The following is a 72,089-nucleotide window of genomic DNA, read 5'->3' as shown; positions in this document are numbered from 1 at the left end:
TCCGAGAGAAAACGGCCTCGGAAAGGATGGCACGCATTTAAACAGTTAGACTCTGTAACACTCAGCAGAATGTTTACTGATGTCTGAAAAATAATCAGAAGGAAGGGAAACTAATATATCCTGATGGGGGTGAAAACCAATTGCTGCAGCTGAAGAAGCAAAATATAAGCACAACACAAAAAAGGAGGGACTACAGAATATGCTCTCAGAAAGCAGCCCACAACATTTATGTCAACAAAAGATAAGTTATATAAAACAACTACATCAGAATATTCAATACGTTGGTAACAAGAAACTAGAAGCAGAAGTAAACCTAAGTGAAATACAACCAGACATGCTGTGTATCAGTGAATATGGTCTAACAAACCCAGATAGATAACTTGACAATACAGGACTATATCTTATCCAGTAACATCTGTAGATTTAAACATAAAGGTGGTGGGGTTTCCATATATATTAAAACAGGAAAGAACCTAAAGACTGCAAACAGTAAAGGTGTGAGATTATCTATAGCTAGAGAAAAAGACTTTGAAATTACTGGTGAAGTGACTGATTACTTTACATTATTTTGTATGTGCAGATCACCAAGTGACAAGATTATCATATTTCTGAAAAAAAAATATGCCAACTTACTACGAATGAACATGAAGATAAACATTGTTATACATGGAAACTTCAGTTTTGACACGGGAAAAGAATCAAAACTAAGACAAGATATTGAAGAATTGTGAATACAATACAATATGGAGGCAACAATATCTGCACCAACAAGAGTGACTTCTCAAAGTCAGACAGTTATTGATATGGTCATTACTAATATTAGTAGGTCTAACTATGAGTCACATGTAGTCCAAACAGAAATATCTGATCATGGACAGCTGATCTTTTGCAAAAGTAAGGACATAATATCTGAACCAAAACAAACAGCCAAAGGAATCAGGAACATCAGTGAATAAAATATTAACGTCTTTAGAACAATATTAAGCAGGGAAAGCTCGAATGAAGCCCTACAGAAGGTACATGAAAAATATGATTCATTTATTACAACAATTAAACACCATTTTAATGCAGCATTCCACAAAGTAAAGAGACAAGAAAAGATGCAGAATCAGACAAAGTGGATTACCAGTGAAATGACAGAACTATGAAGGAAAATGCAGGATCTGAGACGAAGGGGTGAAGCTGAAAGTTATAAAATGCTACAGAAGAAGTCTAGAAAAATAATACGAGAGGCAAAATCAAGAGCAATTAATGATACCATAATGAACTCAAGAAACAAGACAAAGGCAGCTTGGAACGCAATTAAAGGTGAAAGACAGGAAAAAGCTGTATCAAACAAAGAAACAAATCAGATCAATGAAAATAAACAACACAGCGGTTACAGATGGTAGAGAAATAGCTAACATACTTAATGATAACTATGTAAATGTGGAAGAGAACTTAAAATGAGAAAGAAATAGAACACAAAAGAAAGTTACTAAATTACCACTAAAATCAAGCAGAACCATGTTCCTGAAACCAGTCACAGAACATGAACTAAGGAAAACTGTACAGAAACTGGAGCCCAAGAAATCAACTGGTGATGACTAAATATTGAATCATGTAATGAAGCAAGCAAGTGAGCAAATAATCTCACCATTGCTGGAAATAGCAAACAGGTCTCTCAGAGATGAAATTTTTCCAGAAAAACTGAAGATGAGCAGGGTGGTACCAGTGTACAAGAAAGGGGATAAGGATGACCCCAACAATTACAGGCCAGTTGCACTGGTATCAGGGTTCTGAAAAATCCTTGAAAAGCTTATGTATAACAGATTAGTTGATTATCTGGACAAACACAAAATTCTCATACCATCACAGCACCGTTTCAGAAAAAGTAGATCTTTGGAATCAGCAACTACCTGTCTGACAGATTACATTATACAGTCCTTAGATGACAACCAAGTTGTATCTGCAATGTTTCTGGATATCTCCAAAGCATTCAACACTACTAACCTTGAAATACTGATAAGAAAATTGGAAAACTACAGTATTCGAGGGCAAGCAGGGAAGTGGATAGAACCATACCTATGCAACAGGAGGCAATATATATCAACAGGGGATGCACATTAGTCAGAAACCAAAACTATCAAATAGGGACTGCCATAGGGATCAGTAATGGGGCCATTGCTGTTTAATGACACAAGTGTTGAAGAGAAAAAGAAGAAAATATTGTATGCAGATGGCATGACTGAACAATGACCAAAGTGTGGCCAGCTTGAGAGAAGAACATACATATCTGCAAACACCACAGCTCAATGGCTCCTGGAAAATAACTTGTAATAAACCTAAGGAAGGCTATGTACGCAGTGTTAAGAAATAAAGCGAAGGCTGTGCACATGGGATTAGAGGTGGATGAAACGAGACTAGAGGAAGCAGAATCCAACAGATTCTTATGTATTACTGTGCATAACAACCTGAAATGGAAACAGCATATTAATTCTATCTGTAAGAAACTTAGCTCCATCATGTTTATGACAAGGTAGCTACCACAGTATGCAGACAAACAGCTTCGGTGCACAGTATATCATAACTCTTTGAACCATACCTGCAGTATGGAGTGGTAGTGAGGGGAAACTCAAAAAGAAAAAAGAAAAGAAAAGAAAAAAGGAAGAAAGAAAGCCAGAATCCAATTAAGAAGAAAGAATTCTGAAACATACAGAAACAAGACTAGGCATCTCAACTTTTTCCTCCTTGGACATATATAAAACTACACTATATGTCACAAAAGATAGTGCAGAGTGAACAACAAATGCTAGTGTACACACCCACAACACGCAGAGGATGAATTACGTATGAAGCATACCACACCGACTGACAATCCTTGAGAAAGGATCTCAGTACTCAGGTATCAAATTACAAAGAAGTCTGCCTAAAAAACTACGTGACAACATACATGACATAAGTTTTCAAAGAATCTAAAAGACTATCAGGTTTATAAGAAATTTTGAAGTGTTGGTGAGTACTGTTCACATAAAATTTGTAAATACTGTTAATTACAATCAATGATGTTAGAATAGTTAGGAAGTATGTTTTTGTATTTTTGACATGTCCTATATTACATGTACGTTCACTGTACACCATGTAATCCTCCAGGATCAAATAAAATTCAATTCAATAATTCTCACCTTAAACGCTAGTGACTAGTACACCAGTGAACACTTCCATTGATCTCAATATCATCATTCAATAGTAAATTTTTAAAATCTACAGCAAAAAAGATGGGAAACACTGTCTTTAAAGTAGTGCAAGTTTGACACTGCACACAAGTGTACATATAGTTTCTGGAAGGAGGTCTCAGCATGCAAATCAGAATGTGTGATCAGAAGAGTTTGCAAGAATGAACAATGACCAAGAACTTTTATCATCATTAACAGCCATGAAGCCTATGACCTTATGTGATTTGTATTGTATGAAAGTGAAAGCAGAGAATGTGTGTTTTGCATGCTCTTTCTGTATTGTGTTAGCTTGCCCTCTTCCATAGACTGGGAATAGGGGCAGCAGAGTCCCTATGGCCAGCTTGTTCCCATCACTCTGAACAGAGGGCAGTTCTTAAGATAATCAACCTGCAATTGCAAGAACCTAAGTTCAAATCTTCTGCCAGCCATACAGATTTAACAACAAATTTTATTTCAGTCAAATGCTTGGGTAAACTCTTTAATGGCTGTATTGGTTTTGACTGACTAGTGAGATGTAATTTATTCACCTTGTTACATATAATATTCAATAATTTGATTTAACGTATAGGAGACATGACAAGTATTACAATCAGACCATTTTTAGGAGAAATAAACAAATTTACATTATTTTTTACACATTTATAAGAACAGCCACACAAATACTTATGATGGTTTTTGGTACACAAAAAAATAAAATACACAATTTCCTTCTTCAAACTCTGAAACTGTCCTCATTCAATTTCTGAAACTGTCCTCGTTAAATTCAATAGAATTCCACCAGAAGATTGAAGATCTTTTTAGTGAACCAATCATCATATTAAATATATTACTACCTTTTATTTTATTGTAAATTTTTAACCCCATATACTCTGGTGTTTGGGCATAGAGTTTTAAATGGTGTGTCAGAAGTTTAACATGCTCTCTGTGGCAAGTGCTGAAGTTGTGGTGGGAACATGAAATTTCGACTGAGTGTTGGCTTTGTACAAGAAAATCAGTAACTCATATACAGGGTGATAGTTATAGTTTCAAAATGCTGTAAAAAATGATTCACTGCCCAGAACGACATAAAATTTGAACAGAATATTATTGAAGAAAGGGGCATGTTATGGGGTTATGGGGAGGGGGGGAAGGTAAGGAAATTTTCCCCACTAGACGGATGCAGTAAGCGTCAAAACTTAAATGGGTTCAGCTACAAATTAAAGATGAATCACAATACGACAGCTACTGTGTGAGTTACACATTAAACAAACAGTACTGTGCAATGTGCATGACCATACAAATTTACCATTCGACAGTTATGGCACTGTTAAATAGGTAAGCCTGTCCATCATGGCAAGATCATACAACATTGACTGGGAAAAATCTGTTTTTAATTGTCTTTTGAGGCCAAAAACCACACAAAAAGCAACAACTGGCGTGAGACTAGTGGAAGACATGTTCAATGCCATCCACCGTTTTCTGCCACAAACTGAAATCGTTGAAACGGTATCCACAGCAGATCGGAGGGTCCCTTCAGTATATGTGTTGTGCAATTCGTGCCTTTGGTTCAGCTACGTTTGTAATTTAATCACTGAACACAATATCTTTCAGAAAACCTCACATCCAAAAGTCACACAGATTAAGATCAAGAGATCTGGACAGCCAGGGAAATGGTAGCTGATAATTCTAGTGTTTCTAATTTGCCTCTGCAGCAGCTGCTTCACTGCCTGTGCAGTGTGTGGAGGAGCACCATCTTGTACAAAAAAAATTATAACCACACAATCATACTGTTGAAGGGTTGGACTGATGGCGAGTAAAAAAGTCTCATAGCATTTACCAGTAACATGACCCGCAGATCCACCTTCTCAAAAAAATATAGCCCAACAATAATGATGCTGTAAACCCACACCACAAAGGTACCTTCGCCAAATGAAGTGGTAATGGTTGACATAAGAGTGAATTTTCTGTTGCCCATATTCTGCAATTCTGTGTATTGACATGTCCTTCGAGATGGTGAGCAAGAAATTCCTTAGCAAATGTTAGTCTTACTGGCAGGTCAGCATGAAACAACTCCTGAACACGTGTAATTCTATATGGATAGCAAAGCAGGACATTTCATAGAATTTTATGCACCGTGCTCACAGGCATATCCAAAGTTCTGGAATACCCCTTGCACTGCATGTTTGCACACCACTGCTTGACCCCTCCAACAATGCTCTGGCCATGTCATCTACTGATGTAGGATCAACTGTTTTCCTCCCTTTGCCACACTGCACTTCAAAAGAATCTGACTTTTGGAATTATGTAATCTTTTCTCCAGAACCATGACAGACATTGGACCAATGCCTTTTTCCATGCCCTTTCATATCCAGAACTTCTGCAGAGTTACTGGTGCACAGACAGCATTCTCATTAAAAGAGCTTTACCAGCAGCTTGCAATCCTGCATTGAAACAGCCATGCCATGCAACTGGGATGCAAACTGAGGAACAGCCACATGCCCTGCATCTTATTTTGCATATTCTGCTGCTTACAGCACCACTCTGTTTTTACAGGATTTTGAAACTGAAACTTTAATTATAATCACCTGGTATGTAAAGAGAGGAAATTGATAGCATTTTTAAATTTTTTTATTGGTGGTCAACAACATACCTGTTTTTTGGCAAAACACATTCCTAATTTTTTTTAATACTAAGTGCCTCATTACATTTGAAAAATTTCTCCTTAAGATTATGACATAATGAATAACAGATCACAGTAGTAGTGACAGATATCTTTGTGGTACCCTATGTTTGTTGCAAATGAGAAAATACAATTGCACATGCTAAGCTATCCAATTTATTTGCTAAGTACTCAATGTGTACCTTCCAATTTAAATTTTTATTTAGGTTTCAGCCTAAAAACTTTATATGGTTGCTTCTGTGATATCCTGTTATTTTCGTTTACTCCATTCTAATTATTTACTTTTACTTCATTTTGATAGAACCACAATTCAAATTTTTCTAAAGTACTTTTTACCTTTTCTGGAAATCTTTCAGGCACTATATTTTCAATTAAAATTGAAGTATCATCAACAAATAAAACTGAATGTGCATTTTTAACAAGTAGTAGATCATTTATGTAGAACAGGAACTCATAGGGACTCAATATCAAACCTTGTGGGACTACTTGAGATTTTTTTTTCTTTGAGTATGAGAAATGACTGTTTCATTTCAAAGTTGCAATTACTATGGTATTTGTTTCCTATCTGTTAAGTAAGAGTTGGCCCATTGTGAAGCAGTGTCTCCGATTATAGATGTCTAACTTTCAATAACCCATAAATACTTCTTCACTGATGGCTATGTCAGAAATTGTTAGGAGACAACATTTCCACAAGGTTTTTACTAGAAGAAACCTCAGAAAAATGTTGACTCCTAGCATATTATGAAACATGCCATCAGGCAACAAGTGTTTACAGTTACTGATAGTAGGGCTGTTCGAGCAGCAGTCCCAAATAATCAGTGTGAAAATGACATTCCATGTAGCAACACTGACTACTTCTAACTCTCCCTGATAAGCAGTGCACTGTTCAGGCAGTAGCTGCAAACTGGCCACAGATGGCTGGCAACTGACAGAACTAGTGCGAGAATTTTCCTCAAACTGCTAGTCTTGTGCATGCACAAAGCTACCATTTCATCCCATACTTTCAGCATGTCTACAATGTTGCTCTTTGCAATGGCGCCGAGTGAGGATCACAAGTGTGTAAAGTCCAGAAAAAAGTGTAAAAATAGCGAGGAAAAGTGTTTATCGAGCAATATAGTCAGTGTGTATTGTGAAAACTTGTGCATGCCATGCTACATAACAAAAAAAGTCACAGAAAAAAACTGTGGAACCACAAGAAGTAACAAGGAGAATTACACATGTGGAGCATCTACATCGTCTTTCGGGGAAACAAGTTTAACATTAGGTTCGGATCCCTGCCACTGCAAAAAACGTGCGGTTAAAGGTGTAATGTGCACGATATGTAAAACTGCATTTCATTATTCACGTGTTAACGTAGATCCTAAACGTAAGATATGGTTCTGCACAAAATGTAGCAGAGACGAACCTGTGCAAAAACTTAATAAGATGGATTACACAAACAATATCATTGCAGTGTTAGTGGATGAGATACGCGTTTTACAACACGAGTGCAACAAATCCCCGCAGCTGAACACAACGGGTGTAAATAAATCACACAGTGAACTTCACTCAGGAATCATAAACTATGGTAGCAAAAATACAAGACATAACGTGTGTAAAAAGTGTGGGAGAGTAGGCAGTAATGGCGTATGTGAAACAAAGTTCCATTCTTGGTGTGCAAAAGTTGATCCGTTGCCGAAAACACATGAAAAATCATTGTCAGAATGGAAATATGATACCAATGTCTACAGGGTCAGACTAAACCCATCTATTCAACTACAAAAAAGGTACGAAGTGCTAAGTGATGATAGTGCTTCAGAAAATATTTTTGAAAATATGCAGGTACATGTTTCAGCCGTTGCTGCTCCCCTAAATAGGCCTACGCACAATCCATGTCAACATATGCCTAGGTCACAACAAAAAATACATAATCACATGGGAAAACTGCACATTTTAGCTGATAGCCATGGATGTGGAATAGCCTCTCTTGTTAATGAGGCATCAGTTGTGAAATCCACGAGTTATGTCAAGCCTGGGGCTTCCCTTTCGGAGGTAATTACGAATGTTTACACTGATGAAATTATCAAGTTGACTTCAAAAGACTTCGTAGCTTTGTTTGTAGGCTCTAAAGATGCATATAAAAATGAAACCTCTACAGCCTGCTCAGAATTGAAAAAGCATCTGGCTCATTTGTCACATACAAACATTCTCTTTGTCAACATTCCACATCGCTATGAGCTGCCACCCTGGTCTTATGTGAACAAAGAGATTAGTACTGCTAATGAGAGTTTTTCCAGTATACGCAGTCAATTCAAAAATATTTGTGTTGTTGATATTAGTGGCACTGGTCGGAGATTCCACACTTCTCATGGCCTTCATTTGAATGGCCTAGGGAAGAAAATTGTAGCACAAAAAGTATTGGATGAAATAAAAAGGCACCAGCAAACATCTGCAGCACCATCAACAACAGTAACAGTAACATCACAAAAATCAATAAAAGCAGGTTCATCACAAGTAGCAACAACAACAGAAGCAACAGCAACATCAAAATCATCACCAGTGACAGTAACAAAACCATTTGCAGAAACAACAGCAAAACCAACAGATACTACAACAGATCCACCATCAACAGAAATAGTGCCAATAAAAGAAACAAAGGCAGCAACCGGATGAAGAATCCTGTCAGCAGCAGCAGCAGAACCAACAACAGCAGTAACAGAACCAACAATAACAGAAGCAGCAGCAACTAAACCAACAACAACAGAAGCAGCAGCAACAAAACTATCAACAACAGTTGCAGCAACACAACACTGCTTAAGGAGGAGTCAAAGACAAGGTATATCTACATCATTAAATAAGGATTTTTTATGGCTTCAAACAAAGAAAAGGAAAAGATTGTGACAAACCAGCAAGAAAATTTGCAGATAAGTCACAACTACTATGGAAAAAGCAGCACATTACCAGGTAACGACAAAAGAAAAAATACTTGCAAACCAGTCAGGATAATGTGTCAGAATATTCAGTGCCTCAAAAAAGAAGTGCTAGATCTAGAAGTAGCTTTAAACAATCTTGCTGATGTCTCTTGTATCTGTTTGTCTGAACACTGGTGCAAGGCTAGTGAATTAAGTCTCATAAATACAAGCAACTTTAATTTAGCATCACATTATTGCCGAAGTGTTTTTAAAAGTGGTGGGGAGGACTGCAGTTCAAAGTGAAAACAGAATTGAACCATCTAAATACAGAAAAAACATTTTGAATCATGTGCCATAGAGTTAAAAACTGAGAAGATAAAAAACTAGTTGTCATAACAATATATAGATCACCACTGGGTGACAAAAACATATTCTTTAAAAAATGGAAGCAGCATTAAACACTTTTTATAGTAACGAAGTGAAATTATTGTTATGTGAGGATTTTAATATTAACCTGTTAATTGAAAGTGATGAAAAAAAGACACCTTTTGAGTATACTAAGCAGCTTTCACATGAAACCACTTTTTACAGATGCCACTGGAATAACAGAACTGTCATCTTCTCTTTTAGACAATATTTTCACAGATATGGATAATGGTATCACTGGGACACTAAATGTAAACTTAGGTCTTTCGGATCACAATGCACTATTAGCATACATAAATTTCTATGTACCCAAGGCAGTAAAATATAAGTGGGAATACAAAAGGCACTCCTATACAGAAAAAGTGAATACTTTCATCCTGAAACCTGGGAAGATGTCTTTGCACAAACAACAACCGAGGAATCTTTCAATGTTTTTTCTAGTACATTCATGTTCCTATTTGAGATGTGTTTTCCAAAAAAGTTCACAAAGATCAATGTCATGCCTAAGAACATAAGCCAGTGGATAACACCTGCTATTAGAGTACCTAGTCAAACACTAAAACATATCAGTCAACTCAAAAAAAAGACAACAAAGGTGAACACTTCACAGATTTTGTTAAGACATATAAGAAAATTTAAAGGAAGGTGATCAAAAAAGCCAAGACAACACACAATGACAGTGTAATTGCTGGGTCAGCAAACAAATCGAAAGCTATATGGAATGTAGTAAAAAAAGATATAGGCCCAGGCAAAAATGTTAGAAATCTAGATGACTTTGTTTTAAAATATGATCAAGTTGCGCTAGTCAGAAATCTTACTTTACCAAATTACGTTAATGACTACTTCATAAATAGTCCAATCAATCTCAGTAAAAAAATTTCTAGGATTAATAGAACACCAATCCCAGGAGAACAAAGTGTTAGCTCAATATTGCTACCTCCCACGAACAAACTGGAAGTTAATCGAATAATAAAAACCATGAAGAATAAAATGTCCTCAGGGATTGACAAAGTACCTTGTTCAGTCATGACAAGATGTGCTAGTGTCATATCAGAGCCACTCTCACACATCATAAACATATTATTGTCAGAGTCTTTCCACAACAATTAAAAATTGCAAAAATAAAACCATTATATAAAAAGGCAATATACATGAAGTGGGAAACTATAGACCAATAGCTTTATTATCGGTATTTTCAAAAGTAATAGAGACCGTCATGAAAAACAGAATTACAAATTACCTCGAGAAATTCAATCTATTGTCTGTAACCAACACAGCTTTCACAAAGGAATGAGTACAGAGTCAGCCATCACCCAATTCATTGAAAATATTGTAACGGGGCTAGATAGGAACAACAGTACAATAGGAATAAACTTGGACTTACCAAAGGCATTTGATACTGTCCAACATGATATCCTGCTAGACAAATTAGAATATGTCGGTATATGAGGAGTGGCAAAAAAGTAGTTTCAGTCATATCTCCATAATAGGACACAGGTAGTAGAAATTGCAACAACTAACACTAAAAACCAAAGTATTGTTTACAGATTGGATATTCAGACTGTGTCAATTGGGGTACCGCAGGGGAGTGTTCTAGGACCTCTCCTATTTCTTCTTTACATAAATGATATCAAGATTCCAGTAAATGGTACTCACATAACACTGTTTGCAGATCACACAAACATTGTAGTAACTGACATAAACTGGGTATTGTCAACATCTGCAACCAGAGTTATAGAATATTTGCAAAACTGGTTCAAAATGAACAAATTAACCATAAATATCTCTAAAACTAATTATATCCATTACAGGAAAACAAAGTCACACTCTGATCTGGATCCCAGAATACAAAATAAAGAAATTGTGAGTTGCTACCACAAAATTCTTAGGTGTACATATAGACGAAAATTTAGACTGGAAATCGCACATCCTGAATCTTTCTCATAAGTTAAGCTCTGCTTGCTTTGCTTTATGTGTTACTGGCATTATATGTAGTAGGGAGTGTAGCAGAACTGTTTACTTTGCTTATATACATTCAGCTATTACCTATGGCCTCACCTTCTGGGGTCATAGTAAGAAAAATCTCAAAACCATCTTCACTCTACTAAAACGAGCTGTTAGAATAATTACCAACAGTTCAAGGCTAACTCCTTCAACACAATTATTTCAACAGCTAAATATTCTACCCCTACCGTGTCTCTATATACAAAAAAGTGTAATTAATGTAAAAAGAATTATTGACAATTTCAAATCCAGCTCGGATCTATATACTTACAACACAAGAAAGTGCAATGACATTCATACTAAAAGAGTTAACAGAAACAAACAAACATACAAGAAAGTAGATTGTATAACAAACTACCGGTAAAGATAAATGAAATAAAAAATTGTCTTTATTTAAAGAAGCAGTATTCAAATTTTTAGTGACCGACTGCTATTATGTGTAAATGAATACCTGGAATAGCTTCGTACAAAACAATTAGATTTATGTACTCTGTGCTAATAGTAATTTTTATCTTACTGTTGCTGTGATCTAAATAAATAATATGTACAAAAGTGTTACAATTATTATGTGTTATATCACAATATCAACTGTGTATTCCATGTAAAAAGTCTTTCTCATACATTAATGTAATTAATCAAAGTTGTACATGCTATTTCAATTTCATTGCGGTCTGATGACGTGTAGTCTACTACGCACATTTGTATTGTGTATTGTTCATACACACACACACTATGTATTTTTTGATGAAATCCATGCAATGTACATTGTCTCTGGATGAATAAACTACTTCTACTTCTACTACTACTACTACTACTACTACTACTACTACTGCTACTGCTGAGTCATTCAGTTTGTACTTAGTGTAGTATTATTTTGCTGATTTTATTTCATTACTGTAATCACAGGAAGATTGTCCATAAAATTCAGTTTTTGTTAGCAGCCCACAAGAATCTTAATACTTGGGTATTCAAGTGACAAAAAATGGACTTACGAGAGAAATTACTTTGGTTGCAAGCAGAAAATTATCATTAAAAATTTCACAAATTTACACTGATGACATCTGTCCCTGCAGAACTTATGTGTGTGGTACACACACTGGCAATGTGCATCAGGAAATTTTACCACTTGTATTCCAGTGATTAGGTGCACAAATTGAGCCCAAGTTTTCTATTTTTGTCTGATAAATAAAAGAAATTCCATGGGCTTGTTCCTTACACTCTGTTCATTCTGTTTTTTACATCGCGTGGCTGTTACTGAATCCTATTATCATTACACTGACTGCTTTTCATGGCTTCATTTACGCTGTCACAGAATGAGTGAATCTCAACTTAAGCATTTTTTGTTGCAGGTTCTGGAACTAGTTTTTCTGTGGACAAGTATATAGTGCAATCTACAGGAAGAATGGTACTTGGGGTTACATTTGCACAGTCATCTCATTGAAATGCACTAAATTTGTATTAAGATATATCTTGATGTATGTTCATGTTGTTTACAGTCCATAACGAAGTGTTTTAGTGGAAAATGGTATGTGACTTTGTGTTACAGAACTGAGTATGCTGCAGATCAAATGTAAACGTCTGTGGCCGGTTGTGACTTGGAACACTCCTCATGGTATGAGATGGAAAATGCTATGGTGGCGCCTACATCATAAAATAGTGAGCACTTTGAGGAGATATGTTTCAAGATCCCTCATACGAGGTAAGCCTCCAAAATGAGGCACTAAAACTTAGCCAAATTGTTAAAACAGTGCCTCTCATTCTGAGTTCGAGTATGTTAAGAACTGTTTATAAACTCATATATTTTGTCCTTCTATATGAAATACTTTAAGGTTCTCTGCATATGAACATCTGCAGTTTCATATACTAGCTCCTAGCAAAACAGTATTCCTGACTTCACCAGTAAATATGCAGCTTTCAACAAATGAAAAGACAGATTTAACATGTTGTAATTTAACAGGCAGGACAGAATGGAGGAGGAAACTATCATCTAAAAAGGTTTTGGATACCATTGCAATCCCATATTGGAATGACCAAAGAAAGATTTCAATTAAGAGTTTAATATGGGTTTAAACGAGTGTTGCTAGTGAGCAGTGCAGAACAAACATTAGCAATGTCATATCATGTTGAAAGCAGCCATTGCAAAGATGGTACATACAAGTTCTTCCACACATTACATCAAACTAACCAACTAACAAACTTGTTCAGAACGGGTCTCGGAAGGCCCAATGGTACTGACCAACTGCTGCGTCATCCTCAGCCGATAGGCATCACTGGATACAGATATGGAGGGGCATGGGGGCATGTGATCAGCACACCACTCTCCCAGCCACTGTCAGTTTTCATGACCAGAGTTGCTACTTCTCAATCTAGTAGCTCCTCAGTTGGCCTCACAAGGGCTGAGTGCACCCCGCTTTCCCACAGTGCTCGGCAGCCCAGATACGTGACATCTACACATTGTAAAACACCAAGTCCTTGCAGTGGGTGGCTTGCCCTTCCTTCACATTTTATGTTTGTGGTGTACTGACATTTTGGTTGTATAATTTGTTCTCACATTGAGCATTACTGCCTTATATTACGAACATGTAGTTATTTTTTTCTGCAACCAAAAGGCTATCATGTTATTGTTACGTTGTTTGCCACAGAGACTCTGCTGTTGCTTTGCCACCTTAAGTACACATCATCAATTTGCAGCAGCAGTTAAGAAAATGTTTGGTTATTTTTAGTTTGGTCCAGTAGCTAATATAAGTACACTGTTTGTACACATGAGCAGTACATGATACAAGTAATACAATTAATTTATAACTACAGGAGTTCAATAAGATCAGAGTAAACTTATATAAGTTAAACAGACAGTAAACATGATCCAAAAAGACAATATCTTCCAAAACCTCAGAGAAGAGTACAAGCACCTGCTAAGCAAGAACATTTTCAGCTTCACTTTTTGTGTGTTTACATCCTTTAAGAATGAAGGCATGTTAATGAATAACATAACTTCCTATTTCTTTTTTACTTATGGTATACATGGTCTGTAGATCAATATGAGTGAGCAAGTTGCTTGGATGGACAACAAGTCAACACACAGAATATGAAAACATATTTTTTTCAGGATAAAATTCAGTCTTCAGTTGCAAATATATTTTTATTATGCCTCACCAGTTTTGACAAAATAATTTGTCAGCTTCACAACCCTACAAAATTAGGGATATTATAAATCTTTAGATTTTGTAGGCTTCTGAAGATGGCAGATTAATCTGTCAGAACTGGTAAATCATAATAAAAATATATTTTCAACTGCAGACTGAAATTTATCCACACACGCTCTCTCTTCAGTTGCTGAAAAATTACAGCCATGAATAAATTAATACATATAATACATGAAATATAAATATCAATAGAAAGAACATAAATACCAACGAGTAAATCAAAAATAATTATGCAGCAGTAATAATGAAGTTTACAAACAGTGGTGTGTTCTGCAATATGTTTTCTTTGTCACTGTCAATTAAAATACAGACAAAGGGATTTTTAAATTCTTCGCATGTATGAGTGTGTCATAACAAAAGGTTTTGCTTACCACTGATAAAGAATTCTTCATAGTGTAAAATGAGGTGTCAAGCATATACACTCCTGGAAATTGAAATAAGAACACCGTGAATTCATTGTCCCAGGAAGGGGAAACTTTATTGACACATTCCTGGGGTCAGATACATCACATGATCACACTGACAGAACCACAGGCACATAGACACAGGCAACAGAGCATGCACAATGTCGGCACTAGTACAGTGTATATCCACCTTTCGCAGCAATGCAGGCTGCTATTCTCCCATGGAGATGATCGTAGAGATGCTGGATGTAGTCCTGTGGAACGGCTTGCCATGCCATTTCCACCTGGCGCCTCAGTTGGACCAGCGTTCGTGCTGGACGTGCAGACCGCGTGAGACGACGCTTCATCCAGTCCCAAACATGCTCAATGGGGGACAGATCCGGAGATCTTGCTGGCTAGGGTAGTTGACTTACACCTTCTAGAGCACGTTGGGTGGCACGGGATACATGCGGACGTGCATTGTCCTGTTGGAACAGCAAGTTCCCTTGCCGGTCTAGGAATGGTAGAACGATGGGTTCGATGACGGTTTGGATGTACCGTGCACTATTCAGTGTCCCCTCGACGATCACCAGTGGTGTACGGCCAGTGTAGGAGATCGCTCCCCACACCATGATGCCGGGTGTTGGCCCTGTGTGCCTCGGTCGTATGCAGTCCTGATTGTGGCGCTCACCTGCACGGCGCCAAACACGCATACGACCATCATTGGCACCAAGGCAGAAGCGACTCTCATCGCTGAAGACGACACGTCTCCATTCGTCCCTCCATTCACGCCTGTCGTGACACCACTGGAGGCGGGCTGCACGATCTTGGGGCGTGAGCGGTAGACGGCCTAACGGTGTGCGGGACCGTAGCCCAGCTTCATGGAGACAGTTGCGAATGGTCCTCGCCGATACCCCAGGAGCAACAGTGTCCCTAATTTGCTGGGAAGTGGCGGTGCGGTCCCCTACGGCACTGCGTAGGATCCTACGGTCTTGGTGTGCATCCGTGCGTCGCTGCGGTCCGGTCCCAGGTCGACGGGCACGTGCACCTTCCGCCGACCACTGGCGACAACATCGATGTACTGTGGAGACCTCACGCCCCACGTGTTGAGCAATTCGGCGGTACGTCCACCCGGCCTCCCGCATGCCCACTATACGCCCTCGCTCAAAGTCCGTCAACTGCACATACGGTTCACGTCCACGCTGTCGCGGCATGCTACCAGTGTTAAAGACTGCGATGGAGCTCCGTATGCCACAGCAAACTGGCTGACACTGATGGCGGCGGTGCACAAATGCTGCGCAGCTAGCGCCATTCGACGGCCAACACCGCGGTTCCTGGTGTGTCCGCTGTGCCGTGCGTGTGATCATTGCTTGTACAGCCCTCTCGCAGTGTCCGGAGCAAGTATGGTGGGTCTGACACACCGGTGTCAATGTGTTCTTTTTTCCATTTCCAGGAGTGTACTTCTTCAAATTATTTTGAAACAGACATATGTTATTTCTTGTGTCTTTGATACTATTTGGCAGTGAATTGAAGAGTTTAGCACTAGTGTGCTTAACCCCTTTCGTACAAGTGCCACATGCGTCAGCTCAGAGATGAGATCATCTTTCCTTTTAGTGTTATGGCCATGGTTTTGCAATTTGTTTCACATGGAGTAGGGTTATTTGTGACAAAACGTATCATGCCAGGGAGTAAATGTATTCATATGTTATAGTCATTATACAGAGTTGTTTAACAATATTACAACAAGAGGTTTGAGGCGGTATCCCACATGATTTATACTGCTCTTCTTTGTGTTATGCATTTTTAATTCTTCCACGTTTCTGGGAAAATCGTGCACTGACACGTTATTGAATGAAAATAACCAAAGTAAGTTCAGTGAGATACTAATGTCACCAAAACGTGATTACCCTTAGAGCAAATGTTGCATATGACGAACGTGTCAGTGTCTGGAGAACGTGTTACCAGTTCAGTCTGCCATCTACATGAATACAGACTTTTAGAAGAATCCATTTGATTTATTGCTAGGTAATTAAGGTGCTACTTCTTCCGGGTCCCTGTGATTTGTGTGGAAGTAAATAAGACTAGTCTATCTTGGATTAACTGGTAGGGAGTTTACTGCAAAATGGGACAGAATTTCCAGAAGTATGTCTTTGACTTTAGACTCCAGTTTGGTAACTCATGTGTTATCTATTATAATGAAACTTGCTGGCAGATTAAAACTGTGTGCCCGACCGAGACTCGAACTCGGGACCTTTGCCTTTCGCGGGCAAGTGCTCTACCAACTGAGCTACCGAAGCACGACTCACGCCTGGTACTCACAGCTTTACTTCTGCCAGTACCTCGTCTCCTACCTTCCAAACTTTACAGAAGCTCTTCTGCGAACCTTGCAGAACTAGCACTCCTGAAAGAAAGGATATTGCGGAGACATGGCTTAGCCACAGCCTGGGGGATGTTTCCAGAATGAGATTTTCACTCTGCAGCGGAGTGTGCGCTGATATGAAACTTGCTGGCAGATTAAAACTGTGTGCCCGACCGAGACTCGAACTCGGGACCTTTGCCTTTCGCAGGCAAGTGCTCTACCAACTGAGCTACCGAAGCACGACTCACGCCCGGTACTCACAGCTTTACTTCTGCCAGTACCTCGTCTCCTACCTTCCAAACTTTACAGAAGTTCTTCTGCGAACCTTGCAGAACTAGCACTCCTGAAAGAAAGGATATTGCGGAGACATGGCTTAGCCACAGCCTGGGGGATGTTTCCAGAATGAGATTTTCACTCTGCAGCGGAGTGTGCGCCGTTATGAAACTTGCTGGCAGATTAAAACTGTGTGCCCCACCGAGACTCGAACTCGGGACCTTTGCCTTTCGTGGGCAAGTGCTCTACCAACTGAGCTACCGAAGCACGACTCACGCCCGGTACTCACAGCTTTACTTCTGCCAGTACCTCGTCTCCTACCTTCCAAACTTTACAGAAGCTCTTCTGCGAATCTTGCAGAACTAGCACTCCTGAAAGAAAGGATATTGCGGAGACATGGCTTAGCCACAGCCTGGGGGATATTTCCAGAATGAGATTTTCACTCTGCAGCGGAGTGTGCGCTGATATGAAACTTGCTGGCAGATTAAAACTGTGTGCCCGACCGAGACTCGAACTCGGGACCTTTGCCTTTCGTGGGCAAGTGCTCTACCAACTGAGCTACCGAAGCACGACTCACGCACGGTACTCACAGCTGTAATTCTGCCAGTACCTCGTCTCCTACCTTCCAAACTTTACAGAAGCTCTTCTGCGAACCTTGCAGAACTAGCACTCCTGAAAGAAAGGATATTGCGGAGACATGGCTTAGCCACAGCCTGGGGGATGTTTCCAGAATGAGATTTTCACTCTGCAGCGGAGTGTGCACTGATATGAAACTTGCTGGCAGATTAAAACTGTGTGCCCGACCGAGACTGTAGGAGACGAGGTACTGGCAGAAGTAAAGCTGTGAGTACTGGGCGTGAGTCGTGCTTCAGTAGCTCAGTTGGTAGAGCACTTGCCCGCGAAAGGAAAAGGTCCCGAGTTCGAGTCTCGGTCGGGCACACAGTTTTAATCTGCCAGCAAGTTTCATATCAGCGCACACTCCGCTGCAGAGTGAAAATCTCATTCTGGATCTATTATAATGCTTGTGTCATCAGCAAACGTCATACAATCTTATTTTTTTTTGATGATGCACATAAGATGATTATTCACATGTAGTTGGAACAGCAAGTGCCGAAGCACAGGACCCTAAGGGGGCTACATTCTTTACAGGACACACCCCCAATCACCACCAAATCACAGGCCAGCACACTTTGGGATAAGCTATTTGGGCCATCTATAAATATTTTCTGCCTTTTATTGTCAAGGTATGATTGTAAACAGTTACCTACAGGTCCGGCGATTCCATAATGCTAGGCCTTCTCTGAGCAAATCTTGTGACCTCCACAATCATAAGCCTTTGAGAGATCACACAAGACCCTAGTTCTAAAAGAAGGATTCCACTTGTGGTGTAGTTTGTATTTTTCTTAAATCTAATGTTGACTGTAAAGGGAGTTGTAAGGCATAAGAATCGAGTACTGAAAATCAATTTGAAGCTGCTGCCAATCAATTGCATGGGGAATTGGGTAATGTAATAATTATAACTGTACACAGAACACCTAGTGGGGACAGACTCTTTTTATTAATATTAGAGTCTCTGTTGGACTTTATGTTTAGTGAAAAATCCACTATAATTGTCTGTAGGCACTTCAATATAAAACTTGTGAATGATTGTGGATTCAAGGAGCTATTTCTTAATGTATTGCACAGCATCAACACATTTCCTCTTATTAACAACCCCACAAAAACACCCCGAGTCTTATAGACAACATATTTTCCAATGTGGACACCACAAAGATAGAAATTATTAATACTGATTTAGGGCTTCTTTCTTATAGAGGAAATTTCTCTATGATAAACTGTGCTAGTTTTATAAATAGTCTAAGTAATATGTCCTCATTGGAAGTGCTTTCACAATCATGTGCTAACAATACATACAATGCTTTCTCTTCAGTATTCACCACTAATTTTGAAATGTGTATTCCAAGAAACTTGAGCAGAGGTCTTTCATTTGGTATCACTAATCTAGTACCCAGAATACACTGATAAGCCAAAACATTATTAATACTGCACACTGCGGCACTGGATGCCATCTGTTGGCCCTGCAGGCATGTGACACGATAAGGAAAGTATACAAGAGGAGCAGACGTATTGAGAATCATTCTAGCCACGATACAGGCTGCGAATGGTGAAATCCACTGATATAAGTATGTTTGACAATGGTGTGATTGTTATGGCTTGGCGCTTGGGAACGAACATCTAGAAAACATTGATGCTGGTCAGCCTTTTGTGCGCTACTGTCTTGAGCATATTTGGAAAATGATTGAAGAATGGTGAAACTACAAGTAAGCCACAAGGTGTTCGACACACACAGAACATGGAAGTTGGATGCTTGTTCACTATATAAAGCAGGATCTGTGGCAGATTTGACGACGTAGTACACTGCTGGTGAAGGCACAAGTATTTCAGATGGTTGGCTGGTTGGTTTGTTTGGAATGAAAGGGACCAGTGGTAGATACATATGGAGGGCGCGCACCCCCCTCCCCCCTTGCAGAGCCACCCGCATTGCCAACCACACCACCCCTGCCAGTCAGCCCGCACGCTGTTCACTCATTTCTTTCATTAGTCAAATTGACTGAATCAAGTTATCAAGTAGTTGCACTTTCCTATGTAGCACGTGCATCCGCATCGTCATACTTCACTCATTTCTGTCTGCACATAGATAGCTAACACATACCAACGAGAAAAATCGCGGCCATTCTAGTGATCGCAATACGTTATTCTGTCTGGCATTTGTTCAAGAAAAGTTGCGAATATTCTACTGTTTTTCTACCTTCGATACATAACATTTTAGGTTAGATGGCCTCGGGCAAGTACAGAAAGGGCAACAGCCTCAACGGGTGCGGGGCAAAGTCAGGACATGCGGGGACCAAGCAGCAATCGGTATTGTAATTGTCAACTGTCGAAGCTGCGTTGGTAAAGTACCGGAACTTCAAGCGCTGATAGAAAGCACCGAAGCTGAATTTGTTATAGGTACAGAAAGCTGGCTTAAGCCAGACATAAATTCTGCCGAAATTTTTACAAAGGTACAGACGGTGTTTAGAAAGGATAGACTGCATGCAACCGGTGGTGGAGTGTTCGTCGCTGTTAGTAGTAGTTAATCCTGTAGTGAAGTAGAAGTGGATAGTTCATGTGAATTATTATGGGTGGAGGTTACACTAAACAACCGAACTAGGTTAATAATTGGCTCCTTTTACCGACCTCCCGACTCAGCAGCATTAGTGGTAGAACAACTGAGAGAAAATTTGGAATACATTTCACATAAATTTTCTCAGCATGTTATAGTCTTAGGTGGAGATTTCAATTTACCAGATATAGACTGGGACACTCAGATGTTTAGGACGGGTGGTAGGGACAGAGCATCGAGTGACATTATACTGAGTGCACTATCCGAAAATTACCTCGAGCAATTAAACAGAGAACCGACTCGTGGAGATAACATCTTGGACCTACTGATAACAAACAGACCCGAACTTTTCGACTCTGTATGTACAGAACAGGGAATCAGTGATCATAAGGCCGTTGCAGCATCCCTGAATATGGAAGTTAATAGGAATATAAAAAAGGGAGGAAGGTTTATCTGTTTAGCAAGAGTAATAGAAGGCAGATTTCAGACTACCTAACAGATCAAAACGAAAATTTCTGTTCCGACACTGACAATGTTGAGTGTTTATGGAAAAAGTTCAAGGCACTCGTAAAATGCGTTTTAGACAGGTACGTGCCGAGTAAAACTGTGAGGGACGGGAAAAACCCACCGTGGTACAACAACAAAGTTAGGAAACTACTGCGAAAGCAAAGAGAGCTCCACTCCAAGTTTAAATGCAGCCAAAACCTCTCAGACAAACAGAAGCTAAACGATGTCAAAGTTAGCGTAAGCAGTGCTATGCGTGAAGCGTTCATTGAATTCGAAAGTAAAATTCTATGTACCGACTTGACAGAAAATCCTAGGAAGTTCTGGTCTTACGTTAAATCAGTAAGTGGCTCGAAACAGCATATCCAGACACTAGACACTACGGGATGATGATGGCATTGAAACAGAGGATGACATGCGTAAAGCTGAAATACTAAACACCTTTTTCCAAAGCTGTTTCACAGAGGAAGACCGCACTGCAGTTCCTTCTCTAAATCCTCGCACAAACGAAAAAATGGCTGACATCGAAATAAGTGTCCAAGGAATAGAAAAGCAACTGGAATCACTCAATAGAGGAAAGTCCACTGGACCTGACGGGATACCAATTCGATTCTACACAGAGTACGCGAAAGAACTTGCCCCCCTTCTAACAGCCGTGTACCGCAAGTCTCTAGAGGAACGGAGGGTTCCAAATGATTGGAAAAGAGCACAGATAGTCCCAGTCTTCAAGAAGGGTCGTCGAGCAGATGCGCAAAACTATAGACCTATATCTCTGACGTCTATCTGTTGTAGAATTTTAGAACATGTTTTTTGCTCGCGTATCATGCCATTTCTGGAAACCCAGAATCTACTATGTAGGAATCAACATGGATTCCGGAAACAGCGATCGTGTGAGACCCAACTCGCTTTATTTGTTCATGAGACCCAGAAAATATTAGATACAGGCTCCCAGGTAGATGCTATTTTTCTTGACTTCCGGAAGGCGTTCAATACAGTTCTGCACTGTCGCCTGATAAACAAAGTAAGAGCCTACGGAATATCAGACCAGCTGTGTGGCTGGATTGAAGAGTTTTTAGCAAACAGAACACAGCATGTTGTTATCAATGCAGAGACGTCTACAGACGTTAAAGTAACCTCTGGCGTGCCACAGGGGAATGTTATGGGACCATTGCTTTTCACAATATATATAAATGACCTAGTAGATAGTGTCGGAAGTTCCATGCGGCTTTTTGCGGATGATGCTGTAGTATACAGAGAAGTTGCAGCATTAGAAAATTGTAGCGAAATGCAGGAATATCTGCAGCGGATAGGCACTTGGTGCAGGGAGTGGCAACTGACCCTTAACATAGACAAATGTAATGTATTGCGAATACATAGAAAGAAGGATCCTTTATTGTATGATTATATGATAGCGGAACAAACACTGGTAGCAGTTACTTCTGTAAAATATCTGGGAGTATGCGTGCGGAACGATTTGAAGTGGAATGATCATATAAAATTAATTGTTGGTAAGGCAGGTACCTGGTTGAGATTCATTGGGAGAGTGCTTAGAAAATGTAGTCCATCAACAAAGGAGGTGGCTTACAAAACACTCGTTCGACCTATACTTGAGTATTGCTTATCAGTGTGGGATCCGTACCAGATCGGTCTGACGGAGGAGATAGAGAAGATCCAAGGAAGAGCGGCGTGTTTCGTCACAGGGTTATTTGGTAACCGTGATAGCGTTACGGAGATGTTTAATAAACTCAAGTGGCAGACTCTGCAAGAGAGGCGCTCTGCATCGCGGTGTAGCTTGCTCGCCAGGTTTCGAGAGGGTGCGTTTCTGGATGAGGTATCGAATATATTGCTTCCCCCTACTTATACACACCCGAGGAGATCACGAATGTAAAATTAGAGAGATCAGAGCGCGCACGGAGGCTTTCAGACAGTCGTTCTTCCCGCGAACCATACGCGACTGGAACAGGAAAGGGAGGTAATGACAGTGGCACGTAAAGTGCCCTCCGCCACACACCGTTGGGTGGCTTGCGGAGTATCAATGTAGATGTAGATGTAGATGTAGCATTATAAATATGGACTACAGTCTATTGCTACAGTAGAAAGAAGTTTTTCAACATTGAAGCATACAAAGACATGGCTGATGTCGACAATGGAGGAGGATTGACTTAATGGCTTAGCTCTGCTGAACACTCACCCTGACATTGATTGTCCTACAGATGATGTAATTAACCAATTTTTCAGGATGAATAGGTGCACAGAATTCATTGTTTACGGAAGAGAACCATAATTGTAACTTTTTTTATATCATAAGATGGCACTGTCTTGTAAATGTGTATAATCAGTTCATAATAAAACTTTCTTAATCTTTGCATGTGACTTGATTATTTTTTATTACAGTAAAAGTAAAGGTGGCTCAAGATATCTTTAGCACCCCTCCTTGAGATTTTTCTGTATCCTCCAACGAAAGGGACTAAAATGCAAAGTCATCAGTCACTTCATCTATTAAGTGGCAAACCAAGAGTAGTCTTTAAAGGAAAAGCAAAAGGCAAATTCTGGAAAACCTAAGTGTAACAAACACAATAAAGAACAGAGATCAAAGTCCAGAAAAAAGACAGCACAGAAAAGACATTAAAAGATTAGTCACAACAAGGCATTAAAACCAAAAAATGAAAAATAGTGAAGGCCGACACGGGACCTCGGGTGGTGCTCCCCCAACCCCTCAGGTGGTCGATGTGGCCAAAAAGTCCTGCCTTACAGGATGAATAAAAACTACCTTCACGCGCAAAATGTAAGACCAGATCAGCTGTTTTGGCATTGTCTTCTAGCACCAGAGGGAACCTGTCAGGAAGATTAAGATGCCGCTTCAAAGCAGCCAAATGAGGGCCGTCTTTGAGAAAGTGTCCCACCATCAGGTGGGCTCCGCATCAGTAGTGAATGGGATCCTCATGTCTGAGAATGTGGCCAAGGGACAGCCAAGTGCGGCCAATGTGGAATTGATACAGGATGGTGGATTCCCTGCAAGCAGTATGCAGGGAAGACTGCCACATGAACGTGGTCTCCTTAATTGTCCTCGGTTTGTTTGGAAAGAACAGGGCAGACCATTCTGAGTTCCATATTTCCAGCAATCTACGGCACATAAATGAACGAAGGTCCAGTTCTGGGACCTCCATTTCCAGAATAGGCATCCTGGTGGTCAACTTGGCCAACCAGTCAGGTTGTTCATTTTCTGAAATCCCAACACAGCTGGGGGTCCAAATGAAACTGGCTGGCCGTCCAGCTCGATGGAAGTCAGAGGTAAGATCTCGGCGAGCCGTACCCAGTGAGTGAGGAGAGTAGCACTGGTCTATAGTGTGAAGGCTGCTCAGGGAGTCGCTACAGATTAGGACACACTTGCCAATGTACGTACAAACATGAGCTAATTTAATGACAATCAACTCAGCAATGAAGACATTGTAGCCGTTTGGCAGAGAGGGAGTTCATTGCACCACGCATGTGTGTATGCAAAACCTGTTCGTCTGTCAACTGTTAAGCCATCAGTGAATACCACTTCTGAACCCGGATACTTCTCAAAGACAGCTAAGAACAGGCAGCAAAAACCATGGAATCAACAGAATCTTTTGGACCAAAGGAGACTTAAAGACTAATCCAAGGTCGGGGCACAATCCATGGGAGCAGATGTGATGTCTCCCTGACCAGAAATGACAGTGGAGGAAGTTCCAGTTCCAAATAGACACACTGCAGGCATGCAGCAATTGTAAACCAAGTTATGGGTCGCTGTTGTGGGAAGTGGAGCTCCCTTCCATGGAAAAGGACACAGTAGTTGGGATGTTCAGGCAAGATACAAATCCATATTGTGTAATTCAGCAGCTGTTGTAGGTGTCTGATGGGTAATGAAGGGACTCCAGACTCTACTAGTAGGCTGTTAGCTGTTTACAGGTCTCATTCAGAAGACTTCTATCAGAAGTCGGACCCTAAACCGATAAATGGGGTCCAATATCTGCAATGGTGAGGATGATGATGAAGTACATGGAAGACTCCAATAATCAAGACAGGACAGAATCAGGACTTTGTAAAGCCACAAAATGGTAGAGCACTCTGCACCCCACCTAGTGTAACTGAGGCAGTGAAGTGTATTGAGGTGTCGCCAGCACTTTCACTTAAGTTGGCAAAGGTGGGGAAGCCACGTCAGCCGGGAATTGAAGACCAATCTCAAGAGGCGGTATGTCTCAACTACAAGAAGTAATTGATCGTCTAGGTAAAGCACTGGGTGTTGGTGCACAGTACAACAGTGACAGAAGTGCATAACATGAGTCTTGTTAGCTGAAAATCTAAAGCCATGGGTGAGAGCCCAAGACTGTGCCTTTCATATGGCACCCTGTAGACAACGCTCAGGAACACCCATACTAGAGAAGCAATAATAAAAGCAAGAATTGTTGGCATATAAGGAGGGCAATACCAAAGACCCCGCACCCACTGCTAGACCATTGGTGGCCACCAGAAAGAGGGGGACATTCAGTACAGAGCCCTGCAGGACCCTGTCCTCTTGGATATCAGGGTACTGAGAGAAAACTCACTTGAACCCAGAACATATAGACCTAGAGGAAGTTCTTGACAAAAATTGGGAGTAGACCCCACAGCTTGTAGGCTGCTCAAAGAGTCAGTACACAGAAGAAATGACTGCCCAGGGCATGAACAGATGTGCTCAAGAGCACGAGATATAGCCCCCAGCATAATGTAGTGAGAATGTAGTGACACCAAGTCGTGCTATAAGCCTTCTGTAGGTCGAAAAGACAACGATGAGGTGCTGACGATGTGCAAAAGCTGCTCAGATGGTGGACTCTAGGTGAACCAAATTAGCCAACATAGCCGCTTACTCACTGTGCATTCGAGCAACTTACAGATTACTTACCAATTGGACAATAACTATCCATCTCTAGTGGGTACTTATCCTGTTTCAGTACTGAAACTATAGTGCTTTCTTGTCACTGAGGTGAGAACTCACCCTCATTCCATGTCCAATTAAAGAGGGCAAGAATGTGATGCTGACAATCCACTGAGAGATGTTTCAGCATTTGATTGTGGGTGCAGTCTGACCCTGGTGCCACATCAGGGCAATGATGGGCAAGGTTGGTTGGTTGGTTGGTTGGTTGGTTGGTTCAAAAGGAGGGAGGGAGGGGGGGGGGGGGGGGAGAGACCAAACTTCAAGGTCATCAGTCCCTTGTTCCAGGTAAAATAATTACACAAGGGAAAGAAGAAATGAAAGCACAATAACAGGAGACTGGAAGAACCAGAAGAACAACAGAAGGACATCAACACTACTATGGACAAAACAGGAAAAGAAAACCACAAAGAGAAGCAAGAAACAGGTAGAAGTGATAAAAACAAGAGGGCAGAAGACCGTGGCTGACCAACCACGAGAATAAAAAGGAAAGGCCAGCCACTCTACGACACATTAAAACACCCAGACAAAAAGTATTAGAGTGGAGAACACAAAGGGATAAAGGAAATGTGCGAAAACATATATACAATGATAAAACCCATCGTCACGTATAAAACGTAAAACTAAATTAGCTGATGAGGTATTGTCAGCTAAAATTAATGGCAACGAGTCCGGTAACTGAAGAGTCCATCACAGGGCAGCCAAAGAAGGACAGCTCACCAAGATATGGGCCACTGTCAGCTGGGTGCCGCACCGACACTGAGGTGGGTCATCATGGCACAGTAGGTAGCCATGTGTCACCCAAGCATGGCCAATTCGGAGCCGGCAGAGAACCACAGACTTCCTGTGAGAGGTCCACATGGAGGAGTGTCACACATTCATAGTCTCCTTAATGGCACGCAGTTTGTTGTGCATGCTGAGGTTATGCCATTCCACATCCCAAAGTCGTAAAACCTTGTGGTGTAGTACTGAACGCAGGTCAGTTGCGGAGAAGCCGATCTGCATAAGTGGTTTCCGCTAGCCTGTTTGGCCAGCTAGTCAGCAAGTTCATTACCTGGAATTCTGACGTGACCTGGGGTCTAGACAAACACCACTGTACGACTGGATCATTCCAGGGCATAGATGGACTCCTGGATGGTCACTACCAACGGATGATGCGGGTAGCACTGGTCGATAGCTTGTAGGCTGCTCAAGGAGTCAGTACACAGAAGAAATGACTCCCCAGGGCATGAATTTATGTGCTCAAGAGCATGAGATATAGCCACCAGCTCAGCAGTGAAAACACTGCAGCTGTCGGGCAAGGAATGCTGTTTAATATGTCCTCCATGGACATACGCGAAGCCGACATGAGCATCAGCCATAGAGCCGTTGGTGTAAACCACTTCGTGGCCTCGGTACATGTCAAGAATCGAGAGGAAGTGGCAGCAGACAGCTGCGGGGTTAACTGAGTCCTTAGGGCCGTGTGAAAGAAGGTCCAGGCGAAGCCGCGGCCTAGGTGTACACCATGGAAGTGTACGTGAATTGACCTCAAGTATAGCTGGTAAAGGCAAAGACTCCAGTTCGGAAAGAAGAGATCTGACACGAACTGCAATTGCAAGCCCTGCTTTGGTTGGCCAATGCAGGAATGAACCACCGTGGGTGGAAAAGGAAATGGTGATTCCGATGCGCAGGAGAACAATGAACATGTGGAACGTAACTGGCCAGCAGTTGTGCACGCCTAACCTGCAATGGAGGGACTCCAGCCTCCACAAGGACACTGGTCTCTGGACCCGTCCTAAAAGCTCCTGCCGCTAGGCAAACGCCACAGTGGCGCACTGGGTCGAGTAAACACAACGCTGAGGGTGCCTCCATACAATGAACCAGAGTCCCATAGTCAAGGTGGGATTGAACAAGGGCTCTGTAGAGCTGCAGCAGTGTAGAGATTTTTTTTATGGGGGAGGGGGACAAAAAACATCTAAGGTCATAAGCGCCTAATATAGAACCACAGAATGCTGGGACTGCAAGGGTAAAAAACCGTTTCGAGGTCTAATACTTCAGCAAAGCTTTTGACACTGTTAACTTTGACATATTGCTCAGAAAAATGCAACAGCTTAATTTCTCTGATAGTGCAATGAGATGGTTTGAAAGCTACTTAAAAGACAGACAGCAATGTGTTGTCTGCGTAAATGAAAAATCTTCCTGGAAACATGTTTCCTCGGGAGTGCCACAAGGATCAGTCTTAGGACCACTTTTGTTTTCTTTATATGTCAACGATATTTCGTCGGTTCTGTCCTCCTGTAAATATCATTTCTATGCCGACGACCTCCAGCTCTACCTAAGCGTCAGACCTGAAGATGTAAACATTGCAATCGCTCAGATGAATGATGATCTGTCTTCAGTAGTGAGATGGGCGAAAAACCTGGGGCTTAAACTAAATGCAAAAAAGACGCAAGTAATCTTAATAGCCCATCAGAAATTAATAAGTTCAGATTTCCGCGAACGGCTACCTCCTATTCTGCTCGACGGTACTCCAATACCATATCAGAAAACAGTGAAGAACTTGGGTGTAACTTTGGATGAGCATCTCAACTGGGCGGAGAATACAGTCGCAGTGTGCCGAAAGACGTCTGCTTGTCTCTATGCTCTCAAAAAGTTTCGGAACATATTTCCACAGGACTTGAAACGCCAGCTCGTGCAAGCACTCGTTCTACCGAACCTCCACTATTGTGATGTGATTCAACAAGGCATGAGTAGTGAAAACAAAAGACGGCTAGAGCTAACCATGAATGCCTGTGTGCGTTACACCTGCAACATTCGCCGATATGATCATGTTAGTGCTTCATACTCCGAGCTAGGGTGGCTGCGGCCGGACAAATTGCGTGACTACCACACTCTATGTCTACTCCACCGACTCCTCATCGCGCAAGCACCCCAGTACCTTTGCTTCAGAGATTAAAAACCTGTCATGTCATCATAATCGAAACACGAGGTCACTCTTATTTGGTATCCTAACTGTGCCCACTCACAAAACAAAAACTTTTGCAAACTCCTTCTCAGTTGCCGCTGTCCGCCTCTGGAACAAACTGCCCCTTACCTTGCGCAAAATTCGATCTCCTGCTGCTTTTAAGAAGAAGTTGAAGCATTTCCTACTATCATCCTCACAAAGTTCTCCACAAAATTAATGTACAAGGACAATCCCCTCATCTGTCAAATAGCAAAGCTAGCGTCTCCTATCTTGCTCCTGAGATGCCTTCCTCTTCATCTTTCTCTATTAGCCACGCAATCTTCTTTTCCTTTATATTTCCTTAATTATGTTTCATCATGTCTCTATTCTTCTCCTCCCTTCACCATGAGTCTCCCTCATACTCCCTGCTGCCGGCACTCCTATCTAAAATCTGTCTCTTCAATAATGTCTAATTATAACAGTACTTGTGACCTAAGAATATAAACTCTATATGTATGTATTTTTCCAGGTGTACCTTTCAAATTGTTTATTTCACCTCTTGTACTAGATGTAGTTTAACATGCCTACTAAAACATATGAATGTAAAACAAGTAGAATGCCTGGTTAGATGTAAGAGAGGGCCTGATGGCCCTAATCTTGCCAGGTTAAATAAATCAATAAATAAATAAATAAATAAATAAATAAATAATACAGAAAGGAAGAAAAAACAAATCTAAAGCGTCAAGACATTACAGAAGAGTATCTAAAAGACATCGACAAGACACCGGAGTCACCAGGTAGAAATCAAACCTCTTGTCATATTACTGCTTTTTAAAAAACTTAAAACGCGAGCCACAGCTCGCACGTCATTCGCTAAAATGTCCGGCAAAGCGGGCGGTAGCCCGACCCTGAGACATAAGTGGCTAAAAAAGGAGCAGAGGATCAGGAAATGTCTGACTGTTAATGGCTGGCTACAGAAAGGACAGCTGGGTGCAGGGTCGCCACTCAACAAGTAGCGGTGACTAAAGCGGCAGTGCCCTATTTGGAACCGAGCTAACATTACTTCCTCATGGCGAGACGGCCGGGAGGAAGGCGACCAGGCTGTTGGGAGAGGTTTGACTTCTCTGAGTTTGTTCCCATGAATGGAGCACCAATGGTCATGCCAAAGTGACGTGATATGCCGATAGAGAAAATTACGAATATCTTGCGAGGCAACAGAGTAAGCGGTGGGCCGACCGAGATGGACTATGGCCTTGGGTGCAGCATCAGCAGTGTCATTCCCAGGCACGCCAACATGGCCAGGAACCCACATGAACATCACTTCGGCTCACCCATCCGGGAACAAATGGAGGCAGTCCTGGATCTGTCAAACGATGGGGTGGATTGGAGCTGGATCGTCCAGACTCTGAAGGGCACTGAGGAAGTCAGAGCAGATCACACAGCAAGTAAGCTGGTGCCTCTGGATGTAGTGAACAGCCTGACAGAGGGCAAACAGCTCTGCGTAAAAATTGTGCACTGGTCAAGAAGCCAGTATTGAAACTTATCATCCCTGACAACAAAAGCACAGCCAACACCATAGGCGGACTTGGAACCATCAGTGTACAAAAATATGTGATTGGCAAGTTGTGAGCGAAGTTCGAGAAACTTGCAGCGATAGGCCAGCTCAGGTATTGAATCCTTCTGGAACGAGCTGAGGTCAAAATGAACACAAAACTGTGCCTGAAGCCAAGGTGAGGAAGGGCTCTCACTCATTCGGAAAGTGGCAGGAAGTGTGAACTGCAGCTGCTGAAGCAGGTGACAAAGGGGACGCCGGGATTCCACAGAGAAGAAACGTACATCTCGTATTGGCGGTCAAGAATATCATCAAAAAAAGGGTCACAGGTTGGGTGGCCTGGCATGGAAGAAAGCCGACACGCATATCTACTGAGCAGGATGTCGTGCCGATATGACAGTGGTAGTTCACCGGCTACTATGTACAGACTCTCAACTGGGCTAGTACGGAAGGCATCAGTGGCGAGACGAACCCCCAAATGGTGGATTGTGTTTAGACGGCGTAAGATAGACAGCCGTGCAGAACAGTAGACAATGCATCCATAATCCAACTTGGAGTGGACAAGAGATCGATAGAGGCAGAGGAGGACAGTCTGGTCAGCTCCCCAAGAGGTACCACTCAATACACGAAGGATATTGAGGATCGGGTGCAGCATGCAGCCAGGTAGGACATGTGGAGAGACCAACTGAGTTTCCTATCGAACGTAATTGTATCCACGAACGGAAGAGCATTTTGACCCAGATGTACGGATGGTGGAAGAAATGCCTTGTACTGCCACAAGTTGACACAAACTGATTTGGCACCACAAAAGCAAAAATAATTTGTGACACTCCACGAATAGAGACAGTCCAGAAAACGCTGAAGACAGCGTTGCAGGAGACACGTCTGCTGGGAGCTGCAATAAATAGCAAAGTTTACCAGCAATCATTCTTCTCATGAAACATACACAACTGGAACAGGACACTCGAGAAGTGACACGGGTAAACGGAGTACCCTCCACCATAAAACATAAGGTGGCTTGAATAGTGTAGATACAGATGTAAATAAGAGAAGAAGCAGGCAAAGAAGGCAGGGTCAAGGGTCTTTGAACCAGTATGTGACACGAGAGACCATTTTCATGCAGAAAACGGAGAATCAGTTCAATTTCGCTTGAGTTGGCCACAAATATGAGAGGTAAAGAATTCAGAAGACCATCTTAACATGGAGGGTCAGGAAGTAGGGGCATTCAACCAGAATGTGTGGGAGGCTTGTTACATAACAGAATACTAGGGGTTACTTCTGGTATGACCAGTGTGGGGGCAATATGCAATGGTGGATTCCTTCACACGAGGGAGAATGTCATGCAGCAGTAGTCTCCTTGACAGTGCAGAGTTTATCATAGGGGGCAGTAGCACACCAGATGTCATGCCATCTTTGCGTGAGCAGAGCCCTTAGCCGCACCTACAAATGTGCACCTGGGATTGTGAAAGTGAATGGGGAGGGTGGCATCTAGCTGAACTACTAGACATTTCATTCCCTAGGGTACTTTCAACTTGGGACCCAGAGAAAGGCAATTGGGCAGATAGTATGATTAAGTTCACAGAGAAGGTCACAAATAGCAGATGTCACAGGGTGACAATAGTAAAAGCAGTGAATGGCTTCAAGCGGGCCACGCCAACTCCGGTGCTCCGCAAGCACCGGCTGGCACTGGCAAAAGCACCAGTGCTCTGCTGTGGCACAGGTGGGGTGGGGGAAGGTAAGGAGACAGACACAGCACTGTTGTGGCAATGGCAGGAGAGGAATGTGTTATGACAGCACTTAGTGAGGCGAGAGTTGAGGTGGTGTTTGGTGAATGGGGCTCTGCCAATCAGTATGTGTCAGGCAGCGTACCAGTAGTAAAATTAATAATAATAATAATAATAATAATAATAATAACAATGCCAATTTTGTGTACAGACAAAAAGAATAGTTTTATTGCACTCCTTATTTTACATTAATTTACAACATTCTTTGTTTATCTTTGGCACCATTTTGAAGCCACTAATTTTCCGATATTTGGAACAATCATTTTGGCAGTTGCAAATTTGAAGCATAGCTTCCAACAAAGCATCAGATGAACTTGACCTTGTTTTGTTTTGTTAATACTCATAATTGAAAACATCTGTTCACAAACTAATGTTGTTCCAAGCATAGCTATATATTTCAGGGCAAGGGCGTGAATCCTCGGGAATTCTTGTTGATCAGTGCCTTTATACAATGAAATCAAATCACCATTGTAATGATAATAGCAGTCTGTCAAAACTGAATTGGACTTTAGTTTTATCAGCTCAACTTGGACGCTTGATGGGGCATCCTGTGGGCACACACTGAAAATGGCATCATAAACACTTTGGGTGCAGATTTTACTCAGTTTATGTCTTCATAAGTACCTAAATTCAAGAATTTCAGGGAGGGGAAAATTGTACAAATTTCCTTCTTGAAGCTGGCTTTTAAAAAGCAAATGATGCAATATGAAACTTTCAGTATAGTCACACATAGCACTGATTAATTTATTTTTAGCTTGCAACCCCATGTTGTCTTTCATGACAGCGAGGTTAGTGATATGTTGCTCATCATCCAAGTCTGACTGTAGAAAACCTTTCCTATCAGCGAACAGAGCTATTTCTTGTCTCAAATGAAAAAAAGACAGAGTACTTTTGAGCAACTTAACCATCGTGCAGCGCAATTAAAAAGGCATATCTTTGTGAACTGATTAAATATCTTCCAAGAATCCTTCAAATTCCCGATGATTCAAGCTTTGCTGTCTACAAAACCTCACAATTTTTCCAACATTATCTACGATGGACCTAACTTGTGGAAAACTTTTGCACTTAGCTGTCCTTGATATAAAAGACACAGTGTACTATCAAAACTGGGGGAAGCTCAGATTCGTGTACTTTTTTTTCATATGTCCTACAAAATCTACCCCTTCCAACAACATTGCAGGGGCCCCATCAGTTGCAATGCTGTATAGGCACTCGAGTAACAACTGTATATTGTTCAAAACCACCTCTACAGCCAGGAAAATATCTTCCCTGACTGTGGTATTTTTCAAAGAAATAACATGCAACAGTTCCTCAGTAACAATGAAATCTTTTTTGAAACCCCTTACAAAAATTGTAAGTTGAGCTATGCTGTGATTGTCAGTGCTCTCATCAAAGGCAATCAAGTACTCTACAAACATACAACATTTACTGCAAAACTGCTCCTTTAATTCTGCACCAATTTCTTGCACTCTTCGAGAAATTGTATGTTCAGACAAGCTTACCGCCTCAAACTGGGCCACTACAGATGGGTGTATTACCTCCAAACACTCTACATTACCTCCAAACACTCTATATTACCTCCAAACACTCTACAAAACACTCTTTTACAAATTAGCCATTCATAAAAGGTCTTCCAGTTGTTGCAGTTTTCAGTGCAATAATGTAGCTTGCTCAAACTGCACTTTCCGGTGTGCAATTCAGCTCACATATCTGCAGAATAACAACAGCAATAATTAACTTTAAAATATTACCACACTAAACAGTCTCATAATTTAGCTTAGCACAATATCTAAAGGGAAATAGTGCAAGTTTCTGTAGATATGAGTACAATTACAAAAAGGAATATTTTTGTTTTTCTTTTAGAATGAACAATATAAAAGAGGCTTACCTCTTCAGATTGTGGCAATTCTGACTTTAATCAGTTCTGTTCAGTCCAATAATCCCCTCGTGTGTTGAGTAATGTTTATTTTCGTAGTGACAGTGCATTTTCAATGCTTGGATATTTACAGTATGGTGGCAAATTAAGCACAGTGCTTTCTCATCAGACTTTAGAAACAAATACAAATCTCCCCACTGAGCATTAAAAAAAGGCACACCTAAATCCGAACCTTTTCTGCTCATGCTGAATACTCACAAGACTGATTCACAGTGTCCCATTTGATAAGATTCTGAACGAACACTTCAGCACACTGAAGACGACACTAAAGCGAGTACTGTCTCTGTCACACACATGCTGCTACAGCCACTACGTGGGAGGAAAGAGGGAAGGGAGGAGGAAAAGCACCTGTGCCACTTGCACAAGCACTAAGTGGCCAAATTGGCATGACCTGGCTTAGAGACTGCTCAATGAGTCACAACATATTAAAATGAGGTCACAGGTCTCTGTTAATGGACAGGTCTTCAATAAAACTGAGGTATCTGCTAATGGACATCAGCTATGCCTTAAAAACACTACCCACTCCAGGGAGGAGATGTGAAAGCATAAGCTATCCTATCCATGGTTTTATAGCTGTCAGTGTAAAATATGGTAGCACCCTGGTACTCCTGAAGAAATGAAAGGGACAGACACCATAAGGTCATTGAAGCGACTGAGACTTTAGTAACTTGACACAGCTTGGTCTCAATTTGTGACCTGGGTACCAACATAGAGAAAGTGTGCAAAAATGGGGGGGGGGGGGGGGGCAAGGCAAGGAGGGGGAGTATGGGGAAGGGGGCAGTATATTCTGATGAGGATAGATCGAGGTCCTGGCAGAGGGAGGGCTGCGTGGCACATTCCAACTGCTAATCCTACTAGAGGGTGGGTGCAGGCAGTTGACGCCCCCTGTATGCAAAAAGATAAGGATATGCTGGACGATCAGGAAATTGTCGAAAGGCAATTGCACAGGTAAGCAAGAGTTGGTATCATCAGAACTGAAGAGCAAAGATCCCCATTTCAGCAAGGAGACTGTCTGTGTGACTAGTCCAAAAAGCACCAGTGGCCACTCAAACTCCATGATGATGGACTGGGTCTAACAATTTCAGAACCCAAGGCACTACTGAGCCATAGACTTAGCAACAATGGTCCAAGTTGCTGACATATAGCATGGGGGTGACCAGTAGGCCGACAGAGGTCACTAGCCCATCTGTGGCGATCAATAAGAGTGTGATAGAACACTGGGGGAGGTCATTATTTCAGACCCACGGAGAGCCAAGAGAAGTACCAATTCTGACCTGAAACAACTGGTATGATAAAAATAGACAAATAAAAATTGGTAGGGACACTCAAAAGCCTCAGTTATGGAGTGTAAGTAAAATTTGATGGCACCAGATGGTATCATATGCCACATGTAGGTCAAAAAAGATTGCAATAAGATGTTTGCAGTTAGAAATAGCCTCCCAGATTGCTGTTTCCAACTTAACCAGATGGTCAGCTGTCGAGCATCTCTGCTGTAAACCACTCTGAAAGTGGGAACAAAAGGCTCTTTGATTCGAAAACCCAGCATAATCAGTGGGTTGCCATCATTTCAAGCAGTTTGCAGAGTATGTTGGTGAGGCTAATCAGAAAGTAGCTGTCAATGAACAGTGAGTGTTTCCCTGCATAAAAGCTCTCAACCGGGCTAGTGTAAAGGTGTTCCACAATGGTGGGATGTACTACGACAGTGCAATATGGACAGACGTGCAGATGGATAAATGAAACAGCCATAGACTAGTTTCGAACAGTCAAGAGCTTGGCGCAAACAGAGGGAAGGTCATCTGATCCACTCCCCAGGACGTACCGATAAGGTGTTCAGCATGTTGCTCCTACATACCAGTACAGAGCCCATCCTAAAGGAAGAGACTTGGTATAACTGTGGGTCTTTGGTGGTCCAGAAGATTACACAGTTTGGTCACACCTGGGATGAAGAGGCATACATTCCCAGGGAGAGATATAGTGGTCTTAGCATTCCTTTTTACCACATTTAATTAGAAAGTGAGCCTTAGCACGAAGTCGTTTAAAACTGGTAAGGTTGGCCTGATGCAGGGCTCTTCAGCGATCCTGAATACCTACTGCAATGTCTCTCTGGTCCACCAAGGCATCGGCCAGCGATGGAGGGGAACTGTAGAGAGGGGACAAGCAGTTTCCGCAGCGTGGGTGATCGCATTAGAGGTGTCTTGCACAACCATTTCAATGCAATCCAACAGATAGGCGGCGACGGTAACAGCAGATACATACAACTGCCAATTGGCTCTTCAAACCATCCAATGTGGTAGTCGGTCAACCTGGCACTGACTAGGAAGCGACACTATCACCGGAAAGTGGTCACTATAACAAAGATTGACATGCAGTGACCAATGTAATGAAGCGATGCAGCTGGGGGAAGAGATTATTTGGTTGATAGCTGAAAAGGTGCCATTGGCAGCACTGAAGTGGGTACAAGTACTATCACTGATGAGACAAGGTTGTTGATCAGTAAGTAGTTGGCCAATTACAAGAAAATGAAACGGTACTTCCCCACATGGACTGGTGTGCAATGAAGTCGTGTAGCAGAAGAGAATGGGGGGGGGGGGGAAGTTAAGTGGTCTGCCTGCAGGTAAATAAACTTTGCAAATGGCGATTGTGGAGGTCGTTTGCACCAGCACCACTATTGCTTCCAACATGGTATGAAGGGGAATCCACTCACTGACATCTGTGTGAACCAATGAATACACCCCCATCCAGATGCACTCTCAGGGCCAGCACGGGTCTGACAAAATGCACGATAACCACTGTGTGTTGAGGAATGGTCACCAGTGAAGCATGTTTCTTGCAGAGCAACAGTTCCACTGAATGGTCAAGTTTTTAGTCTCATTTTTTCCCCTCTTCCTCCTTCACTGTCTTTGGTGGCTGCTTTTGCTTCAATCCTAGGGAGGTGTTGTGCCTCTGATCTGTGAGTCTGTGGAGAGAGGGTTTCTGAGAGGGAGCTTTCTCAATGGTATATGCTGGATGAAGAAGCTGCTTCTCTGGGCAGGTTCTAGAAGTGATTCCTGATGAGAGGTGGGTGATGGGATAACTGGTCTGGAAAAAATTGAGGTAGTGATGGAGATGGCTGTGACTTTTGCATGATTGGTCATCATATCAGTAAGATGTAGGTGTCCAGTTCTTTTCTTTTTTCCCCCCCAGTATACGACAGTCTTTTCTGTCTTGGAAACTCGGCAAACTGGTGAAAGTGGAGGATGGTGTTCCATGCAATTGACACATGATGGTGGTTGTTCATAAGATTTACCCAAATGGAGTCATTATCCACAGTTGCTGCATTTTGGTCTGCCATGCAGTGGTATGACATATGACCAAAGCATATGTGTCAGAGGCACCTCATGAGTGATGGGACGTAAGGTTTGACAACCCACCTGTACACTATGACTAACTTTTTGTGGAAATACATTGCCTTCAAAGGAATCTGAGGAAAATGACTCCTTGGACCATATTCATCTTGTGTGGGGCAATGATCACTGATATATCATGAAGACTATCACATACCTGAAAAGCTGTAGATTGTGCAGCAGAGGAGGCTTTAATCAATAGCAATCCACTGCACATTTTTCCCAAATATTCTAACTTCTCCAAATTTATGTTCAATACATTGTTGCAGTAAAAGTACCCCATCAGTTGGAGTACATACAAAGTATTGGATAATTTTTTTCACTCCCAGACGTCTGGCTTGTCTCTCTTTCCAGGGTATGGAAAGCAGCAGGGTTATTAAGTATCCACACTGAAATGTCTATACCTGTCTGATGAGATGGTTGGATCAGAATGGCCATGGTTTTCATGTAATGTGATATGTCTAATGTGCAAAATGTCCACCCTGATGCCACCTCCCCCAATCAAGGGCTATCCCCATGGGCCCCAAACAGATACAGAAAAGGCCATCTGGCAAGATAGGCATTGCTGGGAGTCCTGATGTCCCAAGAAGATGGATATCTACTCCTTGGCACGTGTGAGAAGCTAGCAGCTCAGGCATCAGTAGTGTGATCCCCACGTTGTCAGAGCGCTCAACCAGAAAGGTACAAAATGACCCTATCAGATCGGCCACCATGTTGGCTTTGAGGTGCATATAGCAGTCTATGCAGATACTGTGGGCAGATGACATTCAACACTGCATGCAAAAGGTGCTATTTGAGATGTTCTCCTCAGTTAGTCCACACAACAAGAAAAATTTGCAAAATGAAGATGAAACCCAGAAGGGAACCAGGAATTACTTCAGGCAAAAGGTGAAGTTAGGTAAATGAATGAATATTCCAAGAAGAAAGGAAAACAGAACGTAGAGAATAGGTGGTCAACATAAAGGCTGCCACAATAAAAAGGAGAGTAAGGAATGGAATGATAGAGATGAGAGATTGCAACACAGAACAGGAAGTAGGTGTTGCAATAGCCTGGGGTCCCTGCTTGCCACAAACACACTCACAAAAGAATGGTGAGCCCTCGAGAGGCTTTCACTGCTGGACTGTTCCCACACAGATTCAAATTTAGGCAATAATGCCTTTATTCAAGAGTGGTAATAGGTATAAAGTTGAAAATTACTGACCCATATCACTGCTTTCAGCAGTTTCAGTATTTGGCAGACAGATTAAGCAACAAATCACCAAGTACTTCAATGGCTACAAGCTACTAAATAGTAATCAGTATGGATTTTGAAGAGGTGGAAGTACAAAAACAGCAATAACGGATTACACAAATGGAATAATTATAAATCGAAATAACAACAATAGTATTGTAGGAGTTATTTCAGATCTTTGTAAGGCTTTCAATACTGAGCCAGGAATTTCTTTTAGACAATGTGGAAGCAACAGGAATAAAAGATTATAGTAAACAAGTGGTTTCCATTTGCAAAATAGATCACAGATTGTGGAACTCACATCAGTTCATTTTGATTATAAAATCAAATTAGTATCTGATGCAAAGAAAGTCAAAATAAGTGTACCACAGGGAAGTATGTTAAGCCCCTTTCTATTCCTCATTGGTATAAAAGACATACAGACCTCAGAACCTGCAGCTAAAATCATTTTTTTTGCAGATGACACTTGGATAATAGTGAGCAATTTTGAGGCATCTCTGTCTGTAACAACTGATCAAGTCCTCAAGTCACTGCAGTCATGATTCAATGCCAATAGGCTGACAGTGTGAAGAACACAAATTACATTCAATATGGAAAAAATGCACCAAACCCAGGATCTCCTTATGGCACTGGTTGGAAATGAATTGGAAAGAGTATGATGAACAAAACTTTTAGGAATATATGCTGAGCAAGAAAAACTGGAAAAACCATGTTATAAAACTCTCCAAAGATTCAGTTTGGTGTGTATTCCTCTGTGAATCATTTAATGGGGTCTGCGCCACACTCGAACTCTACCTTCAGCTCTTACCGACTGAAATCAGTACTCATCTGATACAGTCTTGAGCTCAGGAGAGGCACTGCAGGCAATGTTGTGCAGTTAACAAAGGCACTCACGTCAGTCGTCTGCTGCCATAGTGTGTTTAAGCCAATTTTTGCCCCACTGTCCTAATAGATATGTTCGTCATACATCCCACATTGACTTCAGTGGTTATTTCATGGAATGTTGCTTGTCTGTTAGCACTGACATCTACCCAAATGCCACTGCTCTCAGTTCTTAAGCGAAGGCAGTGGGCCACTGCATTGCCCCTGGTCAGAACACAGAGGATCTCTGAGAACTGAATTCCCTAAAGATTTCTGTAACAGAATGCCCCATGTGTGTAGCTCTAGCTACCATTTCATGTTCAAAATCTGTTAATTCCAGTCATGTACCCATTATCACAACAGAAACCTTTTCACATGAATCTCCAGAATACAAATGACAGACAGCTCCACCAATGCACTGCCCTTTTATACATTCTGTACGTGATATTACTGCCATCTGTATACGTGCATATCACTACCCCATGACTTGTCACCATAGTGCAGAGGTACCTAAAAACCTAAACTTCGTCCAAACAGATCATGAAGGCCCAACGATAACGACTGGTCGCCATGTCATCCTCAGCCTACAGGCATCACTGGATGCGGACATGGAGGGGCATGTGGTCAGCACACCGCTCTCCCGGCCGTATGTCGGTTTACGGGACTGGAGCTGCTACTTCTCAGTCAAGTAGCTCCTCAGTTTGCCTCACAAGGGCTGAGTGCACCCTGCTTGCCAAAAGCACTGGGTAGACTGGATGGTCACCCATCCAAGTGCTAGCCCAGCCCAACAGTACTTAACTTCGGTGATCTGACAGGAACCAGTGTTACCACTGCGCACGGCTGTTGGCGTAATGCAGAAGTACCTGTCCTCCAATAAAATTGAATTTTGTAAGTCAGTTACTTCTAATTGCATTGCAGCTGACACATCATCAAGTACGACTGAAAAAGGAACACTAAACAATTTTAACTGCATCTCCAGAAAGTTTAGTTTTTGGAACTGTGACTCAAAACTATCTATTAGCTGATTAACTATATGTCCACAGTTTACAAAAGATATGTCAGAAGTTAACTTTAGAGAATCAACACAAGTGAAACCATCAGATTTCTGTTCTCCATCAACACTTCAAATAGAGCTTATCTCTGAATGTGTACTATGATCAGAGCAATTTTGTCACATTATTAGTGTTAAGCAATTATTTCAACTTGATGAGCCTCCCTAGTTTGTCATGCCCCATGTACTATCAACAAATCTTTCTCCTATAGTGACACATTCAGTATATTTAGATAAATCATCATATCAGCCAGAAAAGCATGGGCAACATCCATTTTGGTTCTCTGTGGCAAGGAATTTGTTTCACTTTCCCATCTAAAAACATTGCAAATTCCTAAATAAATAAAAAAGGTCAATATCTCAAAGAAACCCTTTCAACTGATGATGGATAACACCAACCTTGCATACACAATTCATTACAATGTCCATTACACCCACGTTTCCTTTTCAAAGTCCCTCTTAAGTTTACTTTTTAATCCTGCTGATACCCAACCATTTGTGGTACACTGTTTGTGGCCACAGAATGAAGATTTCTCACAGAATGTTCTTGCTATCAACTGACTCTCACATGACTTCAAAAATGTTGAGCCCTCTTGTCATGTAATCCAGTGGTACCACTTCTCAACAATTTGCATGTCTACAACATGTATAACAATAGCAAGTAGAGCACATTCACATACATCTGTGATCTCACTGATGGTGAGAGAAAATGCTGTGGGACCTTGAGCTTTATTGCTGAGTTGTGGCTCCAGATCACCTCCCATGTCGAGGAGTCAATGGGATGCCATTTGCTTTGAGAGAAAAAAAAACCATCAAAAGTTGCTAATCCCCTTGGGACTACTCATTCTTCTATTGCTACCAGAAATGATTTAATGGGAGGTCCCAAACAGAATGTTTTGCCAGTCAGTGCTATGATGAGGACTACTTTATAAATTGCACGAATTACGGCTTCATTTAGGTTTTCTTCATCAGCATTCAGATGAAATGAATAAACACATTACAGTAGTACACGAATTTTTTTTTAGAGTTCTAAAAAAAATCATCAATCACAATTTTTTTTTTAACTTACATATTCCTGTATACTGCTCTTCAAATTGGAAATCATTTCCTTGTGAGCAGGCCCTTCTATTCAATTGTAATGGCACTGCAAATTTTATTTCTTTGCAGAAACAAGCATTTTGTAAGACACCACGCACTGTGGGCATCCACCTCCGACACTAAAGATACATTTCCTCTAATGAAGCAGGCAGTGGGCTTCAGCGAGTAGATCATTACACATCCCCAAGAACTAAAAAGGACAGTCATGAATCTGTTTACTTGAAGGGACAGAGTTACTCATTTTGTTTTGTTTTACGGCGCAGAAATAACTGGGGTGTTACACCCCCACGTCAAAACTATACAACACGAAGACACAGAGGAGTTAAAAAAGACTATATGTCAATTCCAAGTGACATAAGAGAAGACAGCTAAAAACTGGGATGTGGAGAAAGGGCTACAAAAGAGACAATACAGAAACAGAGGTCCAAAACTAAAAATTAAATGGCCTTTGCCATATTGCTCTGACAAATAAAAAGTAAAACACAGTTAACAGCCCGCACGTCATTTGCTAAAACAGCCAATAACTCAGATGGCAAACCCACGTGGGAACGTAAACGGTTAAAAAATGGGCATTCCATCAGGAGGTGGTGGACAGTTAAAACTTGTGCACAATGTGTACAAAGTGGTGGGGAAGCGTCACTTATCAAATTACGATGGCTAAAAAGGCAGTGCCCAATACACAACCTAGTTAAAATGACCTCCTCCTGGCGGGAGGGCCGAGGGGAGGGCATCCAAGCTGCTGGGAGAGGCTTAATAAACCAGAGTTTATCCCCATGAAGGGAGGACCAATGGCGATGCCAAAAGGACACCACCTTCTGACAGATGGCAATACACAGATCACTGGAGGGAATATAGGAACTAGAGGGCTGAAATATGAGGACTACAGCCTTGGCAGCAGTCTTGTTTCCTGGCAGACCAACATGACCAGGAACCCACATAAACATCACAGTGGCTCAACCAAGAGTGATCAAGTGGCAGTTTTCCTGGACCTGTTGCAGTAAGGGATGGGTGGTGTACAGCACAAGTAGACTTTGAAGGGCACTGAGTGAGTTTGAGCAGAGGACACAATTGCAAAGCCTCTGTCACCGGACGTACTGCATAGCCTGATACAGGGTGAAGAGTTCGGCTGTAAATACTGAGCAGTGTGCCGGTAGCCAATATCGAAAGACATTGGCACCAATGACGAAGGCACACCCGACACCATGGTCAGTCCAAGAGCCATCAGTGTATACAGAAGTACTATCACTAAGTTCCATGCGAAGATTGTGAAACTGAAGGCGATAGAGCGAGAATAGAGTAGCGTCCTTAGGAAGTGAATGAGGGCCAAGGTTAACACAGGCTGCTTCACAAAGTCAAAGTGGTGAAGGGATCACACCCACCGGTAAAGTTGCAGGTAGTGCGAAATTAAGCCACCGGACCAAGCGGCGAAGGCGGACTCCAGGAGGTAACAGAGAAGAGGAATGCACCCCATACTGGCAATCAAAGGAATCATCGAACAAAGAGGCATAGGATGGGTGGCCATGCATGGCAGACAAACGGTATGCACACCTGTTGAGGAGAAAGCCACAGCGGTAGGACAGTGGCAGTTCAACAGCTTCAGAATACCGGTGGTCAAATGGCTGCCACAATGGTGGACAGCATTGAGACGGCATAAGAGGGACGGAGGTGCAGATTCATAAACAAAGCACCCGTAGTCAAGTTTCGAACGGACAAGGGACCGGTACAAACGGAGGAGGGTGCCTCGACTGACACTCCAGGATGTACCACTGAGGACACGTAGGACACTGAGGGACCGTGTACAGTGGGCCAGCAGGTAAGACACATGGGAGGACCAAGAGAGTTTCCTATCGAGCATGAGCCCCAGGAATTTCGTAGTTTCAACGAATGGAAGAGCAACAGGCCCAAGATGTAAAGATGGTGGGAGAAACCAACTGCACCACCAGATATTCATACAGACAGTTTTGTCAGTGGAAAAACAAAAGCAACTGTCGATGCTCCATGAGTGAAGACGATCAAGACATCGCTGAAGATGAAACTTCCTGGCAGATTAAAACTGTATGCCGGACCGAGACTCGAACTCGGGACCTTTGCCTTTTGCAGGCAAGGGCTCTGGTGGCAGGCAGGCTGATAGTGGGAAGAGTTCGAAATTTCTGCAAAATGGCAGCCCAAGGTGTTGCAGATAGCAATATGGTCCACGATGACATCATCCATTACTGTCAGGCCAGAAATTGGCAAATGGATCAGAGAGCTGGCGCAGGTTGGCCCACATGACAGAGGAAGTGGTGGAACTGTTAAAAGAGCTAATGAATGAAAACTAGCTAGCTTTTTTGCTATTGCAAAGAACGCAACGACACTGTGCATACATCTGTTTATAATGAATGCAGTTTGACATCATAGGACGATGGTTGAAATGTGGATAGCACGTATCTGCGTGCAAATTGCATTGTGACATGCCTCAGTCCACCAAGGACTGGAACACAGCATGGTAAAGAGGAAGTGCGAGGAATGGAATTTTCTGCAGCAGTAATGATAATGTTTGTGAGATATTCCACCTGGTCATCACAACTGGAGAAATCTTGTTCTCTGAAGGTTGCCAGGGAGGATTAATGCCACCAGTCAGCCTTAGTAAGCTGCCATTTGGGTGTGCACGCAGGTGGGGTAGGAATCAGCAAATGGATAGCACATGGGAAATGGTCACTCGAGTAGGTGTCAGAAAGAATGAACCATTCAAGATGATGGGCAAGCTGGACAATGTGGAAGGATAGGTCCAAATGGGGATAGGTGTGCGAGGAGTCAGAAAGGAATGTGGGTGCTCCAGTTTTAAGACAGAAGAGGCTGAGTTGATTAAGAAGATCGGCCAAGAGGGTACCCCAAAGGGAATGATGCACACTGAAGTCACTGAGTAGCAGAAATGGGTGAGGTAGCTGCCCAATATGCTGAAGGAAGTCTGCCCTGGTGACACTGAATGATGGAGGGATATAAAGGGAACGAGGGCACTCCAAAAGAAATGCACACTAACTTTTTTATTAATCCATCTTTTATTCTACATGCTTGAAAGTTTTACAGCGTGTAGATACATCCTTTAGGAACAATATTTTCATTTCTCCACATAATGTCCATCCCTCTCAACTGCCTTACGCCATCTTGGAACCAGCGCCTGTATACCTGCACGGTAAAATTCTGGACCAACCTGTTGGAGCCACTGTTTTGCAACGTGTACAAGGGAGTCATCATCTTCAAACCTTGTTCCACAAAGAGAGTCTTTCAGTTTCCCAAATAGACGATAGTCACATGGAGCCAGGTCAGGACTGTAAGGCAGGTGTTTCAGTGTTGTCCATCCTAGTTTTGTGATTGCTTCCATGGTTTTTGACTGACATGTGGTCGTGCATTGTTGTGCAACAGCAAAACATCCTGCTTTTGCTGATGTGGTCAAACACGATTCAGTCGAGCTTGAAGTTTCTTCAGTATCATCACATATGCATCAGAATTTATGGTGGTTCCACTTGGCATGATGACCACAAGCAAGAGTCCTTCGGAATCAAAAAACACAGTAGCCATAACTTTTCCAGCAGAAGGTGTGGTTCTGAATTTTTTTTTCTTGGGTGAATTTGCATGACGCCACTCCACTGATTGCCTCTTCGTCACTGGTGAAAAATGATGGAGCCATGTTTCATCACCTTTCACAATTCTTCCAAGAAATTCATCTCCACCATTGTCGTACAGTTCCAAAAGTTCGCTGCATATCGTTTTTCTTGTTTCTTGGTGAGCCACTGTCAACATCCTGGGAATCCACCTGGCACAAACCTTTTTTAATGCCAACACTTTCACTATTCTGCAAACACTTCCTTCCCCTATCCCAATGTAGCGTGACAATTCGTTCACTGTGATGCGTCTGTCAGCAGTCACCAATTTGTTAACACTCTGCACGTTGTCTGGAGCATGTGCAGTACGAGGCCTGCTGCTGCGAGGACAATCCTCAATATTGGCGTACCCGCTTTCATCACGTAACCTGCTTGCCCACCGACTAACTGTACTGTGATCGACAGCAGCATCTCCATACACCTTTTTCAACCTCTTGTGGATGTTTCCCACTGTCTCGTTTTCACAGCACAGGAATTCTATGACAGCATGTTGCTTCTGACGAATGTCAAGTGTAGCAGCCATCTTGAAGACATGCTGTGACGACACCACTCATGGGAACAGGTTGAACTAAGGTTGAAAACAAGCGGGAAGGATGTATCTACACACTGTAAAACTTTCACACGTGCAGAATGAAAACTGTATTTTTACAAAAATAGTGTGAATTTCTTTTGGAGTGACCCTCGTACAAAGGGAAAATGTTAGGTGTGGAAGGAAAAGGCGAACAGCAAAAGGTTGAAGATGGGTAGTCAGGGAGATGGGCTGACTATGATCATCAAACCATATGAGCAGCATGATGCCCCCATGTGACGGAATGCTCTGCCTTCAGGAAACAAAATTGTGTCCTCACGACCTCTTTGAGCTTTCATATTTCCTCCCAGTTTGTTTTGACCTTCCCCTTGAGGTCGTCAAGGGGAAGGTCAAAACAAACTGGAAGGAAATGTGAAAGCTTAAAGAGGTCATGAGGACACAATTTTGTTTCCTGAAGGCAGAGTATAAGGGGACACTTGTGATGCCAAAAGCAGCCGTAAATCCTCTTTATTGGATTGAAGACCGCGAACATTCCATTACACAGAAAAACTGTTGGCGGTGCGCACCGCCGACACAGAAGTCGGTCGGACTAAGGTATCATGTGGGAACACTGTCGAAGAGGACCTTTGTGTCTGCAAAGGAGAAGACCATTTGTCTTTGGTGGACTTCTTCGAGCCTTTCCGGTTATCAGTGGAAGACTCAGGTGTGGTGGTGGTGGTTAGTGTTTAACGTCCCGTCGACAACGAGGTCATTAGAGATGGAGCGCAAGCTCGGGTTAGGGAAGGATTGCGAAGGAAATCGGCCATGCCCTTTCAAAGGAACCATCTCGGCATTCGCCTGAAACGATTTAGGGAAGACTCAGGTGTTGTCTAGCTGGAGGGACATAGGAAGTCTTCATGGGGGTACTCTTTTTGTCCTTTCTGGCCTACCGGTTGTGTAGCTGGTGGCTTCGCCCCTTGAAGCAAGAGTTTGGTGGCTCATTGCACAGCTGTACAGGGGGATAGCGATGCTACCTTGACACTGGGCAATTTCACACTGAATTTGAGGTTGCATGGCCATATTCTTCACGGAGCAAGGGGGTAACAAAAACAAAACTATAGGTGCCAGATGGGAGAACACAGGGTTTGCGACTAGCCAGTAACTTTCGAGTGACTGGGTATGGTACTTTTTCCTTTGCCCGGATCTCCTGGACAGCCCACTCATCAAGAAACATGGGACAATCTCGAGAGGAGGCACCATGGCCACCGGGGGACAGAGTACTAGCAAGCGTAACGTGGAGCTCCCGGCACTGCCGCAGCTCTGAGCTGAGGCAATGAGCCCTCCCATCCACGGGGCACTTGTTTGAACAGCCTGATCTACGCTGTTTGTTTCTTTGCACAAGAATGTTTCTGCTGTTGGTGCTCACTTTTCTGAGTTTTGTTTGCAACACAATACATCTCAGAGAAGATAATCTGTTGCGAAAAGATTTATGTTTGCCACAGCATTGGCAGGTGTTTGTATGTTTATTAGCTCTTAAGGTGAATGCTGGTATGATTCTATGTCCAATTTCCTGACCTATGCTCACCTAATCCATCGTGGTTTGGTAATGTTTTGTATATGTATATATTGTTTCTGTAATGTATCTGACATGTCTGATACTGTTCTACTGAATGGTCTATGGACAAATAATGCAAACAGAACAGTCTACACATTGCAACATATCATCGGTCAATGTGAAGAGTGTTTGATGTGTCAGAATCGCTTTATGAGAACCATAATATTGGCCATTGATTATTTTTTTTTACATTTCCAAGGTGTATTAGAATCCAGTTATATACACCTTTTTCAATAACATCAGAAAAAATTGTAAATAGCAAGATGGGTTGATAGTTTGTCACACTTGTAATATCTCAAATTTTATAAGAACACCTAACAACATACTTACTTCTTCCTGGAACAATTCCTTGCAGCAGGGAGACATACGTTAATGGACAACACTTCATTAACTTTTACAGGGAATTAAACCCACTGTCTGACCCAGTGTGTCACTTCAATTACCTCTATGCAAAGTAAATTTATCTTTTTCATTCATTCACACATGTCCATAGATCCCATCAAGAAATTAGACCTTCTGAAATGAGGAATAAGTCAAATTATGCATTAACAAAAGACAAGAAAATTATGGAAACTTATTCTGATTGATTCTTACATATGGACATTCCCAAATACCACATTCTTATTCACACAATTTAATTAACTATAGCCCTCTGGCCAAAATGTTACTTCACAGAGGCCAAATAGCAAAAGGTGTGGCACATCAGAATTTACGGTCCCTGATGTGTAAGTATCGTCATCATAATGCTACACGCTCAGGAATAGATGTACGGCACATATTATTCAAATAATCTCCTCAGAAACTATAACAATAGAAGATAATGAAGCCACAGAGAGCAAGCTGCATACTATGGACACGTTAGCCACTGTAACTAACCAATAACTTAAGGAATTGTTGCTCACCAGTCTTGGGTGTCCAATTTCTTGAATACATTTTCATCTAAGTCATTTAAAGCTTCTACCACCATCCATGTGTGTGGATTATTTTCATTTTTGAATGGATCTGCAGTCTGAATATCTATAGATTCAATGTCATTTGGTATAACCAGCCTATAAATATTAAAAAAAAATGTTTGTATCGTAGGCATACACAGAGTTTACTCATTTAATAAATTTATATCTCATGGTGCTAACAGCTGAAATATTTTAAACTTCATAACATACTTTCAAGTGCTAAAATGTGAAACATTATTCTCAGACAAATATGGTAAAGCCAACAAGCACTACACACGCTATGTGACCGAAAATGTCCGGGCACCCATTATTGTTCACTCCATGTTCAATATGGATTCTGTAATCAGTAATCTTATGAAAAACAGCTCACACTGTCTATCCACGAGATCCAGAATGCAATAGGTAGCTGTGCCCAGGTCAAAGTCAAGTCTCTAAACTTCTAAAAAACATTCCATGCCTGTCATCTGGGCTCTTAGGTCATTCCAACAAGTGGCAGAGAATACTGAGAAGATCAGCCTTGTGCATGAAGTTTCAACAAAGCTCACAATTTTCAGCATTGTCTCCAAAACCAATCGGGGGCCTTTGGCTCCGAGTCAAGTGGAAGAACTGAACTAGAGACATCGGAGGTTCTTTGACAGCTAGGCTGCACTTCCTGTACTTGTGAAATAGTGTTGTGAACTGTAGGGTGCCCCTAAAGGGGTCAGGTGTGCACCACCCATAAGAAGCTGCTACTCAGGTAGCTGACTGCGTGTGGGATGCGCACAAGTGGTTTTCCCCCCCCCCCCCCCCCCCCCCCCCCAATTAGGTGACTCTCCATCCATCCCAGATAACGATAGCTGTAGGAAACCCAGAAGTATCAGTTTTTCAACCATTCACATAAAATGTCAGAGTTTGAAGCGCTCCTGAAAGTCAGTGAAGCTCACATAATACTAGATACAGAAAGCTGGTTGAAACCTGAAATTGACAACAGTGAGATTTTTGGAGAAAATTTTAGTGTATATTGAAAGGATAGACAAATAGGACATGGAAGTGGTGTATTTGTTACAGTAGACAGGAAACTCAAATCCACTGAGATATAAATTGGAGCTGTATAAAACAGGGTGGGCATGAAACGGTAATTGGATCCTTCTATCACCCACCAGACTCATCTCCTAATGTAACCGAAAACTTCAAAGAAAAGCTCAGTTCATCTGTATGTAAGTTCCCCAATCATACTGCAATCACTGGAGACTTTCATCACCCAATAATTAATTGGGAAAATTGCCTTTTGTTAATGGTGGGCATGATAAGACAGCATGTGAAACATTACTAAATGCCTTCTCCGACAACTACCTAGATCAGATAGTTAGAAACCCCATTCATAATGAAAATATATTGGCTCTAATGGCAACAAACAGACCTAACCTTTTTGAGGATATCCACATCAAAAGTAGTATCAGTGATCATGACGTAATCGTGGCAACAATGATTATCAAAGTACAAAGGACAACTAAAATAAGCAGGAAGATATATACATTCAGTATCCTAAATAAAATATCAGTTGTCTCATACCTCTTTGGGGAACTTTGAACTTTCAGCACAGGGCAGGAGCATGTAGAGGAACTACAGCTCAAGTTTAAAAGAATAGTTGACCATGTACTGGATAGATATGTACCCAGTAGAACTGTTCATAATGGAAGGGAACCTCCATGGTATACAGTCACTGTAAGGAAACTTCTAAAGAAACAGAGATTACTGCATGTTGTTGTTGTTGTTGCTGTTGTGGTCTTCAGTCCAGAGATTGGTTTGATGCAGCTCTCCATGCTACTCTATCCTGTGCAAGGTTCTTCATCTCCCAGTACCTACTGCAACCTACATCCTTCTGAATCTGTTTAGTGTATTCCTCTCTTGGTCTCCCTCTACGATTTTTACCCTCCACGCTGCCCTCCAATACTAAATTGGTGATCCCTTGATGCCTCAGAATATGCTCTACCAACCGATCCCTTCTTCTAGTCAAGTTGTGCCACAAACTCCTCTAATAGGCGTAAAATAAAGCATAGGGCTACAGGTATAGAGATGTTGAATGAAACATGTTTGGCTGTCAAGGGAGCAATGTGTGATGCCTTCAATGACTACCGCAGAAGAATATTGTCAAATGACATTTCACAAAACCCAAAGAAATTCTGGTCATATATAAATGATGTCAGTGGCACCGAAAATAATCTCCACTCCCTAGTGAATGAGGCAGGAACAGAAATTGAGGATAGCAAAGCAAAATCAGAAATGCACAACTTGTTTTCAAATGTTCCTTTACAAGGGAAAACTTGGGAGCATTGCACCAATTTGATCCTTATACCACTGAAAAGATGAGTGAAATAGATACTTGTGTCAGCAGTGTGGAGAAACAGCTGAGCTCAATAAAACTGAACAAAACTATAGGCCCCAATGAAATCCCTGTCAGATTCTATACTGCATTTTTGGCTGAGTTAGCTCTTCTTCTAGCTATAGTCTATCAAAGATCCCTCTAACAAAGAACCGTGCCTGGTTTTGGTAAAATGCACAGGCCACACCAGTCTAAAAGAAGGGTAGAATAATTGAGCCACAAAACTACCATTAAAGACCCTTGACATCAGTTTGTTGTAGAATCTTAGAAGATATTCTGAGCTCAAACATAATGAGGTATCTTGAACAGAATGGCCTCTTCAGTGATAACCAGCGTGGATTCTGCAAACACTGATCATGTGAAATCCAACTCATACTCTTCTCATATGACATAATGGAAGCTTTGGGTCAAGGCAACCAGGTAGATTCAATGCTTCTCGATTTCCAAAGAGCATTTGACTTAGTACTGCACATACGTTTATTGTCAAAAATATGATCATAGGAGGGTATCATATGAAATTTGTGACTGGATTGAGGACTTTTTGGTAGGGAGGACACAGAATGATATTTCGTATGGAGGGTCATCATCACATGTAGAAGTAACTACTAGTGTGCCCCACGCCAGTGTGTTGGAACCCTTGCTATTCACGTTGTAAGTTAATGACCTTGCAGACAATATTTATAGCAACCTCAGACTTTATTACTATAATATCAATGAGTAACTGTGGAATCGGCCAACTCATACAAATACCTTGGTGTAACACTTTGTAGGGATATGAAATGAAATGATCGCATAGGTTCAGTTGTGCGTAAAGCAGATGGTAGACTTCGGTTTATTGGTAGACCAATGGGGAAGTTTCATGACCATTTCTAGAATATTGCTCAAGTATTTGGGACCCATACCAGATGGGGCTAACAGAGGATACTGAACATATACAGAGAAGGGCAGCATGAATGGTCCCAGGTTGGTCTGATCCAAAGAAGAGTGTCAGTGAGATACCAAACGAATTGAACTGGAAGACTCTTGAAGATAGACGTTAACTATCCCAAGAAATCCTCTTTACAGAGTTTCTAGAACTGGTGTTAAATGATGACTCTAGGAATATACTAACACCCTGCTACATATCACACAGGGATCGTGAGGATGAGATTAGTGTAATTACTGCATGCGCAGAGGCATTCAAACAATCATTCTTCCCATGCTCCGCACGTGAATGGAATGGGAAGAAACCCTAATAACTGATACAATAGGGTGTATCCTCTGTCATGCACTTCACAGTGGTTTGCAGAGTATAGATGAAGATGTAGATTCAGTTCTGAATCTAAATAATCTACAGGTATAGGCTGCTGGATCTCTGGTGGTTACAAATTACCTTAGGATATCCCAGCTGTTAGAGGATACATAGCAATGAAGCAAAATAGTTCTGCCAAGAACTACCTGACAAAGGACTTAGGGAATACCCTCCGGCTCTTACAGCTAAACATAGAGGGAACAAGCAGAGCAAAAAGTGAGTATCTCACTCAAATATTGATTGAAAACAAGGTGGACGTTGTTCCACTACAGGAAACCCACTGCTCAGACGAAACCCAACTTCATTCCAGGTGTAAGCTCCCTGGCTACACGTTAGCTGCTGCGACATACCATGCAAGTTACGGATCTGCAACATATATCAAGAATGATGTTGAAGAGGTAATAGATGTCCAAAGAAAAATGGAGAATAACATCCATACCATCAGGCTGAAAGTCGCCAACACAGAGATTGTGAACATCTATAAGCCCCCAGCACAGCCATGGGTAAATGAAGCTGCTCAAAATATTCCACATCCAGGAATAGTAATTGGAGACTTCAACGGCCATAACACACAATGGGGCTACAGCACCATGAATGAAGATGGTGAGAAAGTATCAGAATGGGCTGAAATGGAACGCCTTTTCTTACTATTTGACGGGAAGGACAAAGGGACATACCGCTCAGCTAGATGGGCTCAGGACTACACTCCCGATCTCTGTTTCGTTACCACTAACAACAAAGGAGTACCCTTGCAGAGCAGCAGGAAGGTGCTCAGTGATTTCCCTAGAAGCCAACACCGACCTGTACTGGTGAAAATTGGACTCGAAATCCCAGTTGTGAAGTCTATACCAAAGCCACAATGGAACTTCCAAAAAGCCAAATGGGAAAAATTCTCTGAAGAGGTTGATCATATTATTCAGTTTATTCCACCTAAAGTTAGGCACTACGACCGCTTTGCTAGACTAATTCATTCCATTGCCAGAAAACATATTCCAAGAGGCTACTGAGAGAACTACATTCCTGGATGGAGCCCTAGATGTCAAGAATTGTATGACGAATTTAAAACGACTCGAGACACCAAGGTAGCAGATGAATTGATTTCGGCCCTAGATTCAGCTAGGCAAAAGAAATGGATGGAACTAACTGAAAACATGTCTTTCTAACACTCGAGTAAGAAAGCTTGGAATTTATTAAGAAAGCTTGGCAGTGCCACAAAAGTTAATATCTTATCAGACAAAATAAATCCTAACAAAATAGCAGCCAGGATTGTTAATATAACAAGAACACCAAGCAACAACAACAAACAGAAAGCCAAAGAAATAAAACATGAGCTAAAGTCTAAAATGTCTCAAGCACAGCCTTCCGAATTTGCACAGAAAATCTCTGCAGCCGAAGTTGTTTCAGCCCTAGATACTCTGAAATCTGGTAAAGCGGCTGGTTGTGATGGTATATACCTGGAGTTCCTTAAACATGCTGGCCAAGGTGCAGTGCAGTGGCTAACTGCACTGTTTAATGAAATTCTCGCAACAGGAAGACTGCCAAATCTTTTAAGAAAACTAAAATAATTGCCATCCTGAAACCGTCAAAATCTGGTAACAATCCTGAAGACTATAGACCCATTGCACTTCTAAGTGTCTGCTATAAACTGCTGGAGAGAGTACTCTATAATAGAATTGCACCAACTATCCTGAAACACATTCCTGTAGAACAGGCTGGCTTCAGACGAGACCGCAGTTGTAGTGATCAAGTGCTAGTGTTGGCAACATACATAGAGAAGGGCTTCGAAGACCTGAAGAAAACAATGGCCGTGTTTATTGACCTAACATCAGCATATGATACAGTGTGGCGGAAAGGCATGCTTCTTAAGTTCTTAAGAATAATTCCATGTAAAGGAATTGCACAACTACTCAATAACATGCTGTCGAACAGGAAATTCCAAGTTCACCTAAAAGGTCAAGTAAGCAAGGTATACAATTTAAATGACAGACTACCACAAGGATCAGTATTGGCCCCCCTACTTTTCAATTTATAAGTCGCTGACTTGCCAGAAACGAAAGCAAGAACATTTATCTATGCTGATGACATAGCCTTGGTGACGCAGGCTAACAATTTTACAACTTCAGAAATGACTCTCACTCAGGATCTGCGAATTCTAGATGAATTTTGAATACTCCACCTTCCATTTGAGTAATAGGCATGCTCGCTATAAACCGCAAATTTCCTTTAGAAATCAGTTGCCGTCATATAACCCATTCCCAAAATATCTCGGCGTGACCTTGGATCGTTCGCTAACATATAGAAAACACCTAACTGAAACAGCTTTAAAAATGAGAACCAGAAACAATATATTACACAAACTCTCCGGAACAAGCTGGGGACCTAAGGCATCAGCACTCAAAACAACTGCCCTCTCACTTGTATACTCTGTTGGGGAATATTGCAGCCCAGTATGGCTGAACAGCGCTCATACAGCCATGGTAGACACGCAGCTGAATGTAGCCATGAGAAGCGTATCCGGGACAATAAAATCCACACCCACAGAACGGCTACCTGTTCTGTCTAATATTGCACCACCGAAGTTACGACGTCAAGCAGCGTTGAAAAGGGAATGGGAGAAATGCTCCAAGAATCCCGAGTTACCGCTACACCAGGACTGTGATGCCACTCAAAGGCAACGTCTTAAGTCCAGGAAACCCTCCTGGAGACTTGGAAAAAGGCTTACTTCTGAAGGATTCCAACCAGAAACAGCATGGCGGGAAGCATGGTTTGCAGCCAATCCCGATTCTGCAGGTCTCATTTCTCATCATACACGAGTCCCTTCTGGATTCCACTTACCTAGGAGGTCGTGGACCACCCTAAATCGCATACGCACCAAGCACGGAAATTGCCAGGACTTGAAGCATAAGTGGGGAATCGCTGAAAGTGCCAAGTGTGACTGCGGACACCAACGACAAACAGTACACCACATAGTCACAGAGTGTCCCCTACGGAAATATGCTGGAACTCTGACCAGCATACATGAGGTCTCTGAACAAGCAATCTTCTGGCTGGATACTTTAGATATTAACCTATAGTTTTTATTACAACTTGAAGCTCTGTTTGTCAATATTACTGTTTATAAAAACCACATTTTCTCTTTTACATGTAACTCATCCTAGTGATTTTATCCGTATGTATATTATTGAGACTTTTATTACCATACATGAATGTAATCTATTAAATTTGTAGTATATGCATATTGTGTTACCAGTAACATCATTGCTGTTCAATTCAAGTAATGTATCCTTAATGCCAAACGAAATAATAATAAAAAAAGTTCTGAATGATCACACAGTGAACGAAATTCGATGTTACATATTATGCAACTAACTCTGGGATTGATTTGACAGTCTCTTAGTACATGTAACTCTGCATGCTACTCTTAATGTGGAGAAATCATCTGGTGTAAAAAATATTTTTTTTATTTTTTATTTTTTTCTCCCCATGTGTACTCCAAGAGGGTGTTATAGGACTTTTACTCTTGTTGATACATAAAAATGACTAGGAGTATAACACTGGAGGCTCAATGTGGTTGTTTGGTACTGATATTATTGTATGTATGAAAGATGCCACAACAGAAAACTGCATAAAGAACTACTCAGGATCGAAGCAACAGTGTCTTTTCCAACAAGAGTCAAGTAACATGTTACTTCCCTCCCCACATGTGGCTTGTGAAAGACCACAATAGTAAAACGAGAGAAATTTGAGATTGAAAACAAGCTTCCCATTAGTTAATTGTTCCTGCACACCATTTGCAAGTGCAACAGGAGAGAGGGGGAAAATAAATAAATACCATTGTTCAACCTGATCCTTGACAAAGTAATGAGGGAATGTGAAAAAGAACTGAAAATCCAAGGACACTGGAAACCAACACAACCTGGGACAAGATAGAAATCTCAAACACAGCTTTTGCTGATGACCTGTCCACACATTCTGATAATGAATCAACAGCAACCAGACAAATAGAAATATTAAAAGAATGTGCAGAAAAGTAAGCCTGCCAATATCCTTCCAAAAGTCTGAATTCTTCTTCTCAAAATTAAACGCCCAAAAATTACACAAAATACAGCAAGACAAAAAGAGTTACACATTATAAATATTTAGGTGAAATATTTCAACCTACAAGAGCAGAAAACATCTCATGGAAGACTCTACCACAAAAAATGAATAGAGCTTACGGCAAAATGCAAGACATGTATAATAATAAACGCACGTCCATTCAAACAAAGATGAGATACAACAACACAGTAATCAAACCTGAAGTACTATATGCAAGTAAGACACTAATATTCCGTACGAAACGTAAAATGGAAAGCATACTGTAGGGAGAACGCAAAACAAGGAGAAAAATTCTTGCCCCAAAGCTGATAGAAGAAGGATACACATTACACTCTATGACAACCACAGAGAAGATGTCAAACCTAGCAGCAGTCAGAAAAAGAATGCTGAAATCGCTAAGGGCACATCAGCAAGCTACCACCAACCACATTCACCAACAGGATTCTGACACATATACAAGTGGTCAAGTCAACAACATGATGGATCACACAAGTCAAACCTGCCCTAGAAAAAGCACAAAAAAAAGAGATCCAATAGAAATTCAAGACAGAAAGTGGAATGTTAGGTCAGAGAGTGAAGTCTCAAAGAAACCAGTGACTGAGGATGGGAAGAGACTCGCTGAAGAAAAAAATGAGAAAATCGTGGAAGGTCAGAAAGAATGCTAAAATGAAGCAGAATGCTTTGCGTGATCCTACAGCGTCTCGAGGTAAATAAATAAGTGATGATGATGATGATAATAATAATAATATACAGAGACACACCTAACTGCTAATGCTACAGCATTTAAATTTTGTTGTAGCCTTGCACCATGCTCAGGAGGAGGAGGAGGAGGAGGAGGAGATTAGTGTTTAACGTCCCGTCGACAACGAGGTCATTAGAGATGGAGCGCAAGCTTGGGCGAGGGAATGATGGGGAAGGAAATCGGCCGTGCCCTTTCAAACGAACCATCCCGGCATTTGCCTGAAGCGATTTAGGGAAATCACGGAAAACCCAAATCAGGATGGCCGGAGACGGGATTGAACAGTCGTCCTCTCGAATGCGAGTCCAGTGTGCTAATCACTGAGCCACCTCACTCGGTACCATGCTCAGGTACAAAGAACTTGCTGCCATACATTTGGAAGCAGTTAGTCCTAGGGTTTTTATATGTAATTTATTTTCACCTTTGGCAAAGTTTGCTACAGTTAAAAATACTGAGTAGCAACATAGTTTCGGAGTCTATGTTACACTATAGGTCTCTTGCAACTGGCTAGATATGGCAGTTAAAAGGTTGGAGGAATGCAGTAGCATACCATCTCCAATAGGGTCATGCCTAATACAGCGCCATGGTGTTCAATCAAACCTTCGGGCTGATAAAAACTTTACCTTTCACTGGCTGAAGTGTAGTAAATATTTGCTACAAGATTTTCATGCAGAGAGATCAGACCTATAATTGTTACTTTCATTCACTATCAATAAGGGGACCAAATGGCAATCAGATTTTTGTAATTTTTTATATTTATAATACGTGAAGTTCAGAACTCAAATATACCCCTCCCCCCAATCAGTTCAATGCAACTATCAAAAATTCTCGAGAAAATTGATTTTGAAGTTTTCCAGTCATGTTTAATATGCTAAAATATGTTACATATTATTCAACAAGCAGTGTGTGGGTGGCCTGGCTTCAATTCCACATGGAATCAAATTTTTAAACAAAGGTTCATGTTCTACTAGCATTTCTGTGACGTGTAGAAGACATAAAGCACACAAGACTTGTAATTGCTAAATCGAGTCTTCTTTCAGTCTGTTTTTTACCATTCACTTTGAATACCTGTCATTTTAATATAAACTTCATCAAATATATGCTAATTAACACATCTAATTATGATTTTATGAGAAATGCATGTCTTATTATTTCTAATTATATACTGCACAGAAAAATCCAGTTTTTACTGGAAACAAAAATGCTTAATTACCAATCTTTTATAAAAGATTGTATAGTTTAAAAATCACAAATTATATTTTTTCTATCTTTTTGAATTTTATGCTTCATGTAAAAGATCACAGAATGTGTAACTTTGTTTAAAAAATTGATTCTGCTATGATTCAAACCCACGACCCCCACACATCATGTAAACACTTTCAAATAGCCACACTGCTTGTTGACAGACCACCCTCTTAGTTTAGCATACTAAAAAACGGTCAGAAAACTTCAAAGCCTATTTTCTCAAGTATTTTTGAAAGTTTCATCAAAGCACTTTGGGAGACGTATACTGGAGCTCTGAACTTAAAGTAAAATAAATATAAAAATTAAAAAATCCAAAAGCCATGTGTGTAAGATGTTCAGCTTATATGTCTGAACAAGTACCATTAGTTCCAGCAAATCATTCTAATTTTCTTCAAAATTATAATACAACAATCTCTGCTTTCTGGACAAGAATATAATCACAGTAATAAGAAAAATTTACATTTCCTAACCATTGCCATCATATAGTAAGCATGTAACTGTGTAACACACTTAAGAATACCTACATCCATTTTCCCATCTACCAAAAGTAATATTGGACTCAAACAGACAAAGCCTTTTCAAACTGTCAACTTCCTGCACTGAATTAGACTGTTGACACAATACCATAAACCAGACAGCCAGCACATCTCCATTTGTAAGTCCCACCATGTGCTCACAAACAACACTACACAAAACCATTTTCTACACTAGTGACAGCACTGACTGCATCACTGAGTAAACTTTTACATTTGTTTTGTAATCAGCGATTTCTGGAGAGCAGGAAGCCAAGAAAATAAATTCCTATTACTTGTCAATGGAATGCATAGTCCCTTACATCTGTGCCTATGCTTGAACAGCAATTGGATGTATGGTAACTGTCAATTTCACCACCAGTTGACTTATTAGGTTGTCATGGTAATGATGGGTTTTGGAAAACCCTATTACTTCCACTTCACATTACAGACACAGTGAATCTGGGTACATGTAATTCATGTGAAATCTCTGAGCTTGAGGGTTCCTACGATTTCAACAGAGGAATGTAGTTCACTATAACATGTGGGTTGCATCAATTACCTCTGTTAACATAATGACAGGAACTACATATGATGAAGAGTAGGTGCGCGCGTTTTATACCCTCAGATGCAAAGCCAAACCCCAAATGCCTGGAAGTTTTTGGTCACAAAGTGCAATTACAGCATGACAAACCGGTCTGGAATTGAAACATCACACATTAACAGCAAGATACCGTATATATACGCAATTTCTTTAGCAAATCCCTGACTTACACATATTTTCTCTCTCTCTCTCTCTCTCTCTCTCTCTCTCTCTCTCTCTCTCTCTCTCTCTCTCTCTCTCCCCCCCCCCCCCCCAAAAAAAAAAAAATATATATAAATTTATTATTCAACATACTTCTCTTAACAAATAATAATAAAAAAAAATTATCACAGCAAAATGTTGTTGGAATATTCTATGGCAGTCCATACTCACCTATAAGAATGTAAATACATTCGAGTTGGTAAACTATCGTTTTTATTACTATACGTGTAATCTCCAACAATGGTGTGACCTATGCTCATGCAATGAACGCGCAGCTGATGTCTTCTTCCAGTGACTGGCCTTAACAATACTTTTGTGGCTGGATATGTTCCATAAAGCCCACGCTGAAGAACTAGCAATCGTGTATGTGCAAATTTTGCGTAACAGCTGTTAGGATCAGAAGCCAGACACATGCGATGGTTACCATGTCGTTCCCTTTTGTCTTCACCAATTGGATCTGTAATGTCCATAAGCTCTTTAGCAACATGTCCTCGAACAATGGCCACGTAATACTTTTTCGTTTTTCTTGTTTCAAAAGCTGTTGCTGCTGCTTTCGCTGCACGTTTGTGTAAAGCAATACAAACAGCACCACTTGTTGCAAAGTCCAAACGATGCACGAAGTGAAAGTCATGTGCAAGCTTCTGGTTTATTAATTCTGGATGTAACTTTCGTAGCTGCAGTTGTAAAGAAACCTGGATGGACGGTTGAGAAGTGAAGGAAGCAAGAGGCAAAGACCATTACCACAACAAATCAGTATAAACAACAATACATTGCTGAGACATAAGTATATTCACAGTTATAGTGTAACATACTGACCTTAACAGATGGATCATCACTGTTCATAACAACATCATAAGATTTATTTGCAATAATAAAATTTTTACTTATATGCAGAATTTGGACTGAACTTTCCTTCGTATCGCGGAACCAATTCCAAAATGCGAGAAAACTGTGCCATATCTTTAATACTATATTCAGAAAAAACTTTTTAATCTTCATTATTAATCCCCGTCGATATCACTTAAGTCCTATAAAATTTAAAGGTTATTTTGTGATTCTTATTCTTAACATGCAGTGACTGTAATCTGCAGTAGGGTTTTGGCATTTATGAACTCTGCTGGCGATGCAAAAGGATAAAAAACCCTAACAAATATACCACAATGACAATTTACATGGAAGATGCACAAAAGCTTCCTCCCAGACGTGTTTGGTGGCTACAGAACATGGCAAACTATTCCAGCTGTTGGTTGTCGTCAGATGTACTTCACTCCCCGTCAACAAACACTGCTGTTGCTTGGTGCTGTGTAATACCTACTGTTTCCTAGCATGCAAAAATTACAATTCACATACTCTTAAATACATAGATTTCAGTCACAACGCAACTACCATCTTCCTACTGGCGAAACGACACTCTTTTTTTTGACACACAAACAACTTCATAAATTTATTAAGTCGTCTGATTGTAAAACAAAAGCTGGCAATAATATTTACAACGTGGTTTAATAACTGACATCTATGCTGGTTGACATGCACTTTCGAATAGCGACGCCAAATACTACTCGGAGCTTCAGACAACTGTTGCCAACATTACGGGTACATCGCACATATTATCAAACAAACGTGTTAAGCTTCCTGCTTTAGGATGATTCTGACGTCTCAAAACGTTCAGAAGTAATGAAACACTATGTTTCTCAATTAATAAAAAATAGTGATACAGATTTAAGCTTGCAATCCGCAGTACACAACATAAAGACAGAGTGATCTTGACAGCCGACCATTAAACTGTAATCACAGTGACTGTAATATTACTGGAAGAATATATAAGGCATAACCATGGAGGCATGATGATAAAAACTCACTAAAATTAAATAAAGTTGCAATTAAATGTAAACTTGGCTTAACAGCAAGAGCTGAATTGCAATATCGATTGTAAAACACTACGAAATGTTACAAAACATATAACTAAAGGCCCCGTGTAAACTTTGTGACTCTAATGGCTGTATTTTAGATACAGTAAGGCCTTGTACCTCAGATGTACATGGGTTTCCGAAATGTTTGTGCTGTACCAATTTACTACTCTTCCTTGTTCAGAAAAGCCGTCTCTGAACCAGGTGACTTTGTTTTCTTTTCATCCAACAATGTAGGCCAATCCGTTCATGGTCTCTAAGGGAGTTATAAGTAGGCGCATTCAGGCTCGACAATTTGCGTTGTAAGACTTCCACTTCCCTTGGAGAAGATAACGTGTCTGATAGTTCTTTGTCACTTCCGGTTTATCAGTGGAACAATATTCTTATACTTAGTGATTTCTTCATTTTCAGTTTGCATCACCACAGTTTACGAATTGGGTGAAGTATGCCTGGTACGCAGCACAATAAGCATAACAACGGCCACGACCATCTTTTACTCCATTACAATTCTGTCTAAATAAATCTGATAAGTTCTGTGAAAAACCTGAATACATTAATTTTTCTTTTGTCAGTTGCGCCTGGCGAAATGGAAAATGTTTGTTTTAGTCATCCAATACATAGTTCGCATTTTTGTGGCGACCACAGGAAATAAACAAGGAGCTGTTTCACAACTGGCAAAATCTAAATTACCCTAAAATTATCACACGAACTATGCTACAGGAATTATTATAAAACATTCAAGGTCATCACATTAAAGTTCTGACTGATGGAAATGGACTGTAATGTAGCATCATACGCTGCTTTGATTACTTTTCCTCCACTAGTCATTTGTGTAACATCTGCATCTACAATTATGATATGAATTCCAAGTTGTTCAACAAATTAATAATTTGAGACATTATTTCTATGGTTTAACTCTTAAAATTGACATGTGTGCACTTTGGACTTCGCCCTACGCGGCGCTACGTCCTGTTGCCGCGGCTGTCTCCGTATTCGCCGATTCGCGTGCTAATGCTCGGTAAAAATGAGTAACTTGTACATCTTTTTTAAAAGATTTGCAGTGCTCCTTAGCAATTAAAGTTCTGACAGAGCGTTTCTTTGGGTGTGTTTTTGCTGCGTGAAAAATTTCAGAATGGGTTTCTACAGTCCAACTGGACCATTCCCTTGTAAGGAAAATGAAGTTGCTGGTACAAATCTCGTTGGACTGCCGATGTGTATCGCTTCAGTTCCTTTTCTTTTTGTCCTGCAAATAGCTAGAACGGAATTCAGTAAAACAAACGCTAACAAAACCCTTGCATTGTAACAACTGAAGGATCATCCTACTTTTATTTATTTTTATTTTTAGTTGTCAACCTCCAATAAAGCAGTAAACCGCAGTCATTATTAGTTTGTTATTGTTACTACAATTATTGTTATTCATTCAGTTTTCCAATTACTATTTGGTACCGATGCACATGATCAGTGAACCTGGAAAAATGGAATGTTGCAATTTTCGTCACGCAGAATACGCACATTTACCTCAGTGTCTCGTTTTCAGGCAATAGGAAAAGCTCAACAAGAAAAGACGATAACGAGAAGCTGGTGATGCAGGTAGAACTATGCAACAATTTCTGTTGATTTAACACCGTGACGACAGACAAATTCGTGTCGCAGTATATTACCCAACAATCGAAATGTCGTATGGACTGTGCCACAGCCACAGATAGCTATGAATTTGTGATCACAGCCATGGTTTACCATTGACTCAGCTGTTGGTTATAGCGTTACAACTGTCAATGGAAGATTACGATTGATATTTTGTTCCGCTGCTGTTCGAATGAGCTACGCCAATGGATAAATTATGGTTTCTTCTGGCTTTTATTTACACAGCTACGTAAACTAACAGGGAAATTTCGGATAATCAAGTACACACTTCCTTTGAGACTTTGGGTTTCGAATACAATTTATAAGCCTTCTGGCAACCTCGACCCAGTACCTCATATGAGCAGAATAATGGTGTACTTTACTAATACCAAACAACAACACTTCAAAAAAAAGTCGCTGGAAAGATACGAAGGAACCATCAGTGACACTGTTTTCATTTCTTTACCTCATTTAGGGACCAAGCAAGAGGGGGGACATTACGAAGGCAACGAACAGGCTAGTTAGTACGCATTATAAGTATTAATCTCAAGGTGAAAAACACATGCAGGCGCAGAATGGCACATTGTCAATATTTACAGTTTGATTTCTGTGTTAATGAACATGATTTTCCGTTTCTTCTATTCTGAATCGTCAAATGAATTGATTACAGCGTGGCATCGAATAATTTGTTAACTACGCTTCTTCTTGCTTCCATTCCCACCAGCATACTTCTGCATTCTCGTCGTAGTCGTGAAATTCTAGAAGGGCGTGCTGAAAAGTAATGCCTGCGAATTTTTTATTCTGGCCTCAGTATCGGTTATCACATGTCACGCATGTTACTCGGTCGACTTTCCGGCTTCGCTGATACAAGTCGCAACCTTCTGCTTCTAGAGGGTTGAGAATTGTAGCGTTTAACAAGTCGGTGTTTAACGTAACAACGAGTATGTTAAACATGAGAAATAGCGTGGTGTAATCGAGTTTCTAACAGTAGAAAACGTGTCTCCAATTGAAATCTAGTTCATCCATAGGGGAATGGAAGCTGTGTACGCAGATGTCAGTCATCTGCGACGCCGAGGCGTTCGTGCCGATGGTGCTCACCTCAATGTGTGTGATAGAGCTCGGAGTGGACGACCGCGTACGGGAACCGATCAACCTCATCACAATCGGTTTGATGAGCTCGTCAAAGAAAATCATTAGATAACACAGAAATAGCTCTCAGGGAAGTGTGGCATATCACGAGAGCGTGTACAGGCCATCATTGCAGAACTGTGGTGCAGAAAAATGTGTGCACGGTGGGGACCACGAATGATCAATCCTGACACGAAACAGACGATATTCGACATCTGTCAACAATTTATTTTGCGTTTTGACAAGTGCTGAAAGCTGTGTTCACCATTTTGACGCCGAAAACCAAGACAGAATCTTTTTCCAAAACTTAAAGAGCACCTTCCAGGACTTCACTTTCATAGTGATGAAGCGTTGCAGGCAGGAGTGAGGTTGTTGCTCCATCAACAAAGTCAAACATTCGACAGTGACGGTATCAACAAAGTGCTCTCTCGTTGGGACAAATTTGTTCGTCGCCAGGTTGACTATGTTGAAAAATAAACAGGCAGACATGAAGAATAAAGGTGTGGAATGTTAATAACGTTTGTTTTATTGAAGAAAGCTTCGAGAATTTTCACATAAAAAATTCTGGGGTATTACTATTGAGCACGTCCTCGCATTTGTGTGTGTCACAGGACTGCTCGTAGACACAGGCGATATCGAGATGCAAGGTGTTTGACGTCTTACTGTTCTGAGGTTGATTTCTAATTACTTTTTATTCCACTGAAATAAGCTTTCGTTGCAAACTGTCAATATAAGTGTTTTATTCGTTTGTACCTAAGCAAAGTTGCAATTCTGATACAAATTTTAACGCCTCAATATTTCACACGCCGCACACCACATGAGCGGAAAGTGAGAGCACTAGTTTTGCTATCCCTTCACTAAAGTGCGCGTCATTTACGACGGCGGCCGAGTTTAGGTTCGTTCTGTGCATCTGACGTCACAAAACACAGTCAGCCAATGAACAGAGAACGACGTTGCCAGAGCTTGACTGCAGTGCAGACTACGGACTAGTGGCTTCAGTCTTAGAAATGTTCAGTCATAAATAAAGTAATTGAACAAAAGCAATGTCTTGATAGCAGACTTTCTTTATAGAAAGTTTGGAAAAAGCATTCTCTATACCAATTGCTTCATATTCTATTAATTAATTAAACCAAACAAGCAATAAGCCTCCTAATTCAGGAAATAGCAAGGAAAAGTATTCGTATCATTCTCACGAACCGCTTTTTCGCAATAAAGAACAGTGGTAATTGTTTATTTCCTATTGTACTTCGACGAAACGTGAATAATTCATAGTCGTATCAACAGTGTTTGTCGGTATTTTGTGTGCTGTTTAGAGTCCTCCAGAAAGTGGTTTAAAAGACGAGCTGCATTAGTGTAATGGGTAAGATATTTGACTACTAAGTGAAAGGTTTTGAGTTCAAACCCTGTTATGTGAACAGTATTTTGTTTATTTAAAAACAATATCGAAGGGTCTTACTTCATGAATTTTATTCGTTTGAACGTAATTTTTAAAAGTTTCTAGTTCTTTGTCTCTTCATTATAATCATAATGAGTTTTCGGTTTTTCTAATTTTGTCCTCCAATATATCTTTTAACAGCAATTAAAAACAATGAAAAGGCATACATATTTTTACTATTCATATTGAAATATATTCTTTCTACAGCATTAAAAGTATTATTTAGAGCAGAATTTCGGCTCGTACGTTGCCGAGCTACTTGATTGTCTGACGCAATTATTTGCTTCGCTGCTTTGGCAACATCATCATATTCAATGTTTTCGTCAACCGATCTATGTTTTGGCAAGTATTTGCTGTCCGTTGTGACAAACAAAAATTTTTTGCGCATTGCGCCTCACTGACAATATATTTTAGTTTCTATGTTTTATTACGTCCACGATTCAGTTTTGTGTACTTCGCCAATTTTAATCAGAACTTTTTAGAAAAAAGCGAAACGACTCTGGTATAAATAAAACTTTTATTACAGTCGCGAAAGACAGAATATTTCTCAATATTACATACGACACCTATCTGGTACTTAAATTAAATGAGATATTGTTATATAGTAAATTTTATATGAAATTTAGGTATATTGTCCACATTTCATTCTCAACATTGTGGCAACTAAAATCGACCATAAGGAAAGTATACGCTATGGACCTCTGCAAACTCTTCAAAATTTCGTGCAATGTTTTACTACATTTAATGTTGCACAATAACTGCGTTGAACATAGAAACAAAATTAAGTCATTTATGGGGGGAAGGTATCGGTCAAGAAGATGTGTAAAAATCAGATTTTTGGGCTGTATAGTTTTTGTGAAATCGAATGATAAGTGTGTCAAAGCAGTCGGAACACCATGTGTCAGCACAGGCGAGCAGTGCAGTGATGACAAAATCGCGCACAGCGCGGAATGCGGGGAGCACGTCTGTAGCAGCGAAAGGGTTAATGCGGCGGTGGTGGCTTCTACTTCATAAACTGCGCGCTCCCTCCTAAACGTAAGTTTGCGAACTATACTATACTACGCCGCTGCTTCTCTTGGTCTCGTGCGTCGTTTGCAACTGGCAACGCAGCAATCTCCCGCGTCTGGGCGGGAATGCGCGAGCCGCCAAGAGAAAAGAATTGAACTATGACATCACATAACACCGGCGCCGTTAACAACCCTCTTCCACGCCGCAAAGCTTCCAAAATGAGGAATTCCAGATTAGAGGTAACAGACTACCTTAAATACAGATCGCGACGTACAAAATGTCAGGAAATAACACTGCATAAAAACAAAACGCGGTCGCACCTCCCCTGTGAGGCTGCGTTCACGCTGCACGCCGTTGTGGCATGAACTGCACTGACCCAAACCGGGCAGGGACGGGGAAAAGCAGTAAAATCCACTTCCTGATTTTTACATTGTGCAAATTCGTGGCAGAGTATAAGACTTCGAAACATCGTTTTATGAACTTATTTTTTCCTTAAAACTTTAATTTCCTTGTGAGAAAAGAAAACGCCTACTTTCGTTCCGCATGAATTTTTAGTTTCGTAACGTTCTCAGTCGATTTTGAAGAAGTATGCTCTTGACAAATCTGTTCTTTTTGTACACGTGGTATTGTAGCGTTTTAGCTTCTTAGTAAACCATTCGCCCCCTTATAAGCCATAACAGTCATTGTGAAATAAAGCTATTTGTGAAACATGTGCACTTGATTTACAAATATTGTAGCGAATGGTATGATAGGGGGTAACTTATTATTAGATACGTTTTAGACCATACATTATTGCCAATGAAATACAGCTAAAGGCGTAACATAAAGCGCCAGAGCGACGATGAAGAACGCAAGAGTAGAGAGAGCTGGGAGAAGACGTCAACCAATAGTACGCTGACTATATCGATACTACGACTGGAGCGGCATCTATACGAAGAGAATATAAGCGCCGTGCCGCCGAGTCGCGGCCGCAGTAAAAAAACAAGCCGTCATACAAACGCTGCAGCAGTGACTTATGAACTGTATTATTTGCTTGCATTGAAATTGTGTATATTGAAGGACATTCACCTTTGTGAATACGCAAAGTTAAGTATTGTCAATTAATTTGCCGAAATGAGCTTCATTAATACGATTTGCTTTAACTGTTGTCTAGCGATCCGAGAAAACGGCTTCCTAGGCACCCATAGTAGACGAGTGGGCAGGATACTACATTGGCGACGAGTTGTAAGAAGAACCCCGGGTCTCGAGGCCACGGAATTTTCTTTTGTGTTTTGCTGGCGCCTTAATTCTCTCTTGTCTTTTCTTTGCAAGTGTGTTTACTTGCTTTAACAGTCGCGTATGTTGTGTTTGCTAATCAGAGTTTTCAGGTGGGCATTGCAGAAATTTTCTTTGCTTTTGTACTTAATTTTCTTGCTTGCCTTTTCTGTTTCTTGCATTTGTCTCTTCCAACATGCCCACCCCACGTATCCCAGCGTTAGATGCAACGTAGACAATGCAGATGTTTCAGTTTTAGAGCCAGCAAATAGCCTCGCTGCGAAACACCGTATAACAGCTCCTGGCGAACCAAACTACTAATGCAGTCCAAGCAACGCCTACACCAGCACAAAATGCTATACCGCCTTTTCGCCAGTTTCATGAACTAGATGCGAAAAATTAGGGCTCATACAGAGGCATGTAGATAGTCGTTTTTCCTTCGCTCTATCTGCGTGTAGAACAGGAAAGGAAACGACTAGTTGTGGTACAGGGTATCCTCCCCCACGCAGCGTACGGAGGCTTGCAGAGTGTGTATGTAGATGTAGAAGGAGGTGCCTTACCGCTGGGTTCCAGGGCACATGGGTATTGCTAGATGTAGCAGTCAAGGAGGCATGTCGTGATCCTCAGATACTTCACTGTGCCATCCCCCTGCATGCTATCGCGTCACTGTTGACGTACAGAGTCATGTTTCGATGGGAAGAAGAGTGGCTGGCAGTGGCAGACAATAAGCTGCCTCTAGTAAAGTCTACAATGTGGCTGAGGTGTACATCCCTCCCATGCAGGTGGGATGAGATGCTCCTTTCAAAGGCCACAACCCTTTTCTGGCGAAAGGACCATTCAGTGTCTGGTGGCTGAGGCGTTCAGATCACTGTGCATCACATTTTATTAGACTGCGTTTTATTTTCAGTTCAGAGGGCAGCTACAGATTTGCCGACAAATCTGCCCCCTATTTTAAGTTAAGCTGAACGAATATGGTGAGAGGTTTAAGGAAGTGGCCAGCCAGTCACATTTCACTGTGGCATTAGTTTAGATCCTCTTTTGTTTTATTTACGTTTGAATCCCAGGTATAGCATCTTTCGCACTTTCTCCGTTGTCTCAAGACGTGCTAGATACAATGATTGTGTGGGTCATCACAAATGAGGTGGCAGCCAGTGAAAGTCTTCTTGTCGGTATCCTCCTCACTATGTGACAACAGTTTTAGCCATGTTACTCACATTCATTTTTTTTTTAAATTTGTACGACGCTGATAACCTCGCCGTTGAGCGCCCATTAACCCCAAACACACACACACACACACACACACACACACACACACACACACACACACACACACACACGCAAGTCTCAGAGACCAATACTGCGAAGAGACAAACGTGCTCCCAGAAGTGTATCATTAGCCCAGTGGTTCTTTACGTCTTGCGGTGCAAGAGCAATGTGTGTTGTCAACAAGGGTGCTGCTGTCCAGTGTACTCGAGTTCTTATTTTCAGTTTTATTTAATGGAACTGCAAACTGCTAGAAAAAATCCTCAACAAAAACCAAAGACAATCTCAACACATCAAGTCTTCTCACAAGCTCAACAGTCAACACAGTAAGATGTGTTAATGGTCATCGGTATGCATGCAACAACATGAGCTACCAATGAGTTCCAAAACGCTCCACGTGAAAACGGAATTATTCCGGGGCTTGTACCTAGGGCTCTACAGGTGGTATAAAAGCATGGTCAACTGCTTTGGATAGCCCTCGGGATAAGCACCATTTATGTAACTAACAGAAGGGTCTTCTTAGTGTAACTAGCCTATAGTACAAGGTCAAAGTTTGACTATTACACACTTACCCCAGCTTAGGCAAATGGAGCAAATAGGTTGGTTCTTTTGCATTAGATGTCGTCTACAGTGCACCTTAAGGGGCTTATGACTTATGAAGCCACTATTTAGTACATAACTGAAACCTGAGAAAACCCGAAAAAAAGCGTTTTTTATCAATTTTTCACCATCAGCAGTGGATCTAGAAGCGCAATCTCCCCATTTTCAAAAATCTTTGCCTGCTATGGAGAAACATGGTTTCTGGGTACTACAATCGAGCCGCGGATTCCAAAACTGTTATGCACAGGAAATAGATGGAGAATGTTATCCGTTTGAGAGATATTCTACTTGCACACGTAAAACACGCACGTAAAATCCAGTATGAGGCGAAAACATAGCTTATAAAGTGATGTAGGACGGAGAAATATGTTATAAAGTGTCTCCGTTATCATCAGAGGGGCTCTGGGAATCCCATGTTGTAGTCCTGAAAAAGAAACTAAGTTCCGTCCGAACAGGCCTAGGAAGACCAAACGGTACCGACCGGCCGCCGTTTCATCCTCCGCCGACAGCCTTCACAGGATGCGGATACAGAGGGTCATGTGGTCAGCACACTGCTCTCCCGGCCGTTGTCAGCTTTCGTAACCGGAGCTGCTACTTCTGAGTTAAGGAGCTGCTCAATGGGCCTCACAAGGGGGCGAGTGCACCTCACTTGCCAACATCTCCCGGCAGGCCCAGATGGTCACCCTTCCAAACACGATAGCACTTAACTTCAGTGATCTGCGTGTTGTTCAAACCCACCAGTAACAAATATGGCAGCCCGCTTCTGAACTGCTTTGATGTCTTCTTTCAGTCCGATCTGGTACGGATCCAAAACACTCGAGCAGTACTCATGAATAGGTTGCACTAGCGTCCTACATGCGGTCTCCCTTGCAGATGAACCTGCGGCGGGGCGGGTTATGATTGTGGCGTAAATGTTCACTGACTCTCGTCGTACTGTGCACTACAAAAGTTCCGCCTACCTCAGTACGGCGTCTGATCACCAGCCCGTGTTTCTGCATACGTAGATACTGTCCAGACGATGTTAAAAGCAGCGTTGAAGAAAACCACCGTCAATACTCACGTTAGCAAAGTCCGCGTAAACTCTGGTAGCAAGCTGTCCTGTAATATCTTATAACAAATTTCGGGTGGAGGGCGATTTCTACATCTCTTTAGAAAAATGGCAAAATTCTGCAACGAGTTGTTTTATTTCTTTAGGTTCAAAAATAAACACATGCCATCAGCCCGAATTACTTAGCTAACCAGATCACTGTTCTCAGTTCACAGTCATGCCATACATTTCACACACAAAGCAGCCAGAAATGCACTTAAGTCCGACCCTATTGAATACGCGATTTCACAGTCAATACTCTGCTACTATATATGAGCTTCACATTCGGTCCTTTTCAGAGGATTTCTTAAACAGAAACTGCTCGCCAAATATTCCATAAACGAATATGAAACATGCCACGTGGAATTTTAATAAGGCCGAAAGTTCACACGCGGTTCTCCTTCCAAAAAAAAAAAAAAAAAAAAGAAAAAAAAATCCAAAAACTTCCAAACTTCATGACACAGTCCGTAAACGCAACTGCTATTCTGGTCATCAATCTGGACGCGAGAAGCCAATTATTTCTTCATTTTACACATAATGAAGACGGAAGAGTTCATCATGACCCGCATGTCCGATAGCTGACTAGCGACTCCTCTTCAGTCTGCTTCTCTCCCAGTATAATTACCTAGCAGTGTGCGGGTATTGCTTAACTCTGATTGGTTATTCAAAATGACCAGCAAATCAAAACAATCCTTCGAGTCCTTTTTCGCGCTAAAACTTTCTTACGCCAATTAACATTTACAGATGCATTTATGTCACTTCATCATGCAAATATTAATAAAATGTTTAAGAAAACCAAACGAAAAGAAAACTAATCTTGAAATAACTTTAGAAAACTGTTACTCTGCAAATGGCCATTCTAGCTGCCTTTTTACAAAAGCATCAGCACGGTGGGGAAATTACATTTTTCATTGCAACTTGCTTGCTTAACATATTCCCATGACATAGTTACGTAATGTTTAACATGAAATAATATTGAATTTTTTCGTACGTCCCACATAACACTCTCACTCATTCTCATTTACTCACACAACAACACATTAAATAAATACTGATCTTTTCTGAATTTTATATTACGAAAATGAAAAATATTTAACATTTCTAATTATTAAAATTAAAACAAATTGACCTAACATTTTGTGTACTTCAGTAAATATTCCAAATGATACTAAAAGACAA

General features: G+C 41.3%; 1 protein-coding gene across 1 annotated transcript; it reads right to left on the bottom strand.

The window, feature by feature from the left end:
* Positions 1–32,445: 32,445 nt before the first annotated feature.
* LOC126471494 (RNA pseudouridylate synthase domain-containing protein 1-like) lies at positions 32,446–61,162 on the bottom strand. Its single transcript, XM_050099708.1, has 5 exons — positions 60,422–61,162; positions 59,777–60,297; positions 48,503–48,649; positions 47,931–48,116; positions 32,446–33,985 (listed from the first exon to the last, which is right to left on the bottom strand). Coding segments are annotated over exons 1-4 (852 nt in total). The 5' UTR covers positions 60,605–61,162; the 3' UTR covers positions 32,446–33,985; positions 47,931–48,115.
* Between the last annotated feature and the right edge of the window lie 10,927 nt (positions 61,163–72,089).

Source organism: Schistocerca serialis, chromosome 3 (genome assembly GCF_023864345.2).
Source record: "Schistocerca serialis cubense isolate TAMUIC-IGC-003099 chromosome 3, iqSchSeri2.2, whole genome shotgun sequence".
Classification (NCBI taxonomy): domain Eukaryota; kingdom Metazoa; phylum Arthropoda; class Insecta; order Orthoptera; family Acrididae; genus Schistocerca; species Schistocerca serialis.
This window is presented reverse-complemented; position numbering and strand designations above follow the sequence as displayed.

Excerpts from the sequence above, each read along its gene's own strand:
- LOC126471494 (XM_050099708.1), bottom strand. The coding sequence starts at position 60,604 with ATGAAGATTAAAAAGTTTTTTCTGAATATAGTATTAAAGATATGGCAC. Across the intron at positions 60,298-60,421 it reads GTGATGATCCATCTGTTAAG|GTTTCTTTACAACTGCAGCT; the intron begins GTCAGTATGTTA and ends CCGTCCATCCAG. Across the intron at positions 48,650-59,776 it reads ATGTATTTACATTCTTATAG|GCTGGTTATACCAAATGACA; the intron begins GTGAGTATGGAC and ends TAATATTTATAG.